Raw genomic sequence first — 60,948 nt, 5'->3', positions numbered from 1 at the left:
TAGGAGGGCTACCACTGAATCCCAAACACATCATGACTGAAGGATTTGGATGGCAGACACTTGAAATGTAATAGGCAGGTCAGAGACTTACTGGCAAACAAGTACAAACTTCACATATTTCACATCAGCCCACATCAAGCCTGTCAAGCCAAATGATAGCAATACTGGAGGATGTCAGATATTGCAGAGAAATTCTTCATAACAATGCTGCAGGAAAGTTAACATATTTCTCTGTAGAAAATTTGCATTACCTGCAAGAAGAAAGGCCTGCCCATTCTCCCCTGTGAATGAGAGTTGTGTTGGAAATGGAGCAATTAGAGCACTGTGAGGATGGAGCAACATTAGGGGGAAAGGCTGGGACAGCTGCTCTATCCCAGTGCTAGGAATCAGCAAATACCAGAAGTGGTAAAACCCCCTTTTCCAAATATACTTCATGAAGGACTGGCTAGTGGAAGCAGAGTCTTTGGCTGTGAAAGGCAGTATCTGGTACCACAAGACACTTCCACCCATGTTGACACCATCTCACTGTTGAATCATAGACTCAGTTCTATCATTTCACTGCTGTCCTTTCCCCAGACTGTTCAATATTTGCCCAGAAAATAGAGCTACAAAGTGGAATTTCTTCTTTCCTCTACCACTGCCCAGTACAACATAACATTTCTGAGTCTGTCCCAGTGACACTGGGAAAGTGCCATTAAATCCCAAAGTGATCCTAGCCCTGCTGTTGGGTTTTTGCTACATGAACCCACTGAGTTCCACAGTGCTCACAGACAGCTCCCTGCTGAGCAGGGAGTGCCAAACTTAGCACTGTCCTGCAATGATGTTTGCTAGTCTTGGAACTCTCACATTCATTGCAGAGACCACAAGGAATAGGGGTTTAAACCAGCAAGAACAGAAGAGATTAACTGAATTAGGGTGCTAGAGTTCAATCTGAGAGAGTCGGGTATTTTTGAGCCCTTGGCTTTTGCTCCTTATATCATACAAATAAAGTGGCTAAATCTCTTCTTTCTCTCCCTTTTTTGCCCCAAACTGGGAGCTAAGGAGGAGTTTGTCCTTGTTGAAGATGTGCACAAATACTGTTACAGTAAGAATCAGATGGGCAACAACAAACAAGATTCCTCTGTGGAAACTTCAGATGGTGTGGAGTAAATGAGGCATAGTGTTATACTGAAGAGTAAGAAATGGAAAAGAATCTCAATCTCACTCATGGAATACCATCCTGTATTAATGTATCTTGTGCTCTGCTGGATGCAGCTGAACTGCAGGAAAGAGGGGCTCACACACTAAAACACGATTGCAATACAATTGTGCAAGGGGGCGTGTAATGATCTGACTCTGAGTCCTGTTGACATGTCAAGGAGGACTTGGGATGGACTGTGTTATTTCATATTTTTATTCTCTCTGGCCATGCCTACAACCCAGAGCAGTATAGTACTTAGGTTGGTTTATTATTTTTGCTCTCAGCCCATGACAGGGTTTTGCAATATTATCCATTTGTCTTGCAAATAATGTCCATTTCCAAGTAATTATGAGTAGTTCTTTGAATGCAGTATACACATCCAGATGGAGATGTTTTCTTATAGTGATTATTTCATACAACTTATACCCAAATTTTTTCTGTTTTACTCAATACAGAAATTAGGTAAAATACAGCATTCTTCTTACATTTGTGTCAATCGACATGAATAAGAGTTTTCTACACACAGGTAGATCATGAGTCAGACCTTGCAAAAATAATAATATGAGTAAAAACCCCACAGGAATTTGCAGTGCTGTTGAGGTGTTTGCTTTCTGATTCACTGGCAATGTGGAAAACACAACCAGCTAGGCACTGGTTAAGGATTGCAGGTCCTATTACGGGCCCTATTTCTAAACTAGTGGAGTAATCCGTGAATTTAAAATACTGCAAAGAACACATTTGCTTCTTTTCTTTGCCAGCTGCAAGTTTCCAAATGCTCAGTCTGCCAGTCAATAATTTATTTTCTTTTGAATTGTATGACTTCATTAAAATGCTTATAATATTTTTGGCTGGTTATATTTATTTTAATAATTTAACTATTATCCTTGATCCAGCATGACCTTTGAGTCTAATCAAGCTTCTGTTGGTTTGTTTTTCAAAGGCAGTTAACCAAGGGCAGACCTCTTAAAAAAAAGTAATATTGAATTTATGCTGGGGTTTTTTTTTCAATTTTATCATAAATATAAGAAAAGTAAATTATTACCTTCTTATTCTGTACTTTCCTAAGTCAAAGCTGGAAAATTTGAGAAGAAAAAGGGTGTAAAACTTAAAAAAAAAAAAAAACAGTTGCAGCAAGCAATGCAGATACATGCTTCAAAATTCTCAGTGAATCCAACACATTTTTGAATTAGCTCTGCTTTTCCTGTAATGCAGGAAAAAAGTCTTAGTGCCAGGTTATACTTGTATCTTAATTCAACTCAGGATATTACCCAGAAATCCAAACCAAGTGTGATTATTGATAGTCCCAGCATGTGTAGTGGAAGACAGCTGAGTGATAATGGATTTGTGTATATTTTGCGATCTCATCAAGTAGTATGGTACCTCATCAAGTATTGGATGTGTTTGTGTCTCGTGCTACTTATCTCTGGCATGTCAAAAAACCATCTTGAGTACTTTAAGATGTGAAGCATGATGTGTGTATTTCCTCTCCAAGGAGCATGCTTTCCTCATTAGCATGAGGAGCACTTGCACATGCATGGGAAGGGATTCTGGGGATCTAGGTCAGGTGGAGCTACACAGTTTTACAAATTAACACTTACTGTACTATACCATTCACATTACTCACAGCAAAATCATCACACTTCTCAGAGAGATGAGGAGAAAGCACCACAATCCTTTGTGTGTGAAGCATTCTTTTTTCTTTTGTAAATTAACAGATTAATTGACCTATGGAGGTAACTGCAGCAAGAGATATGAGTAAGGATGACTTCAAACAGCTCCTTACCCATGTACACTGAAACGCTTTAGACAACACAGGATGTGCACTCTTGTCAAAGGGAGATTTCTCCAAATGCCTAAATGGTTCAATCGGTGCAATGGGGATACTCATACATTTGACAAAATTCAGATCTGCCTTTTAGATCAGATCTCAGATTTTCAAGATCTGCCATCACAGTGGATACTGTGTACCCGAGCTGCAAGAACATCACTAGACACTTAGGGCCTTCATGAAGGAAGACAACACTGCAAAGGGCTTATCATCCTCAGTCAGATCAATATAAATACCCTGAAAACTCCCATGATAATGTCATGGCAGATGTGTTGTTTTGGAGATGAACGTGTGGCTTCTGGAAGCTTGAAGAAACAGACAGCTGTTATCAATATGAATCCTATCTCTCTTGGACTATTACAGGGTAATGAAGAATGTGTTGGAAATGGATGTATCTGAGGGATGAAAAGTTTTAGGGAAAGGATCCCAGGTTTAATTTGCTGTGCTAGGACTGTCCACAAGACCCTTTCAGAAAAGCCCAGAGTACTGGCCCTGTGACAGGCCAAAGCAGCACGTGTATGACCCTGGTTTTCCATTCCCACACCATCACCTCTTTCCCAAGAACAACAACTGTCCACAACATACCCTCCTCCCACCTTTCACTAGGATACTCTGGGGTGAAAATGAGACTCCAATATTTACACCCCTGTCTGTAAATGTCTGTGGTTGGTACTGTGAACAGAGTAATAACAAAATGCTGCTTCCAGCAGATCAGTGATGGGACAGGCACACTGGGGGCAGCACGGGTTAAACCACAGTGTGGGTATGTATTGAAGTGAGGGAGACAACCATCCGATTGATGAGCATCGAACTCCAATTTATTGATCAATCAGCCACTTTATATAATAGTGTTAATTAACTTCATGCATATTGCAAAATCCAAGCTCACGATAGGTAAACAGAGAAAACTCTAACCACTCCTTTTGTTTTACAATACCTATGATTGTTTATTAAAAACAGGATCAGCGTTCCCACTGTGATATGAAAGGTTCCCAAAATTTCCATATCTGTTCCCAGGGAGCTATCTTTTCCCAGAGAGCCCAAGGACAGAGTGTTTTGCCTGTTATGGGAAGACTGTCTGAGAATCTTATTGTTTATAAAGTGGTGCTTGAGAGAGCCTAATTGTTTATAGAATCAAGCCTGGGAACTGCTTTACAACTACCTTTTACTTTTCCCTCAATTGTATGCCTTCATGGCCTTTTTCTTTAAGCCATGCTTGAACCAAACTCTCCACAGGTATGGAGCATGGAGCTGGCACCTGGGACTTGGAAATGTTTAGTTTAAAAGATAATTGATGGTGTATAGAGGCTACATTCTCGTGCTCAGCAGTGAACCAGCATCATGAAAGTGATGGGGTGCTGCAGAGGAAGGACAAAACCTCTGCTGGAGTCCAGAGGCCACAAAGATGATTTGTGGAATACCTCTCCTATGAGGAAATATTACTGAGGGGATTGTTCACTCTGGGGAAAAGAAGGCTTCAAAGTGGTCTTACAGTGGCCTTCCAGGGCATCAAGGGGGTCTACCAGAAAGCTGGAGAGGGACTTTTTCCAAGGATGTAGAGATAGGACAAGAGGAGGGATGGCTTTAAACTGAAAGAGGGTAGATTTAGATAGAATATAAGGAAGGCAGTATTTTCTGCAAGTGTGGTTTGGCACTGGCACAGGTTGCCCAGAGAAGCTGAGGATGCCCCATCCCTGAAGTGTTCAAGGCTAGGCTAGATGGGGTTTTGAGAAACCTGATTCAGTGGGAAGTGTCCTTGTGTGGTAGGAGCATTGAAACTAGGTGATCTGAAATGTCTCTTTCAGCCCCAACCATTCAACAATTCTGTGATTTTAAAGTGTACCTACTCTGAAAATAGTCACCAGTTTCCTCTCTATTCCTTGTTCACTAGAATAAAGCATAGAACATCTTTGTACATATTCACTTATCTTAGGGGGGGTCAAAAGTGCAGATATAAAATCTACACAGCTTTCTTGGCCTCAGTTTGAGAAGCATTAGTACAGAGAGCAAAGGAAATGACTCCTAGTTGAGAAGTGGGAACAAATTCCTATGTTCCTCTTCTGCTATCATACATAGGAAAAAGTACATTTTGGTTTCTGGACCAGTGACTTCCCAGGAGCTTATACTGATTAAAAACAATCGCTTACAGCAAAAAGAAATCCAAAAGCCTATAAATATTTATGTCAGAGTCAAAGCCACAGAAAGATGAGTATGAAACAAGTAAGTAAAAAGGAAAAAAAGGGCTAGTACAATGGCTGGCACGTGAGGCAGGCTAAATTCCATACTGCACTCAACCCCACTATGAGGATTCTGCAATAGGAAAAGGTGATGCAACAGAAGATTTTTGGAGAGATACCCAAACCTTCTTGCTTTCTGTGTGCATAAAAATTCTAGGTTGTGCTTTTTCCACCTCCCCTGGATGGGAGAGGAGCCTCCCTGCGCCAAAGGTTCAAACAATACTGATGCAGGAGTGAGTGTTGTTCCCTGGATGTTTCTCTGTTTTGCAGGACTGTAACACTCTGTGTTTTATTGAATACCAACAAATCTCTTTTAAAGGTACTTAAGTCACAGGAATGGAGGCAACAGTCACTATTGACTTTCTGCAGATCTTCCCCATTCATGTTCTTCTAATCAAGACAACATTCACCTTTCTTTTCTCTGCCACTGAAAGAAGAGATGAAGCTTGCTCAAGTGGCTGCAAATTTCACTGATTTATAGTCTTTTACAACCGCACTTTGTATAAACCTTAAAAGGACTCCAGCTCACTTTCAATGCTCAGGGACAGAAGAGGGACACAGCAACATAGCCCTGAGGTAGGTACTTCCAATGCATATTTTAAGTTTACTAATGACATATGCTGCTCAGAAAAAGGAACAGAATTCCATAGTTTTGAATAAATGGTGGGGGGTTTCCTTCCTGAAGACACAGAAGAATTTTCCTAATTACACCACATTAGCTACATCTGGACAAAACTTGTCTTAAGATGTGTATTCAAAATTGATTTATGTGACATGATGTATGCATGTCAGGAGATTTCTGCAAATTTAATTTTTAAAAGAATAAATATATCTAATACTCATTAGATATAATATTTATTCTTTTAAGGCTCTGTAAAGGTATTGTGAGAAATGATACTCACTTCCAAAAATTTAAGAAAGTTGATTAAAACCTTATCAAAAATACAACAGAAGACTGAACAGAGAAAATATTATGGCCCCGGCGCTGAAGATCTTTCCCACCACGTGCTCATCCACACAATGGATGTTCCACCTTATAACCCTTTAGCCCCTCCCAAAGTTCTGTCCATCGACTCCTTCTTCGCTGTCCAGTGGTGGAGTTTACTTCCTTAAATCTTGATTGGAGGTCAGTTGTTTGTTGTCATAGCAACAAGCCAACCCTCCAGAACCCAGCCCCCCCTCTGACAACAAGGCAAACTGGGTAACACATAAGTCTATAAAACTTCTCTTAACATATATATTTGCCTTTTAATTGTGAGTCAACCATCGCATTACTCATCCATCACAGTATGCAAAATAAAATCTTCTTCAGCAGAAAAGAAACATTAAGAAAATTAATGTCCTATGTGACCAACCCAGTGTGGAGATACCCAAATGATGCATCTCATATTTGGTGTTATTTGTAATTACACATATATGAAACACATTTTGGATACTCCCCACAGTTTGAAAGAGTAACACATTTTAAAATAATCTAGATACAGTCTGCTTCTCAGACATTTCTGAACAACCAAGCAGTACTAATCAGCCTAGCTCTAAGAATGCTTTTTTAAAAGCTGCTGTGGATTTCACATCGTGATTAGAAAGGAATTCCCATTCCCTGCATCTTCATTAGTCACGGAGTTTTGAGACTCTCACACTGTGTGCCACACTGTGCTGCAGAGAGATTTCTTTCAATCTAAACAGATCACTCAGAAAGAGGAAGAGGTTCTATGTATCCAGGTTAAGAAATGTACAACATACAGGAAAACTCTCAGGCACTGGTCTTGTATTCTTTAGGCCTTATTCCCAATCCTCTCACTTGTCTGTATTTTCAGAGAAGTACTGTGCTAGACTAAATTTTTGCAAGAAGATGAAAACTCACTTAGAGCAACTCTAAAACCAAACCCATTTCCTGGAACGCACTGAAAGTCAAGGACCCAATGGGATATGTGTTCAGGAAGACTGGTGAGCTGAGGAAAGCTGGACTGGATGCAGAGCTATAAAAACCACAGGAGAGGAAGAGGAAACTGAACAGCTATGAGGGCAGTCACAGACCTGCCACACTTGCCAGGACAGGCTGCAAATGTGTGTCCTCTCCTCCTTCTAAATACAGGCTGAAAGATATCTGAGAAACCCTATGTATGCCTAAAGGAACAAAGCATCTTTCATTTTGAGCTAAATGATACAGAAAGAGGTCCCAGAATAATGGTGGTTGAAGACAGAGAAGCATTTGAACATGTATAATTCAAAGTCATATGAATGCTTGTTACATCATGTCCTGAAATCATATGATATTTTGTTGTCCAATTACTCCTTTCTTACCTGAAGGCTCCTTGAGTTTGCTGTAGTCATTCAGCAAATCTCTGCTTTTGTGCTTCTTTTACAGTTCATTTCTTGCCCCTCATTGCTTCATTTCAGAAGTGAGGAAGGAGAAGGGAGAGGGGAAATAAAAGCAAAAGAGCATATCTGGAAAATGCATTCAGTGATCAATCAAATCTGAGCAGGAAGGCTTCAGGAAGAGGGGCAGACTGGAAAGTGAGGATCACCTCTTATGAATCACAGGTCAAATCTCATAAAGGCTGCATCTGCTCCATTGTGTTTCATGGGTGCAAATGCAGAGAAAAATGTTCAGGCTGGCTGAGTCACACTCCCCTGCAGGAAGAATCACTGAGGAAGGGCCATTGTGACAATGTGGATACCCATCCTTCATAACTGTGAGTGTCATAAGGGCAAGATAGCCATGTTGAAGATCTCAACTCAACAATCAGAGGCCTTCAGATACTATTATGCCACACTTTTGCAAGGGATAGGAAACATGACAGCAACTCCCTGTTACATCTGTCATTTCCTGGCCTCCCTCATGTTCATTGTTGTGCATCTTATCCAAGTAAGGAGGAAGGAATAAGTCAAGACAAAATGGTTGATTTGGCTGCTTCTGCACACACAAATATTTGTTCAGAAAGATCTGAGCATAAAGAATACAGCAAATAATTTTTCCCTACTATACTTCAGTCTTGTTTCATTCCCGTCTCCATTATGGCCTAGAAGTTCCCTAGATCTCCTTTCAGAGGAAAACTTTTCCTCATAAGAGCGGGCTGTTCAGCAATAGCAGAGCAAAAGCCCACCATATTCAGGTTTAGTAGACGCTCTTTTAGATCCTTTCTAAAGGAGCATGTTTCTATCTCAAAAGCTGAAAATATGTGAGCACAGCAACAAGGTGGCTCTTCTCAGACTAAGAAGAAGGAAACATGCTGGCATTAGCTCAAAACAATGTCTCAGACTTGAAGTTCTTTAAGCCTTAACCGTGCAATTTTTTCATCGGTAAGTTTAACCTTTTCTTATCACTTTACCCTTCCTGGCAACTGTTTACATGCAGCACACATCATCACTGATAAAAGAATGGAACAGTTCCTGGAACAAAAATTTTCGGTGCATTCTCTCCTGAAAACCATGAAGTATTTATTGCCCTTACATTCAGCAGGGAGGAATCAAGCTGCAAGAGAATGAACTCTTCATGTAATGCTTCTCCTTAATGTTTTATTGGCTAGAATGGAATTCCTCATTTTTCCTTGTCCCTTCCTCATCACTCAACACAGCTTCCTAGGAGCCAAATCACTTAATCCAGCAAACTCATACCATTCCTAACACCTCCTCCTTTCTCTTCACACATTTAAACCTTCACCTTCATACTACCTCATGAGAACAATTTTTAAAATTTTATTGTAGGTTTTGAGAGTGATGAAATAAAGTTGCCATCAGGTTTTGTTCCTATGGACTCTTAAATCTTTCAGGTCTTTCCTTTTCATATGCTGATTTTATATTGTGGGTTTACAAGCATTTTATTTTAGCTCTTCCATTACCATCGTCTATTAAAATGCACAGACTCAAGGAGAACTTCACTGTCTTCATTGCAGCTCTGTAGCTGTTTGTGTTTACCCTTAATGAAGTCAGATTTCAGCATCAGAAACTTCAAAACCTCTTGGTCAGGAAGCTGCATAGTGGTTTCCATGGAAGATCTTTTTACCATCATCTTGCTTCTCTAGAAGCAAAAGATGTATGTACAACTAAAATAGAAATTCACTAGTGCAATTTTTGCTTTCCTGATTAATTAGGAGATAAGACAGTCTTGTAATATCTGCTGAAAAACTGATGGCTATCAGAATTGTTAAGACAATTTTTATCTTTGTTTCCAGGACTACTGAACTAAGTAAACTGTTTCAGTTGTGCTGAGTAAGAGAGAATGGGAGAAAATAGAGAAGAGTGAGTAACATTTTTCGCTGACAATTTGTTTTCTGCTTATAACTTACAAGACATAAATAAAGATGAAAGGTGTTGTCATTAAGAATTAGAATGAGTGGGTTTCTTGGCAGAACCAAAGAAAAAAAAATTAATATGCTGACCTATGAAACCTATAGTTAATACCAATTCAAATAAATCAATACCAACTCAAATCAAATATCAAGTCAAACCACAATAAAATTTATTTGCTAAAATAGTAATAGATGAGAATAGTAAAAACAGTCCATGCTTTTTTTATTCTTGACATCGCTCTCTTCAGCCAAGACCATGCTGTTCTTCATCTTTTCAATGGTTAAGGAAACTAATTTGAGAGTAACAATGGTTACAAAGTAACTGCAAATTCATGAGAAACATAAATAGAAAACAATGATTTACATTTTCCTAGAAGGGAAAATTCACAATGAATATGACAAAAGAAAGCAAGTAAGGAGCTGGTTTTAAATTGTGTGTGTGTGTGTGTGTGTGTGTGTGTGTGAATGAAAATCCTCCTTAACTGGGCTGTTATCTGTGCCTTCAACACAGTGGTGCCTATTATCATTCTTATAAAGTCGTGTCTGGAAGCCTTTCCTTTACAAACCTGTTTTTCAGGTATATTGAACTCTGCTCTTAAACAGAATGAGAACCCACAATAGATTTAATTCATTTTCATTTGGCAAAAATACATTTCCTGATTTTTTTTTTCATTTTATCTCAAGGACTGTGACTCTGGCCTCAGAGATCTCTGGGCTAGAAGATGTAGCAAACTCATCTGTCTTGCCTCAGCATGCCATGTTCATGTCAGAGAATGTATTGTTGTCAGAACCCTTTCTGAGATGCAGTTAGTTGAAAATTGCAGGTGCAGGTGCTTGCAACTACTCCAACTATTTGTGCATCTTTCTGAAGGAAGCAAAGTCTGAAACACAGGAGTGGCAGTATTTTGAAGGCAAGTTCAATATAATGAGGGTAATTTGTTTGGAAAGGTAGGGATAGCACTACCTATAATTTCACAAAGCATACTTTGAGAAAGGAAAAGCTGTATGCCTTAAGGTGCTAAATATGATCAGCATGTTCCATTCTCAACACCTGGACATGCTTGCAAAATGCAGGGCATGTCTCCATCCAGGCTGGAAAGAAGGAGCCCAGTGCTGCAGGGTGGAGGGGTTCCTTTGTGAAAGTCAGCACAAGTCCCAAACCCCTGAGGTGATTTTGAAGGTACACAGCTTCTAGACACAAGCTATTGCCAAAGTGTTTGTTAGCGTTGCCTGTTCCTCAGAGTGTGGACTAATCTCCACCCTTCATTCCCCATGTTTGCTTTCTTTCGTAAGACTCATGCCTTTCTGATTGCAAGCAATGGGCTTATGCGGCTGCAAGTAGCTGGGAGGTTGCTGAGCTGAGCTGAGCTGAGCTGAGCTGGTAGGCTAAGCAGAGCAGTAGAAGTGATTCACAGTCAGTGAGTTGACCTCAGGTCCTTCAAATAATGCAGTCCAAGAGGATTTTGCCAGTATTTCCACTGGAAGCTTACCATGGGTATCTTGCTTTTTTCTGTGTTTGATTGGCTGGTGCATTGGGAGGGACGAGACTGAGAAATGGTTGAGCAAGACATGAATGAAATTACTTTTTTCTTTAGTTAGTCCTAAGCATCTCAACCTGAAGTTCTAGGGAGAGGAGGAGTAGTAGAGTTCATTTAAAGCTGCCTTTTTCCCAGGGCCAGCAAATTCATAGGCTCTTTATCACTCTGGGTCTAATAATGTGGGCTTTCAGAACAGCTTTAGCTATAGGTGAGTCTAAACCATCTCCTTCAGAGTAGGGCAAAGGTTTTCTCTTGTCTACTTGATGCTCAAGTAACTGGAGGTCAGAAGAAATTATCCCCCATATTCTTCATCTTAGTTACTCCCGTGCCTCGAGTGAGAACTGTGATGAGACTGAAAGCTTGTCATCAGAAGAGAGTTAAAAGGAGCAGGGTGATATGGATTGCTGAAACACAGTAGCCTGTGAAATTCATGGCTCTCTCCTGTTTCCTCCTGTCAATGCCTGTGAATGACTGATCAGTCGCTGCTCTTATCCTGTCTTCCTCTTCTTCCCTCCCTGCTAAGTAACACTTGGGACTAGAAACTGTTCAATAGTGATCTCATTTTGATGGCAGAATTTAGAAGGCATTGTTTGTTATTATATAGGATGGTTCAGAAAACTGTGTTTTCTGAGTGCAGCCAACTCTTGTGTCATGGGTGGAGAAAAGAAAGGCAATTATTCAGACATTCTGTGCTCTGTGGACCCTCAGCTGATAAAGAGATCATCCAAAAAGACTTTGAGAAGCCCAAGGGAGCAAAAACCTCCTGCTGTGCTGTGATCAGCATCAGAGAAACTCTTCCCAAGAAACAGCTCCATCATAGGCAGTAGCAAGGATCTCCAAGCAGAAAAATAGCAAGGAAAGAGGTTTGTATCCAGGATGGCATCCAAATGCAGACATGTCTACGTACCATACAAAAAAGATTTTCCCTCAGAATGGCTGTCATGCTAGGGTAGCCATTTGCAGCAAGTGTCAGGATGAGCACATCTTTGTGTGCTCTTGTGGGAGGGTACATTAGAGTGGAATGAGCTAAGCTTCAAAAGTTCTGTATTTCAAGAACTTTTCTTTTTCCATTTTAAAAGTTGTATTTCATGATTACAGTGGCTTGCCCAATCTTCAGCCAGACTATTGATCAGCCATCTCTGGTGTAAGAAGTAGTTTGTAGGGGCCTGTGGATTTTTACACTGCTGTGCAAACCATAAGTTGGTTGTGTGTGATCTTTTGTCAGTCAATAAACAGATCTGTGGAAGCGTTCCTAATTCAGTAGGGAAACCCTGACACATCTTTGTTTTCACAAAAGGTCTGTGACACAGGACAGGGCTGGTGTAAAGTAAGTGTAGGCCTTAACACAGGATGGCATTACAACTTCCTCTACATCATTCAAGCAGTGTGGATTTCTTTATTTCTCACTAAATTAGTAAATAATATCAACTGATATGACATGTTGCCCCCAAAGTAATTGTCACAAATGGGTGCGCTTGAGATCACACAAAAAAAATAGGATCTAATCCCAGGTGGTGTGTCAAGGCAAAGGCCTAACAAGTATTTCGCAGACCACACTGCAGCCTGGAAAGGAGCAAGAGAGGGGAGATGCACCACCAGAGTAATAAATATGAATATTAATAGCAAAAAAGTTCCATATTGAATAATAAAAAAAAACTTATACCTGTAGACTGAAAACATCCTTGGGTCATGTCACCCAAATTTATATTTGAAAAGAGTTGCGTGGCAGGGCCCTTGTGCCTGCTCTGTCAAGGGAAGCTCTGGGGTTGCCAGGTTCCCGAGTGATGGGTCTGCACTTGGTGTCTGTTGGGGCTTTGGGTGCCCAGGGCCATGATGAGTTCCCTGAGCGGGCTGGGGAGGGCGGGCGGGGCTGGCCTGTGATGCGCTCTGGGTTCTGTGACAGCACAGGGGCCGTGTCACAATGGGGGCAGGTATAAAAGGCCTCAGCGGGTGCCGTTGCCCCAGTAGAGCCTGGGCAAGCGGTGAGCGCACAGCAGTGAGGAGAGAGGGCTGAGTGAGGCCAGGGGCTGCAGGAGGGCTGGGGCAGGAGCTCCGGTACCGGGCCGTGCGTTCTGCCCCTGCACCCAGGGCCCACCCCGGCGTCAGCGCCTCGCTGAGGGCGCGGTGCTTGCTGGGGCAGCGGCGCAGGCCTGGCCGCCCGCCAGCTGCCGGGGGCCCTATCCTTCCTTCTACCACATCCCTGCGGCTCCTGCGCCCTAGTCTGTCTCCATTCCGGCCCCACTGAACCCCTTCTGTGTGTCCTCCTGCAGACCATGGCTTTTCTACCAATGATCTTCGTGCTGGTGCAAACCCTGATCCAGTACCCCCAGCCAGCTGGGGATGGGCTGGATGAGGCCATGCACCGGCGAATGAAGGAGCGTCAGGAGATGCTGGACCACGAGATGGCTCGGCTGCTGCAGGAGCTGGAGGAGCAGGACGAGGGCTGGGGAGCTGTGCTCTCTGGTGCCCTGCAGCAGTGGCCATTTTGGGTCCTTGCTGGAGTCCTGCTCCTCTTGGCCCTGTGGTTTACCTGCAGGAGAAGGAGCGGTGAGGCCAGCAACAATGATGTACGTGAAGGTGAAGACAGCGTAGATGGACAGGAAGGATGTATGGAGGTGAAGGTGCAGGAAAGCAGCGATGCCAGTGAACAGAGAAGCAGAGAAAAAGAAGACCATGATGGTGGCAAGGGAGAAAGTGGCAGTGATGGAATAGAAGACAGAGAAAAGACCCGATATGCGGGGAATGAACAAGGCATCCTTTTGGTGGACCGCATCAAGTGGCCTGTGGAGGACCTGGAGAGAGGCTGCTCAGTAATAGCTGAGCTGATGGAGAGCTTGACGCGTGTCTTTGTGGACACCGTGAGCAATAGCTTCTACCCAGTGCCTCAAGAAGCCATCGGATTGGGCAGTGCCTTTGAGGGTTGGAGTCCCCGTGACTGGGATGGGGTGTACCGTGTGCTGGTCCCACTGAATCCCCCACCAGGGCACGCCTTCCACCTGAAGCCGAACAGTGCAGGGCAGGTGGCAGACAGGACCTTCAACGTCTGTGTGGAGCTGGTGTGCACGTGCGAGAAGGAGCAGGTGGAAGAGAAGCCATTGTGCTTCTTGCACCACTCGCGGAAGGAGCTGCGGCGGAAGCACAAGCGCAGCCTCCTAGACACGCTCTGCACCGGCTCCTACCTGGACGTGGAAAAAACCTCCCGCTGGTTCTGCCACTTGGTGAGAAGCTCGTGGCTGCAAGTGCCTCAGTGGCACTCGTGGCACTTGGTGTTTCAGCCCTGCAGCCGGTCCTGCCGATTGGAGCTAAGCAAAGACAGGGAGAGCCTGACGGTGGAGATGCTCTTTGGGGTGCGCCGAGGGGATTCTGACATCTTTGTGAGCAGCCAGCCCACCAAGGCCACCATCACTGCAAGCACAGCATGGGCAGAGATGTACGCTGTGGCAGAGGCGAAATTCTTCCGGCACATCGCCAGGCAGCTGCCGTGTGAGAGCTTGCACCTGAAATGCCTGCAGCTCTTCACCTGCATCCTGAGGGGCACAGGTTTTTCCAGCTCTACCTGGAAGACTGTGGTCATGCACGTGCTGACCACAGTACCTCTGTCCCGGTGGCACAGGAGAGCATTTGCACGGCGGCTCTGGGATATCATGGCGTACCTGGACCGCTGCCTGCAGCTGACACACCTGAGGCACTTTGTGCTGGGCAATGAGAGGATTCCTGCCGAGATCAGCTTGCCACCAGCAATGCGAGGGGTTGTGCCACCCAACCTCTTTGAGCACCTGGCCCGAGATCCGGCCGCCCACAGAGAGGCAAGGCAAGCTTATGGTCGGCTGCGATTTCGCCTCGGGGTGCTGCTCTCCAGCCACTGAGAGGAGTTCCCTGCACAGAGCTGTGATGGGGTGTCACACCCGATGGCAGCCACCTGAGCTCTGCATAGCTGGTCCATTTGTCACTGGCATCCTGAAGCTGCTTTCCTGCTCCTGCGGATGGAAGATGCTGCAGATGGATTCGCTGTGCAGACGCATCGCTGGATGGCCTTGCCCTTCACCTTCCAGTTCCCACAGTGCTGCTGACCAAGTGTGTGAGGCAGAACCTGGCTCCACCTGCACATCTTGACGGAAGACAGTGAAGTGGAGAGAGGTTGCTTGGAACACCTTGAAGAGAGCAACCTAGACTGTTGAGGATTAATGTAGTTGTTTAGTTGTAGTTGTAGTTGTAGTTGTAGCTGTATTTTTAGCTGTAGCTTTAGTTGTAGTTGTAGCGGTACGTGTAACTGTAGGCGTAGCTTTAGTTGTAGTTGTAATTGTAGATTTAATTAGACTTGTTTATTAGTATTCCTTCTAGAGACCCTTTGGTTTAGACTGTTTTGCAAATTTACCCAGTTACTCTGAGTTTAGAGAATTTAGATATGCTACTGTATTTGCCTGTGTGGTTTTAAATAATGTTTGTGTATCGACGTTTATAAAATTAATAAAAGGAGATAAGTTTCTCAAATTGCCTGGAATGTCACTCTTCATATATAAACGTCTGTATCTTAGAGGACGTCCTTCCTATATCCCTATCTGAAATAAAGACTTTTTGCAAACAGAGATGTTAGATATATTAAGTGTGCTGCCTCTCAAGCATTCCCATAAATATCCTTGAATCTTGAAGTGAAAATGCCATGAAATGGCTGAAATTTAATATGGTGTTGAACTATAGTGTTTGAGAGCTAAGAGGCTAGTGAAGGCACCAGAATTTTTTAATTAAGTTATTTGGCGTTTTAGGATGGTATTAAATCTTCCTGTGCATCATCCAGGCAACCTATATTTCTTTCAGGAAAATTTTTCACTAAATCTGGAACACAGCATTAGCCTACATGACATCCTGCCCCAAAACTAATATCCTGCCCCATAACTATAAATACGAATAATAAAAAATGTCCCCCACTGGTATTAACTAAAAGGGTACACTTGTATACTGAAATCATCCGTGGGTCATGTCACCCAAATTTATATTTGAAAAGAGTTGCGTGGCAGGGCCCTTGTGCCTGCTCTGTCAAGGGAAGCTCTGGGGTTGCCAGGTTCCCGAGTGATGGGTCTGCACTTGGTGTCTGTTGGGGCTTTGGGGGCCCAGGGCCATGATGAGTTCCCTGAGCGGGCTGGGGAGGGCGGGCGGGGCTGGCCTGTGATGCGCTCTGGGTTCTGTGACAGCACAGGGGCCGTGTCACAATGGGGGCAGCTCTAAAAGGCCTCAGCGGGTTCTGCTGCCCCCGTAGAGCCTGGGCAAGTGGTGAGTGCAGCGCACAGAGGGTCAGGGCTGGGGCAGAAGCTCCGGTACCGGGCCGTGCGTTCTGCCCCTGCACCCAGGGCCCGGCCCCGGTGGCAGCGCCTCGCTGAGGGCGCGGTGCTTGCTCGGGCAGTGGTGCAGGCCTGGCCGCCCGCCTGCTGCCGGGGGCCCTGTCCTTCCTGCTGCCACATCCCTGCGGCTCCTGCGCCCCATGTCTGTCTCCATTCCAGCCCCACTGAACCCCTTCTGTGTGTCCTCCTGCAGACCATGGCTGTACTGCCATTGCTCCTCATGGTCGTGCAAAGCCTGATCCAGTACCCCCAGCCAGCTGGGGATGGGCTGGATGAGGCCACGCACCGGTGAATGAAGGAGCGTCAGGAGCTGCTGGACCACGAGATGGCTCAGCTGCTGCAGGAGCTGGAGGAGCAGGACGAAGGCTGGGGAGCCGTGCTCCTTGGTGCCCTGCAGCAGTGGCCATTTTGGGTCCTTGCCGGAGTCCTGCTCTTCTTGGGCCTATGGTTTACCTGCAGGAGAAGGAGCTGAGGCCAGCAACAATGGCAAGGACCAGAACTCCTGCAAGGCCTTGGGAGGAGAGAGAGGAAAAGAACAGGAAGACAGCACTGATTCAGAGGAAGGTGGAAAAACCACTGATGTGACTCTGGAGGCCGACAGCAGCGGAAGTGGAAAGTACAGAGAAAACAGTGATGTGGTCACAGATGAAGAAGAAGATGATGATGTCATTGAAGGGAATGATGACATGAAGGTGAAGGAAGACAGCAATATTTACAGTGGCAAAGGCCGTGACTTAAAGATGAAGGATTCCATGATGGGAATGTGCCAGGAGATAATAGTGCTGAAGGAACTGCAGAAGAACCTGGCAATGTTACTGGAAATGCAGAAGAACATCATGAAGGAAATGAAGGCCAAAACAAGGATTTGCAGGTGGAGCAAGATGAGGACGCCGGAAAGGAAGAAGAAGAAGATGGAAATGAAGAAAAAACTAATGGTCGGAATATGAAGACGGGCAACAACGATGGTGTAAATGAAGGTGAAGACAGCATAGATGGACAGGAAGAATACCGATGGCAGCCACCTGAACTCTGCATAACTGATACATTTGTCAGTGGCAATCCTCTAGCTGCTTTCCTGCTCCAGTGGAAGGAAGATGCTGCAGCACATGGATTCCTAATGCAGACACATCTCTGGGTGGCCTTGCCCTTCACCTTCCAGTTAGAAAAGTGCTGCTGACCAAGTGTGTGAGGAATTAACTGGCTCCACCTGCACATCCTCACAGAAAACAGTGAAGTTGACAGGGCACCTTGGAACACCTCAAAAACAGCAACCTAGCCTGTTGGGCGTAACGTAGTTGTTCAGTTTTTGTTGTAATTGTAGTTGTACTTGTAGCTGCAGGTGTAGCTTTAGTTGTAGCGGTAGATGTAGATTTACTTAGACTTGTTCATTAGCATTCCTTCTAGAGGCCTTTTAGTGATGAGTTTTGCAAATTTACCCTTAGTATAAGAGAATTTAACTACCCTAAAGTAGAGCCTTGTCTGCTTTTAAGTATTATTTGAATATCTATGTTTGAAAGGTTAATAAAAGTACATAAGTTTCTCAAAATGCCTGAAAAGACATTCTTTGTATTTAACCCTCTGTATCTTAGAGGATGTCCTCCCTCTACCCCTATCTGAAATATAGACATATTGCAAAGGGAGATGTTGGATATATTAAGTGTGCTGTCTCTTGAGCATTCCCATAGAAATGCTTGAAGCTTGAAGTGAAAATGCCTTAAGTGGCTGAAATTTTGAATGGTGTTGAACTATAGAGTTTGAGAGCTAAGAGGCTATTGAAGGCAGTAGAATTTTTTAATTAAGTTATTTGGCCTTTTTAGGATGGTATTAAGTCTTTCTGTGCATCATCCAAGCAACCTGGATTTATTTCAGGAAGATTTCTCACTAAATCTGGAACACAGCACTCGCGTACATGACATCCTGCCCCAAAACTAATAAGTATAAATACGAATAATAAAAAATGTCCCCCACCGGTATTAACTAAAAGTGTACACTTGTCTACTGAAAACATCCGTGGGTCATGTCACCCAAATTTATATTTGAAAAGAGTTGCGTGGCAGGGCCCTTGTGCCTGCTTTGTCAAGGGAAGCTCTGGGGTTGCCAGGTTCCGGAGTGATGGGTCTGCACTTGGTGTCTGTTGGGGCTTTGGGTGCCCAGGGCCATGATGAGTTCCCTGAGCGGGCTGGGGAGGGCGGGCGGGGCTGGCCTGTGATGCGCTCTGGGTTCTGTGACAGCACAGGGGCCGTGTCACAATGGGGGCAGCTCTAAAATGCCCCAGCGGGTGCCGCTGCCCCAGTAGAGCCTGGGCAAGGGGTGAGCGCACAGCAGTGAGGAGACAGGGCTGGGTGAGGCCAGGGGTTGCAGGAGGGCTGGGGCAGGAGCTCCGGTACCGGGCCGTGCTTTTTGCCCCTGCACCCAGGGCCCGGCCCCGGCGGCAGCGCCTCGCTGAGGGCGCGGTGCTTGCTGGGGCAGCGGTGCAGGCCTGGCCGCCCGCCAGCTGCCGGGGGCCCTGTACTTCTTGCTGCCACATCCCTGCGGATCATGTGCCCCACTGTCTGTCTCCATTCCAGCGCCACTGAACCCCTTCTGTGTGTCCCCCTGCAGACCATGGCTGTACTGCCATTACTCCTTGTGCTTGTGCAAACCCTGATCCAGTACCCCCAGCCAGCTGGGGATGGGCTGGATGAGGCCACGCACCGGCGAATGAAGGAGCGTCAGGAGCTGCTGGACCACGAGATGGCTCGGCTGCTGCAGGAGCTGGAGGAGCAGGACGAGGGATGGGGGGCTGTGCTCTCTGGTGCCCTGCAGCAGTGGCCATTTTGGGTCCTTGCTAGAGTAGTGCTCCTCTTGGCCCTGTGGTTTACCTGCAGGAGAAGGAGCGGTGAGGCCAGCAACAATGATGTAAATGAAGGTGAAGAAAGAGTACATAGACAGAAAGCATACACGGATGTCAATGTTGAAGAACAGGGTGACATGAATGTGGCGGCAAACACAAAGGAGGATAGAAAAGAAGGCAAACAAGGTAACATGGCTGCCTGTGAAAAAGAAGACCGTGATGGTGGCAAGGGAGAAAGCGGCAATATGTAAGACAGACAAAAGACCAGAGACATTGAGTATGAGCAAGGCATCCTTTTAATGCACCACCGAGAGTGGCCTGTGGAGGCCCTGGAGAGAGGCTGCTCAGTGACAGCTGAACTGATGGAGAGCTTGACGAGTGCCTTTGTGGACAGCGTGAGCAATAGCTTCTGCCCAGTGCCTCAAGAAGCCATCGGGGTGGGCAGTGCCTTTGAGGGTGGGAGTCCCCGTGACTGGGATGGGGTGTACCATGTGCTGGTCCCACTGAATCCCCCACTAGGGCACGCCTTCAACCTGGAGCCGAACAGTGCAGGGCAGGTGGCAGCAAGGACCTTCAGTGTCTGTGTGGAGCTGGTGTGCACGTGCGAGAAGGAGCAGGTGGAAGAGAAGCTGTTGTGCTTCCTGCACCACTCGCGGAAGGAGCTGCGGCGGAAGCAGAAGCGCAGCCTCCTAGAGACACTCTGCACCGGCTTCTACCTGGACGAGGAAAAAACCTCCCACTAGTTCTGCCACTTGGTGAGAAGCTTGTGGCTGCAAGTGCCTCAGTGGCATTCATGGTACATGGTGTTTCAGCCCTGCCGCCGGTCCTGCCGATTACAGCTGAGCAAAGGCAGGGAGAGCCTGACGGTGGAGATGCTCTTTGGGGTGTGCTGAGGGGACTCTGACATCTTTGTGGTCAGCCAGACCATCAATGCCAACATGATTGCAAACACGGCGTGGGCAGAGACATACGCTGTGGCAGAGGTGCAATTCTTCCGGCACATCGCCAGGCAGCTGCCGTGTGAGAGCTTGCACCTGAAATGCCTGCAGCTCTTCACCTGCAGCCTGAGGGGCACAGGTTTTTCCAGCTCTACCTGGAAGACTGTGGTCATGCACGTGCTGACCACAGTACCGCTGTCCCGGTGGCACAGGAGAGCATTTGCACGGCAGCTGTGGGACATCATGGCGTACCTGGACCGCTGCCTGCAGCTGACACACCTGAGGCACTTTGTGCTGGGCAATGAGAGGATTCCTGCCGAGATCAGCTTGCCGCCAGCAATGCGAGGGGTTGTGCCACCCAACCTCTTTGAGCACCTGGCCCGAGATCCGGCCGCCCACAGAGAGGCAAGGCAAGCTTATGGTCGGCTGCGATTTCGCCTCGGGGTGCTGCTCTCCAGCCACTGAGAGGAGTTCCCTGCACAGAGCTGTGCGGGAGTGTCACACCCGATGGCAGCCACCTGAACTCTGCATAGCTGATACATTTGTCAATGTATCAGCATGCAATGTATCAGCAGGCAATCCTCTAGCTGCTTTCCTGCTCCTGTGGAAGGAAGATGCTACAGCACATGGATTCGCTGTGCAGGCACATCTCTGAGTGGCCTTGCCTTTCACCTTCCAGTTCCAACAGTGCTGCTGACCTAGTCTGTGAGGCAGGAACTGGCTCCACCTGCACATCTTCAAAGATGACAGCGAAGTTCAGAGAGGTTGCTTGGAGCACCTTGAAGAGACCAACCTAGTCGTTTGGGGCTTAATGTTGTTGTTTAGTTGTAATTATAGCTGTAATTGTTAATGTAGTTGTACTTGTAAATGTAGCTGTAGCTTTAGTTGTAGCTGTAATTGTACTTGTAGCTGTAGCTTTAGTTGTAGTTGTAGTTGCAGCTGCAGCTGTAGGTATAGCTTTAGTTGAAGTTGTAATTGTAGCTTTAATTACACTTGTTTATTAACATTCCATGTCGTGGCCCTTTCTTGTGGACAGTTTTGCAAATTTACCCGGAGTACCTTAAGTTTAGAGAATTTAACTTCCCTGCTCTAGTTGCTTGTCTTCTTTCAAATAATGTTTGAATATTGTTTATAAAATTAATAAAAGAAGATAAATTTCTCAAATTGCCTGAAATGTGCCATTATTTGTATTTAACCCTCTGTATCTTAGAAGATGTCCTCCTTCTACCCCTATCTGAAATAAAGACATTTTGCAAACAGAGATGTTGGATATATTAAGTATTCTGTTTCTCTAGCATTCCCATAGAAATGCTTGAAGCGTCAATTGAAGATGCCCTGAAGGGCCTGAAATTTAATATGGTGTTGAACTATAGAGTTTGAGAGCTAAGAGGATATTGAAGGCACCAAAATTTTGTAATTAAGTTATTTGCCCTTTTTATCCTGGTATTAAATCTTCCTATGCACCATCCAAGCAACCTGGATTTCTTTCAGAAAAATTTCTCACTGAATTGGAAACAGAGCATTAGCCTACATGACTTCCTGCCACAAAAGTAATAAGTGTAAATACTGTTTTGGTTTGACAAGGAAGTGAGTTTTTTGTATTGTTTTGGTTAAATTAATAAGTGTTTAGATTTGAATATTGGCACTTCTTGGGGCTATTGAGGACATGGATATGTCCTCAATAGGAGATGAAAAGCAGAGAACTTTTAGGGAGAAGTTTTTTGGGTTTAGTTTGTGAAAGAGTGTTGTGGTGTGCTGTAATGTCCCATTTTGGCCTTCCAGGTCACTTTCCCAGGTGTGCCAATACCTCTCTCCCTTCCCCCTTGCCCCCATGCTGAGTGAGTCCTGTCACTCAGACTTAACATTCCAGCAAGGCATCGTGTGGTTGGTCAAGTTCAAAGGATGCCCCTATGCCCAGGGGTCATTGACCTGTCTGGGTGTCATCTTCCCCTGAGACCCTGCCCCTCTCACCTGGTTGGTGGCTCACCTGTACCTCCCCTCCCCCTGTCCCTGAGCTTAAAAGGTGATCAGACCATGCGGTCTGTGTTCTGTTGGAGCAGTTGCTCACGTTCAGACCTCTGTAACCATGGAATAAACCTCTGGACATTAAACCCTCCAGCAGAATCCTCTCCTTCTTCTCTTCACCATTGCCTGAAGCCATTCCTCCTGAGGTAACGAGGTCCCTTACAAGCCTGGACTTGTTCAGTGCCAGGCTGCAATCTCCAGCAAGCCAAGGTATCTCTGGGGTGACACACCGCAGTTGCTGCCTTTGGCCCAGCAGCGAGGGTCAGACTGGCCCAGGCACAATCTAACTGGTAATAAAAGAGGTCAGACTTTTTTTGTTTATCTGCAAGCTGGGTGAGGGAAGGGAAGAAATGCAGCTGGGTGAGGTAGGTTGGGGCTTTGGACAGAGAAGGGAGGTGAAGGCTTTTGCAGGATAGAAGGGTTGAGGAGTACTGAGAGGTATTAGGCAGTTACATGTTACAGGGCTTGCAAGGGTTGCAGGGGGAAGAGAGAGGCGAGAATCTTGACCTCATGTTCAGAAGACTTGATTTATTATTTTATGATATATATTACATTATTACTATGCTAATAGGAATAGAGAGAAAAAGTCTCAGAAGCTTGCTATGCTAAGAATAAAAAAGGAATGAATCATAAAGAAGCTCTCTGTGATTCTGTCCCAGAGAGAGCTCGGTCTCTGATTGGCCCTTAATTGTACACATGCAACATGGGCCAATCACAGGTGCACCTGTTGCATTTCGCAGCAGCAGATAACCGCTGTTTACATTCCTTTTCTGGGGCCTCAGCTTCCCAGAAGAGGGAAAAAATCCTAAAGAAAGGATTTTCATGAAAAGATGTCGGCGACAGTTACATTCTTCTTTTTTTAGGAGAGAGAGAAAGCTGCTGTTTGTGTTTGTGCTACTTTGAAATTTGATAGTACGGTTGGTTGAGGAGGAGAAGTGGGGGGTGTGGTGAGAAGGTGATTGGCAGGGCAGCTGTGGGAGTTTTGGACAGGTAGAGCTTGAGATTTTAACTTCTTTTTTAGATGATGGAAACTTTACAAATGTTGATTATTTTTTTAGAGATGAAATAAGAGGAAATGGGCAGGTGTGATGTAAGTTTGTGCAAGTGAAAGATGTCTGGGTGAAGTTGATAAGAATCCTAGGTGGGAGGAGATGATGGAGTGGCCTTTGGCTGGACTTTTCTTGTATAGCCATGGACAGAACCATTTTCCTGTGACACAAAGACTGCATTTAGGGGGAGGCAGTAGCTTAGAGCCAAGAGAGTACAGTGATATGAGGGAGTGTGTGAATAGAGATGACAAGTGAGGAAAGTAGAAGTGCCCGCCGTCTTCAGGGAAGAAGAAGAACTCTGTTCTCAAGACCCCTCAGCCCAAGGGGGTGAATTTAGGGGGACATGTGTCCCAAAAGTGAGAGACTGGTTTTTATAGAACTGAGCAAAGCATCCTTAAAAAGAGAACCCTAGAAGTAGCTCTGGTCCATGTGCAGTGGTGAGAGCACTGGGCATGGAAGGAAGAGGTCACGATGGCAAATGTTCTCTGGGTGATGCTACATGTGAAAGGAAACACAAGAAGTATCAACTGTGTTTCCAGGGGGAGCCTATGGTACAAGAACGACTACTCTCTTCTTAATGAATTGAGAACTGATTATCTGAAAGGTGGTAATAGACTGAGGGTTGGTAACTGAATTGAGAATCCAAGGTTTTGTACTACTGTAATGTATTAGAAATTTAGTAGGGGGAGGAGGAATGTTTTTAGAAGGCTTTCATTCTGAGTTCTGTGTGAGTTGCTTTTAAAATATAGTTGTAAGTTAATAAAGTTTTCCTTCTTTATTCCTAAATAAGAGCCTGCTTTGATCTATTCCTACTCACATCTCACAGCAGACACCAGATAGAATTTATTTGCATGGAGGCACTGGCATTCCACCAGCATCAAACCAAGACAATTTTAATAATAAAAAAATGTCCCCCAGTAGTAATAAATCAAAGACTACACTTAGTATACTGAAAATATCCATGGGACATGTCACCCAAATTTATATTTGACAAGAGTTGCGTGGCAGGGCCCTTGTGCCTGCTTTGTCAAGGGAAGCTCTGGGGTTGCCAGGTTCCCGAGTGATGGGGCTGCACTTGGTGTCTGTTGGGGCTTTGGGGGCCCAGGGCCATGATGAGTTCCCGGAGTGGGCAGGGGAGGGCGGGCGGGGCTGGCCTGTGATGCGCTCTGGGTTCGGTGACAGCACTGAACCCCTTCTGTGTGTCCTCCTGCAGACCATGGCTGTACTGCCATTGCTCCTCGTGCTGGTGCAAACCCTGATCCAGTACCCCCAGCCAGCTGGGGATGGGCTGGATGAGGCCACGCACCGGCGAGTGAAGGAGCGTCAGGAGCTGCTGGACCACGAGATGGCTCGGCTGCGACAGGAGCTGGAGGAGCAGGACAAGGGCTGGGGAGCCGTGCTCTCTGGTGGCCTGCAGCAGTGGCCATTTTGGGTCCTTGCTGGAGTCCTGCTCCTTTTGGGCCTGTGGTTTAGCCGCAGGAAAAGGAGCGGTGAGGCCAGCAACAATGATGTACGTGAAGGTGAAGAAAGAGTACATAGACAGAAAGAATACACGGATGTCAATGTTGAAGAACAGGGTGATATGAATGTGGCGGCAAACACAAAGGAGGATAGAAAAGAAGCCAAACAAGGTAACGTGGCTGCCATTGAAAAAGAAGACCGTGATGGTGGCAAGGGAGAAAGCGGCAGTGTGGAACACAGAGAAAAGACCGAAGATGCAGGGAATGAGCAAGGCATCCATTTAATGGACCACAGAGAGTGGCCTGTGGAGGCCCTGGTGAGAGCTTGCTCAGCAATACCTGAGATGATGGAGAGCTTGACGCATGTCTTTGTGGACAGCGTGAGCAATAGCTTCTACCCAGTGCCTCAAGAAGCCATCGGAGTGGGCAGTGCCTTTGAGGGTTGGAGTCCCCGTGACTGGGATGGGGTGTACCATGTGCTGGTCCCACTGAATCCCCCACCAGGGCACACCTTCCACCTGGAGCTGAACAGCACAGGGCAGGTGGCAGACAGGACCTTCAACGTCTGTGTGGAGCTGGTGTGCACGTGCGAGAAGGAGCAGGTGGAAGAGAAGCCATTGTGCTTCTTGCACCACTCGCGGAAGGAGCTGCGGCGGAAGCAGAAGTGCAGCCTCCTAGAGACACTCTGCACTGGCTTCTACCTGGACGTTGAAAAAACCTCCCACTGGTTCTGCCACTTGGTGAGAAGCTCATGGCTGCAAGTGCCACTTGGTGTTTCAGCCCTGCAGCCGGTCCTGCCGATTGGAGCTGAGCAAAGGCAGGGAGAGCCTGACGGTGGAGATGCTCTTTGGGGTGCGCCGAGGGGACTCTGACATCTTTGTGGTCACCAAGGCCACCATTACTGCAAGCACAGCGTGGGCAGAGACATACGCTGTGGCAGAGGCGAAATTCTTCCGGCACATCGCCAGGCAGCTGCCGTGTGAGAGCTTGCACCTGAAATGCCTGCAGCTCTTCACCTGCATCCTGAGGGGCACAGGTTTTTCCAGCTCTACCTGGAAGACTGTGGTCATGCACGTGCTGACCACAGTACCACTGTCCCGGTGGCACAGGAGAGCATTTGCACGGTGCCTGTGGGATATCATGGCGTACCTGGACCGCTGCCTGCAGCTGACACACCTGAGGCACTTTGTGCTGGGCAATGAGAGGATTCCTGCAGAGATCAGCTTGCCGCCAGCAATGCGAGAGGTTGTGCCACCCAACCTCTTTGAGCACCTGGCCCGAGATCCGGCCGCCCACAGAGAGGCAAGGCAAGCTTATGGTCGGCTGCGATTTCGCCTCGGGGTGCTGCTCTCCAGCCACTGAGAGGAGTTCCCTGCACAGAGCTGTGATGGAGTGTTACACCCGATGGCAGCCACCTGAACTCCTGAGGAAGGAAGATGCAGCACATGGATTCGCTGTGCAGACACATCTCTGGATGGCCTTGTCCTTCACCTTCCAGTTCCAACAGTGCTGCTGACCTCGCCTGTGAGGCAGAAACCTGCTCCACCTGCACATCCTCAAAGAAGACATTGAAGCTGATAGAGGTTGCTTGGAACACCTTGAAGACAGCAACCTAGCCTGTTATGGTCTTAATGTACATAATTTGTTTTAGCTGTAGCATTAGTTGTAGTTGTAGTTGTACTTGTAACTGTACATGTAGCTTTAGTTTTAGTTCTAACTATAGCTGTAGCATTAGTTGTGCATGTAACTGTAGCTGTAGCTTTCATTGTATTTGTATCTGTAGCTTTAATTAGACTTGTTTATTAGCATTTCTTCTAAGGGACCTTTAGTGTTGTTAGTTTTGCCGCGTTACCCTTAGTTTAGAGAACTGAACTGCAGTTCTATAGTGCCATGTCTTCTTTTCAATAATATTTGGATATCTATGTTTGAAAAATTAATAAAAAGTGGTAAATTTCGCAAATTGCCTGAAGTGCATCATTCTTTGTATTTAACTCTGGGTATCTTAGAGAATGTCCTTCCTAAATCCATATATGAAATAAAGACTTTTTGCAAACAGGGATGTTGGATATATGAAGTATGCGGTCTCTACATGACATCCTGACCCAAAAGGACTAATTATAAATACAACTAACAAAAAATGACCCCCACCAATATTAACTGAAAGCCTACACTTGTATACTGAGAACATCCGTGGGTCCTGTCAGCCAAATTTATATTTCACAAGAGTTGCATGGCAGAGCCCTTGTGGCTGCTCTGTCAAGGAAAGCTCTGGGGTTGCCAGGTTCCCGAGTGATGGGTCTGCACTTGGTGTCTGTTGGGGCTTTGGGGGCCCAGGGCCATGATGAGTTCCCTGAGCGGGCTGGGGAGGGCGGGCGGGGCTGGCCTGTGATGCGCTCTGGGTTCTGTGACAGCACAGGGGCCGTGTCACAATGGGGGCAGGTATAAAAGGCCTCAGCGGGTGCCGCTGCCCCAGTAGAGCCTGGGCAAGCGGTGAGTGCACAGCAGTGAGGAGAGAGGGCTGAGTGAGGCCAGGGGCTGCAGGAGGGCTGGAGCAGAAGCTCCGGTACCGGGCCGTGCGTTCTGCCCCTGCACCCAGGGCCCGGCCCCGGCGGCAGCGCCTCGCTGAGGGCGCGGTGCTTGCTGGGGCAGCGGTGCAGGCCTGGCCGCCCGCCAGCTGCCAGGGGCCCTGTCCTTCCTGCTGCCACATCCCTGCGGCTCCTGTGCCCCATATCTGTCTCCATTCCGGCCCCACTGAACCCCTTCTGTGTGTCCTCCTGCAGACCATGGCTTTACTAGCAATGATCTTTGTGCTGGTGCAAAGCCTAATCCAGTACCCTCAGCCAGCTGGGGATGGGCTGGATAAGGCCATGCACCGGCGAATGAAGGAGCGTCAGGAGCTGCTGGACCACGAGATGACTCGGCTGCTACAGGAGCTGGAGGAGCAGGACAAGGGCTGGGGAGCCGTGCTCTCTGGTGCCCTGCAGCAGTGGCCATTTTGGGTCGGTGCTGGAGTCCTGCTCCTCTTGGCTCTGTGGTTTACCTGCAGGAGGAGGAGTGGTGAGGCCAGCAACAATGATGTCAGTGAAGGTGAAGACAGCGTAGATGGACGGGAAGAAAGTATGGAGGTGAAGGTGCAGGAAAGCAGCGATGCCAGTGAACAGAGAAGCAGAGAAAAAGAAGACCATGATGGTGGCAAGGGAGAAAGTGGCAGTGATGGAATGGAAGACAGAGAAAAGACACGATATGTGGGGAATGAACAAGGAATCCCTTTGGTGGACCGCATAGAGTGGCCTGTGGAGGACCTGGAGAGAGGCTGCTCAGTAATAGCTGAGCTGATGGAGAGCTTGACGCGTGTCTTTGTGGACAGCGTGAGCAATAGCTTCTATCCAGTGCCTCAAGAAGCCATCGGATTGGGCAGTGCCTTTGAGGGTTGGAGTCCCCGTGACTGGGATGGGGTGTACCGTGTGCTGGTCCCACTGAATCCCCCACCAGGGCACGCCTTCCACCTGAAGCCAAACAGTGCAGGGCAGGTGGCAGACAGGACCTTCAACGTCTGTGTGGAGCTGGTGTGCACGTGCGAGAAGGAGCAGGTGGAAGAGAAGCCGTTGTGCTTCTTGCACCACTCGCGGAAGGAGCTGCGGCGGAAGCAGAAGCGCAGCCTCCTAGAGACGCTCTGCACCAGCTCCTACCTGGACGTGGAAAAAACCTCCCACTGGTTCTGCCACTTGGTGAGAAGCTCGTGGCTGCAAGTGCCTCAGTGGCACTCATGGTACGTGGTGTTTCAGCCCTGCAGCCGGTCCTGCCGATTGGAGCTGAGCAAAGGCAGGGAGAGCCTGACGGTGGAGATGCTCTTTGGGGTGCGCCGAGGGGACTCTGACATCTTTGTGAGCAGCCAGACCACCAAGGCCGCCATCACTGCAAGCACAGCGTGGGCAGAGACGTACGCTGTGGCAGAGGCGAAATTCTTCCGGCACATCGCCAGGCAGCTGCCGTGTGAGAGCTTGCACCTGAAATGCCTGCAGCTCTTCACCTGCATCCTGAGGGGCACAGGTTTTTCCAGCTCTACCTGGAAGACTGTGGTCATGCACGTGCTGACCACAGTACCGCTGTCCCGGTGGCACAGGAGAGCATTTGCACGGCGGCTCTGGGATATCATGGCGTACCTGGACCGCTGCCTGCAGCTGACACACCTGAGGCACTTTGTGCTGGGCAATGAGAGGCTTCCTGCCGAGATCAGCTTGCCACCAGCAATGCGAGGGGTTGTGCCACCCAACCTCTTTGAGCACCTGGCCCGAGATCCGGCCGCCCACAGAGAGGCAAGGCAAGCTTATGGTCGGCTGCGATTTCGCCTCGGGGTGCTGCTCTCCAGCCACTGAGAGGAGTTCCCTGCACAGAGCTGTGCAGGAGTGTCACACCCGATGGCAGCCACCTGAGCTCTGCATAGCTGGTCCATTTGTCACTGGCATCCTGAAGCTGCTTTCCTGCTCCTGAGGAAGGAAGACGCTGCAGATGGATTCGCTGTGCAGACGCATCGCTGGATGGCCTTGCCCTTCACCTTCCAGTTCCAACAGTCCTGCTGACCAAGTGTGCGAGGCAGAACCTGGCTCCACCTGCACATCCTGACGGAAGACAGTGAAGTGGAGAGAGGTTGCTTGGAACACCTTGAAGACAGCAACCTAGCCTGTTGGGGATTAATGTAGTTTTTTAGTTGTAGTTATAGCTGTATTTGTAGCTGTAGCTTTAGTTGTAGTTGTAGCGGTATGTGTAACTGTAGGCATAGCTTTAGTTGTAGTTTTAATTGTAGATTTAATTAGACTTGTTTATTAGCATTCCTTCTAGAGACCCTTTGGTTTAGACTGTTTTACAAATTTACCCAGGTACTCTGAGTTTAGAGAATTTAGATATGCTACTGTATTTGCCTGTGTGCTTTTAAATATTGTTTGTGTATCGACGTTTATAAATTTAATAAAAGGAGATAAGTTTCTCAAATTGCCTGGAATGTCACTCTTCATAGCTAAACATCTATATCTTAGAGGACTGTTGTGGTGTGCTGTAATGTCCCATTTTAGACTTCCAGGTCACTTCCCCAGGTGTGCCTGTACCTCTCTCCCTTCCCCGTTGCCCCCATGCTGAGTGAGTCCTGTCAATCAGGCTTAACATTCCAGCAAGGCGTCGTGTGGTTGGTCAAGTTCAAAGGATGCCCCTATGCCCAGAGGTCATTTGCCTGACTGGGTGTCATCTTCCCCTGAGACCCTGCCCCTCCCACCTGGTTGGTGGCTCACCTGTACCTCCCCTCCCCCTGTCCCTGAGCTTAAAAGGTGATTCAGAGCATGCGGCCGGGATTCTGTTGGAGCAGTTGCTCACGTTCAGACCTCTGTAACCATGGAATAAACCTCTGGACATTAAACCCTCCAGCAGAATCCATCCTTTTCCTCTTCAGCATCGCCTGAAGCCATTCCTCCTGACGTAAACGGGGTTCCTAACAAGCCTGGACTTGTTCAGTGCCAGGCTGCAATCTCCAGCAAGCCAAGGTATCTCTGGGGTGACACACCGCAGTTGCTGCCTTTGGCCCAGCAGCGAGGGTCAGACTGGCCCAGGCACAATCTAACTGGTAATAAATGAGGTCAGACTTTTTTTGTTTATCTGCAAGCTGGGTGAGGGAAGGGAAGAAATGCAGCTGGGTGAGGTAGGTTGGGGCTTTGGACAGAGAAGGGAGGTGAAGGCTTTTGCAGGATAGAAGGGTTGAGGAGTACTGAGAGGTATTAGGCAGTTACATGTTACAGGGCTTGCAAGGGTTGCAGGGGGAAGAGAGAGGCGAGAATCTTGACCTCATGTTCAGAAGACTTGATTTATTATTTTATGATATATATTACATTATTACTATGCTAATAGGAATAGAGAGAAAAAGTCTCAGAAGCTTGCTATGCTAAGAATAAAAAAGGAATGAATCATAAAGAAGCTCTCTGTGATTCTGTCCCAGAGAGAGCTCGGTCTCTGATTGGCCCTTAATTGTACACATGCAACATGGGCCAATCACAGGTGCACCTGTTGCATTTCACAGTAGCAGATAACCGCTGTTTACATTCCTTTTCTGGGGCCTCAGCTTCCCAGAAGAGGGAAAAAATCCTAAAGAAAGGATTTTCATGAAAAGATGTCGGCGACAGTTACATTCTTCTTTTTTTAGGAGAGAGAGAAAGCTGCTGTTTGTGTTTGTGCTACTTTGAAATTTGATAGTACGGTTGGTTGAGGAGGAGAAGTGGGGGGTGTGGTGAGAAGGTGATTGGCAGGGCAGCTGTGGGAGTTTTGGACAGGTAGAGCTTGAGATTTTAACTTCTTTTTTAGATGATGGAAACTTTACAAATGTTGATTATTTTTTTAGAGATGAAATAAGAGGAAATGGGCAGGTGTGATGTAAGTTTGTGCAAGTGAAAGATGTCTGGGTGAAGTTGATAAGAATCCTAGGTGGGAGGAGATGATGGAGTGGCCTTTGGCTGGACTTTTCTTGTATAGCCATGGACAGAACCATTTTCCTGTGACACAAAGACTGCATTTAGGGGGAGGCAGTAGCTTAGAGCCAAGAGAGTACAGTGATATGAGGGAGTGTGTGAATAGAGATGACGAGTGAGGAAAGTAGAAGTGCCCGCCGTCTTCAGGGAAGAAGAAGAACTCTGTTCTCAAGACCCCTCAGCCCAAGGGGGTGAATTTAGGGGGACATGTGTCCCAAAAGTGAGAGACTGGTTTTTATAGAACTGAGCAAAGCATCCTTAAAAAGAGAACCCTAGAAGTAGCTCTGGTCCATGTGCAGTGGTGAGAGCACTGGGCATGGAAGGAAGAGGTCACGATGGCAAATGTTCTCTGGGTGGTGCTACATGTGAAAGGAAACACAAGAAGTATCAACTGTGTTTCCAGGGGGAGCCTATGGTACAAGAACGACTACTCTCTTCTTAATGAATTGAGAACTGATTATCTGAAAGGTGGTAATAGACTGAGGGTTGGTAACTGAATTGAGAATCCAAGGTTTTGTACTACTGTAATGTATTAGAAATTTAGTAGGGGGAGGAGGAATGTTTTTAGAAGGTTTTCATTCTGAGTTCTGTGTGAGTTGCTTTTAAAATATAGTTGTAAGTTAATAGTTTTCCTTCTTTATTCCTAAATAAGAGCCTGCTTTGATCTATTCCTACTCACATCTCACAGCAGACACCAGATAGAATTTATTTGCATGGAGGCACTGGCATTCCACCAGCATCAAACCAAGACAATTTTAATAATAAAAAAATGTCCCCCAGTAGTAATAAATCAAAGACTACACTTAGTATACTGAAAATATCCATGGGACATGTCACCCAAATTTATATTTGACAAGAGTTGCGTGGCAGGGCCCTTGTGCCTGCTTTGTCAAGGGAAGCTCTGGGGTTGCCAGGTTCCCGAGTGATGGGGCTGCACTTGGTGTCTGTTGGGGCTTTGGGGGCCCAGGGCCATGATGAGTTCCCGGAGTGGGCAGGGGAGGGCGGGCGGGGCTGGCCTGTGATGCGCTCTGGGTTCGGTGACAGCACTGAACCCCTTCTGTGTGTCCTCCTGCAGACCATGGCTGTACTGCCATTGCTCCTCGTGCTGGTGCAAACCCTGATCCAGTACCCCCAGCCAGCTGGGGATGGGCTGGATGAGGCCACGCACCGGCGAGTGAAGGAGCGTCAGGAGCTGCTGGACCACGAGATGGCTCGGCTGCGACAGGAGCTGGAGGAGCAGGACAAGGGCTGGGGAGCCGTGCTCTCTGGTGGCCTGCAGCAGTGGCCATTTTGGGTCCTTGCTGGAGTCCTGCTCCTTTTGGGCCTGTGGTTTAGCCGCAGGAAAAGGAGCGGTGAGGCCAGCAACAATGATGTACGTGAAGGTGAAGAAAGAGTACATAGACAGAAAGAATACACGGATGTCAATGTTGAAGAACAGGGTGATATGAATGTGGCGGCAAACACAAAGGAGGATAGAAAAGAAGCCAAACAAGGTAACGTGGCTGCCATTGAAAAAGAAGACCGTGATGGTGGCAAGGGAGAAAGCGGCAGTGTGGAACACAGAGAAAAGACCGAAGATGCAGGGAATGAGCAAGGCATCCATTTAATGGACCACAGAGAGTGGCCTGTGGAGGCCCTGGTGAGAGCTTGCTCAGCAATACCTGAGATGATGGAGAGCTTGACGCATGTCTTTGTGGACAGCGTGAGCAATAGCTTCTACCCAGTGCCTCAAGAAGCCATCGGAGTGGGCAGTGCCTTTGAGGGTTGGAGTCCCCATGACTGGGATGGGGTGTACCATGTGCTGGTCCCACTGAATCCCCCACCAGGGCACACCTTCCACCTGGAGCTGAACAGCACAGGGCAGGTGGCAGACAGGACCTTCAACGTCTGTGTGGAGCTGGTGTGCACGTGCGAGAAGGAGCAGGTGGAAGAGAAGCCATTGTGCTTCTTGCACCACTCGCGGAAGGAGCTGCGGCGGAAGCAGAAGTGCAGCCTCCTAGAGACACTCTGCACTGGCTTCTACCTGGACGTTGAAAAAACCTCCCACTGGTTCTGCCACTTGGTGAGAAGCTCGTGGCTGCAAGTGCCTCAGTGGCACTCGTGGCACTTGGTGTTTCAGCACTGCAGCCGGTCCTGCCGATTGGAGCTGAGCAAAGGCAGGGAGAGCCTGACGGTGGAGATGCTCTTTGGGGTGCGCCGAGGGGACTCTGACATCTTTGTGAGCAGCCAGACCACCAAGGCCGCCATCACTGCAAGCACAGCGTGGGCAGAGACGTACGCTGTGGCAGAGGCGAAATTCTTCCGGCACATCGCCAGGCAGCTGCCGTGTGAGAGCTTGCACCTGAAATGCCTGCAGCTCTTCACCTGCATCCTGAGGGGCACAGGTTTTTCCAGCTCTACCTGGAAGACTGTGGTCATGCACGTGCTGACCACAGTACCACTGTCCCGGTGGCACAGGAGAGCATTTGCACGGTGCCTGTGGGACATCATGGCGTACCTGGACCGCTGCCTGCAGCTGACACACCTGAGGCACTTTGTGCTGGGCAATGAGAGGATTCCTGCAGAGATCAGCTTGCCGCCAGCAATGCGAGAGGTTGTGCCACCCAACCTCTTTGAGCACCTGGCCCGAGATCCGGCCGCCCACAGAGAGGCAAGGCAAGCTTATGGTCGGCTGCGATTTCGCCTCGGGGTGCTGCTCTCCAGCCACTGAGAGGAGTTCCCTGCACAGAGCTGTGATGGAGTGTTACACCCGATGGCAGCCACCTGAACTCCTGAGGAAGGAAGATGCAGCACATGGATTCGCTGTGCAGACACATCTCTGGATGGCCTTGTCCTTCACCTTCCAGTTCCAACAGTGCTGCTGACCTCGCCTGTGAGGCAGAAACCTGCTCCACCTGCACATCCTCAAAGAAGACATTGAAGCTGATAGAGGTTGCTTGGAACACCTTGAAGACAGCAACCTAGCCTGTTATGGTCTTAATGTACATAATTTGTTTTAGCTGTAGCATTAGTTGTAGTTGTAGTTGTACTTGTAACTGTACATGTAGCTTTAGTTTTAGTTCTAACTATAGCTGTAGCATTAGTTGTGCATGTAACTGTAGCTGTAGCTTTCATTGTATTTGTATCTGTAGCTTTAATTAGACTTGTTTATTAGCATTTCTTCTAAGGGACCTTTAGTGTTGTTAGTTTTGCCGCGTTACCCTTAGTTTAGAGAATTGAACTGCAGTTCTATAGTGCCATGTCTTCTTTTCAATAATATTTGGATATCTATGTTTGAAAAATTAATAAAAAGTGGTAAATTTCGCAAATTGCCTGAAGTGCATCATTCTTTGTATTTAACTCTGGGTATCTTAGAGAATGTCCTTCCTAAATCCATATATGAAATAAAGACTTTTTGCAAACAGGGATGTTGGATATATGAAGTATGCGGTCTCTACATGACATCCTGACCCAAAAGGAATAATTATAAATACAACTAACAAAAAATGACCCCCACCAATATTAACTGAAAGCCTACACTTGTATACTGAGAACATCCGTGGGTCCTGTCAGCCAAATTTATATTTCACAAGAGTTGCATGGCAGAGCCCTTGTGGCTGCTCTGTCAAGGAAAGCTCTGGGGTTGCCAGGTTCCCGAGTGATGGGTCTGCACTTGGTGTCTGTTGGGGCTTTGGGGGCCCAGGGCCATGATGAGTTCCCTGAGCGGGCTGGGGAGGGCGGGCGGGGCTGGCCTGTGATGCGCTCTGGGTTCTGTGACAGCACAGGGGCCGTGTCACAATGGGGGCAGGTATAAAAGGCCTCAGCGGGTGCCGCTGCCCCAGTAGAGCCTGGGCAAGCGGTGAGTGCCCAGCAGTGAGGAGAGAGGGCTGAGTGAGGCCAGGGGCTGCAGGAGGGCTGGAGCAGAAGCTCCGGTACCGGGCCGTGCGTTCTGCCCCTGCACCCAGGGCCCGGCCCCGGCGGCAGCGCCTCGCTGAGGGCGCGGTGCTTGCTGGGGCAGCGGTGCAGGCCTGGCCGCCCGCCAGCTGCCAGGGGCCCTGTCCTTCCTGCTGCCACATCCCTGCGGCTCCTGTGCCCCATATCTGTCTCCATTCCGGCCCCACTGAACCCCTTCTGTGTGTCCTCCTGCAGACCATGGCTTTACTAGCAATGATCTTTGTGCTGGTGCAAAGCCTAATCCAGTACCCTCAGCCAGCTGGGGATGGGCTGGATAAGGCCATGCACCGGCGAATGAAGGAGCGTCAGGAGCTGCTGGACCACGAGATGACTCGGCTGCTACAGGAGCTGGAGGAGCAGGACAAGGGCTGGGGAGCCGTGCTCTCTGGTGCCCTGCAGCAGTGGCCATTTTGGGTCGGTGCTGGAGTCCTGCTCCTCTTGGCTCTGTGGTTTACCTGCAGGAGGAGGAGTGGTGAGGCCAGCAACAATGATGTCAGTGAAGGTGAAGACAGCGTAGATGGACGGGAAGAAAGTATGGAGGTGAAGGTGCAGGAAAGCAGCGATGCCAGTGAACAGAGAAGCAGAGAAAAAGAAGACCATGATGGTGGCAAGGGAGAAAGTGGCAGTGATGGAATGGAAGACAGAGAAAAGACACGATATGTGGGGAATGAACAAGGAATCCCTTTGGTGGACCGCATAGAGTGGCCTGTGGAGGACCTGGAGAGAGGCTGCTCAGTAATAGCTGAGCTGATGGAGAGCTTGACGCGTGTCTTTGTGGACAGCGTGAGCAATAGCTTCTATCCAGTGCCTCAAGAAGCCATCGGATTGGGCAGTGCCTTTGAGGGTTGGAGTCCCCGTGACTGGGATGGGGTGTACCGTGTGCTGGTCCCACTGAATCCCCCACCAGGGCACGCCTTCCACCTGAAGCCGAACAGTGCAGGGCAGGTGGCAGACAGGACCTTCAACGTCTGTGTGGAGCTGGTGTGCACGTGCGAGAAGGAGCAGGTGGAAGAGAAGCCGTTGTGCTTCTTGCACCACTCGCGGAAGGAGCTGCGGCGGAAGCAGAAGCGCAGCCTCCTAGAGACGCTCTGCACCAGCTCCTACCTGGACGTGGAAAAAACCTCCCACTGGTTCTGCCACTTGGTGAGAAGCTCGTGGCTGCAAGTGCCTCAGTGGCACTCATGGTACGTGGTGTTTCAGCCCTGCAGCCGGTCCTGCCGATTGGAGCTGAGCAAAGGCAGGGAGAGCCTGACGGTGGAGATGCTCTTTGGGGTGCGCCGAGGGGACTCTGACATCTTTGTGAGCAGCCAGACCACCAAGGCCGCCATCACTGCAAGCACAGCGTGGGCAGAGACGTACGCTGTGGCAGAGGCGAAATTCTTCCGGCACATCGCCAGGCAGCTGCCGTGTGAGAGCTTGCACCTGAAATGCCTGCAGCTCTTCACCTGCATCCTGAGGGGCACAGGTTTTTCCAGCTCTACCTGGAAGACTGTGGTCATGCACGTGCTGACCACAGTACCGCTGTCCCGGTGGCACAGGAGAGCATTTGCACGGCGGCTCTGGGATATCATGGCGTACCTGGACCGCTGCCTGCAGCTGACACACCTGAGGCACTTTGTGCTGGGCAATGAGAGGCTTCCTGCCGAGATCAGCTTGCCACCAGCAATGCGAGGGGTTGTGCCACCCAACCTCTTTGAGCACCTGGCCCGAGATCCGGCCGCCCACAGAGAGGCAAGGCAAGCTTATGGTCGGCTGCGATTTCGCCTCGGGGTGCTGCTCTCCAGCCACTGAGAGGAGTTCCCTGCACAGAGCTGTGCAGGAGTGTCACACCCGATGGCAGCCACCTGAGCTCTGCATAGCTGGTCCATTTGTCACTGGCATCCTGAAGCTGCTTTCCTGCTCCTGAGGAAGGAAGACGCTGCAGATGGATTCGCTGTGCAGACGCATCGCTGGATGGCCTTGCCCTTCACCTTCCAGTTCCAACAGTCCTGCTGACCAAGTGTGCGAGGCAGAACCTGGCTCCACCTGCACATCCTGACGGAAGACAGTGAAGTGGAGAGAGGTTGCTTGGAACACCTTGAAGACAGCAACCTAGCCTGTTGGGGATTAATGTAGTTTTTTAGTTGTAGTTATAGCTGTATTTGTAGCTGTAGCTTTAGTTGTAGTTGTAGCGGTATGTGTAACTGTAGGCATAGCTTTAGTTGTAGTTTTAATTGTAGATTTAATTAGACTTGTTTATTAGCATTCCTTCTAGAGACCCTTTGGTTTAGACTGTTTTACAAATTTACCCAGGTACTCTGAGTTTAGAGAATTTAGATATGCTACTGTATTTGCCTGTGTGCTTTTAAATATTGTTTGTGTATCGACGTTTATAAATTTAATAAAAGGAGATAAGTTTCTCAAATTGCCTGGAATGTCACTCTTCATAGCTAAACGTCTATATCTTAGAGGACTGTTGTGGTGTGCTGTAATGTCCCATTTTAGACTTCCAGGTCACTTCCCCAGGTGTGCCTGTACCTCTCTCCCTTCCCCGTTGCCCCCATGCTGAGTGAGTCCTGTCAATCAGGCTTAACATTCCAGCAAGGCGTCGTGTGGTTGGTCAAGTTCAAAGGATGCCCCTATGCCCAGAGGTCATTTGCCTGACTGGGTGTCATCTTCCCCTGAGACCCTGCCCCTCCCACCTGGTTGGTGGCTCACCTGTACCTCCCCTCCCCCTGTCCCTGAGCTTAAAAGGTGATTCAGAGCATGCGGCCGGGATTCTGTTGGAGCAGTTGCTCACGTTCAGACCTCTGTAACCATGGAATAAACCTCTGGACATTAAACCCTCCAGCAGAATCCATCCTTTTCCTCTTCAGCATCGCCTGAAGCCATTCCTCCTGACGTAAACGGGGTTCCTAACAAGCCTGGACTTGTTCAGTGCCAGGCTGCAATCTCCAGCAAGCCAAGGTATCTCTGGGGTGACACACCGCAGTTGCTGCCTTTGGCCCAGCAGCGAGGGTCAGACTGGCCCAGGCACAATCTAACTGGTAATAAAAGAGGTCAGACTTTTTTTGTTTATCTGCAAGCTGGGTGAGGGAAGGGAAGAAATGCAGCTGGGTGAGGTAGGTTGGGGCTTTGGACAGAGAAGGGAGGTGAAGGCTTTTGCAGGATAGAAGGGTTGAGGAGTACTGAGAGGTATTAGGCAGTTACATGTTACAGGGCTTGCAAGGGTTGCAGGGGGAAGAGAGAGGCGAGAATCTTGACCTCATGTTCAGAAGACTTGATTTATTATTTTATGATATATATTACATTATTACTATGCTAATAGGAATAGAGAGAAAAAGTCTCAGAAGCTTGCTATGCTAAGAATAAAAAAGGAATGAATCATAAAGAAGCTCTCTGTGATTCTGTCCCAGAGAGAGCTCGGTCTCTGATTGGCCCTTAATTGTACACATGCAACATGGGCCAATCACAGGTGCACCTGTTGCATTTCGCAGCAGCAGATAACCGCTGTTTACATTCCTTTTCTGGGGCCTCAGCTTCCCAGAAGAGGGAAAAAATCCTAAAGAAAGGATTTTCATGAAAAGATGTCGGCGACAGTTACATTCTTCTTTTTTTAGGAGAGAGAGAAAGCTGCTGTTTGTGTTTGTGCTACTTTGAAATTTGATAGTACGGTTGGTTGAGGAGGAGAAGTGGGGGGTGTGGTGAGAAGGTGATTGGCAGGGCAGCTGTGGGAGTTTTGGACAGGTAGAGCTTGAGATTTTAACTTCTTTTTTAGATGATGGAAACTTTACAAATGTTGATTATTTTTTTAGAGATGAAATAAGAGGAAATGGGCAGGTGTGATGTAAGTTTGTGCAAGTGAAAGATGTCTGGGTGAAGTTGATAAGAATCCTAGGTGGGAGGAGATGATGGAGTGGCCTTTGGCTGGACTTTTCTTGTATAGCCATGGACAGAACCATTTTCCTGTGACACAAAGACTGCATTTAGGGGGAGGCAGTAGCTTAGAGCCAAGAGAGTACAGTGATATGAGGGAGTGTGTGAATAGAGATGACGAGTGAGGAAAGTAGAAGTGCCCGCCGTCTTCAGGGAAGAAGAAGAACTCTGTTCTCAAGACCCCTCAGCCCAAGGGGGTGAATTTAGGGGGACATGTGTCCCAAAAGTGAGAGACTGGTTTTTATAGAACTGAGCAAAGCATCCTTAAAAAGAGAACCCTAGAAGTAGCTCTGGTCCATGTGCAGTGGTGAGAGCACTGGGCATGGAAGGAAGAGGTCACGATGGCAAATGTTCTCTGGGTGGTGCTACATGTGAAAGGAAACACAAGAAGTATCAACTGTGTTTCCAGGGGGAGCCTATGGTACAAGAACGACTACTCTCTTCTTAATGAATTGAGAACTGATTATCTGAAAGGTGGTAATAGACTGAGGGTTGGTAACTGAATTGAGAATCCAAGGTTTTGTACTACTGTAATGTATTAGAAATTTAGTAGGGGGAGGAGGAATGTTTTTAGAAGGTTTTCATTCTGAGTTCTGTGTGAGTTGCTTTTAAAATATAGTTGTAAGTTAATAGTTTTCCTTCTTTATTCCTAAATAAGAGCCTGCTTTGATCTATTCCTACTCACATCTCACAGCAGACACCAGATAGAATTTATTTGCATGGAGGCACTGGCATTCCACCAGCATCAAACCAAGACAATTTTAATAATAAAAAAATGTCCCCCAGTAGTAATAAATCAAAGACTACACTTAGTATACTGAAAATATCCATGGGACATGTCACCCAAATTTATATTTGACAAGAGTTGCGTGGCAGGGCCCTTGTGCCTGCTTTGTCAAGGGAAGCTCTGGGGTTGCCAGGTTCCCGAGTGATGGGGCTGCACTTGGTGTCTGTTGGGGCTTTGGGGGCCCAGGGCCATGATGAGTTCCCGGAGTGGGCAGGGGAGGGCGGGCGGGGCTGGCCTGTGATGCGCTCTGGGTTCGGTGACAGCACTGAACCCCTTCTGTGTGTCCTCCTGCAGACCATGGCTGTACTGCCATTGCTCCTCGTGCTGGTGCAAACCCTGATCCAGTACCCCCAGCCAGCTGGGGATGGGCTGGATGAGGCCACGCACCGGCGAGTGAAGGAGCGTCAGGAGCTGCTGGACCACGAGATGGCTCGGCTGCGACAGGAGCTGGAGGAGCAGGACAAGGGCTGGGGAGCCGTGCTCTCTGGTGGCCTGCAGCAGTGGCCATTTTGGGTCCTTGCTGGAGTCCTGCTCCTTTTGGGCCTGTGGTTTAGCCGCAGGAAAAGGAGCGGTGAGGCCAGCAACAATGATGTACGTGAAGGTGAAGAAAGAGTACATAGACAGAAAGAATACACGGATGTCAATGTTGAAGAACAGGGTGATATGAATGTGGCGGCAAACACAAAGGAGGATAGAAAAGAAGCCAAACAAGGTAACGTGGCTGCCATTGAAAAAGAAGACCGTGATGGTGGCAAGGGAGAAAGCGGCAGTGTGGAACACAGAGAAAAGACCGAAGATGCAGGGAATGAGCAAGGCATCCATTTAATGGACCACAGAGAGTGGCCTGTGGAGGCCCTGGTGAGAGCTTGCTCAGCAATACCTGAGATGATGGAGAGCTTGACGCATGTCTTTGTGGACAGCGTGAGCAATAGCTTCTACCCAGTGCCTCAAGAAGCCATCGGAGTGGGCAGTGCCTTTGAGGGTTGGAGTCCCCATGACTGGGATGGGGTGTACCATGTGCTGGTCCCACTGAATCCCCCACCAGGGCACACCTTCCACCTGGAGCTGAACAGCACAGGGCAGGTGGCAGACAGGACCTTCAACGTCTGTGTGGAGCTGGTGTGCACGTGCGAGAAGGAGCAGGTGGAAGAGAAGCCATTGTGCTTCTTGCACCACTCGCGGAAGGAGCTGCGGCGGAAGCAGAAGTGCAGCCTCCTAGAGACACTCTGCACCGGCTTCTACCTGGACGTGGAAAAAACCTCCCACTGGTTCTGCCACTTGGTGAGAAGCTCGTGGCTGCAAGTGCCTCAGTGGCACTCGTGGCACTTGGTGTTTCAGCCCTGCAGCCGGTCCTGCCGATTGGAGCTGAGCAAAGGCAGGGAGAGCCTGACGGTGGAGATGCTCTTTGGGGTGCGCCGAGGGGACTCTGACATCTTTGTGGTCACCAAGGCCACCATTACTGCAAGCACAGCGTGGGCAGAGACGTACGCTGTGGCAGAGGTGCAATTCTTCCGGCACATCGCCAGGCAGCTGCCGTGTGAGAGCTTGCACCTGAAATGCCTGCAGCTCTTCACCTGCATCCTGAGGGGCACAGGTTTTTCCAGCTCTACCTGGAAGACTGTGGTCATGCACGTGCTGACCACAGTATCACTGTCCCGGTGGCACAGGAGAGCATTTGCACGGTGCCTGTGGGACATCATGGCGTACCTGGACCGCTGCCTGCAGCTGACACACCTGAGGCACTTTGTGCTGGGCAATGAGAGGATTCCTGCAGAGATCAGCTTGCCGCCAGCAATGCGAGAGGTTGTGCCACCCAACCTCTTTGAGCACCTGGCCCGAGATCCGGCCGCCCACAGAGAGGCAAGGCAAGCTTATGGTCGGCTGCGATTTCGCCTCGGGGTGCTGCTCTCCAGCCACTGAGAGGAGTTCCCTGCACAGAGCTGTGATGGAGTGTTACACCCGATGGCAGCCACCTGAACTCCTGAGGAAGGAAGATGCAGCACATGGATTCGCTGTGCAGACACATCTCTGGATGGCCTTGTCCTTCACCTTCCAGTTCCAACAGTGCTGCTGACCTCGCCTGTGAGGCAGAAACCTGCTCCACCTGCACATCCTCAAAGAAGACATTGAAGCTGATAGAGGTTGCTTGGAACACCTTGAAGACAGCAACCTAGCCTGTTATGGTCTTAATGTACATAATTTGTTTTAGCTGTAGCATTAGTTGTAGTTGTAGTTGTGCATGTAACTGTAGCTGTAGCTTTAGTTTTAGTTCTAACTATAGCTGTAGCATTAGTTGTGCATGTAACTGTAGCTGTAGCTTTCATTGTATTTGTATCTGTAGCTTTAATTAGACTTGTTTATTAGCATTTCTTCTAAGGGACCTTTAGTGTTGTTAGTTTTGCCACGTTACCCTTAGTTTAGAGAATTGAACTGCAGTTCTATAGTGCCATGTCTTCTTTTCAATAATATTTGGATATCTATGTTTGAAAAATTAATAAAAAGTGATAAATTTCGCAAATTGCCTGAAGTGCATCATTCTTTGTATTTAACTCTGGGTATCTTAGAGAATGTCCTTCCTAAATCCATATATGAAATAAAGACTTTTTGCAAACAGGGATGTTGGATATATGAAGTATGCGGTCTCTACATGACATCCTGACCCAAAAGGAATAATTATAAATACAACTAACAAAAAATGACCCCCACCAATATTAACTGAAAGCCTACACTTGTATACTGAGAACATCCGTGGGTCATGTCACCCAAATTTATATTTCACAAGAGTTGCATGGCAGAGCCCTTGTGGCTGCTCTGTCAAGGGAAGCTCTGGGGTTGCCAGGTTCCCGAGTGATGGGTCTGCACTTGGTGTCTGTTGGGGCTTTGGGGGCCCAGGGCCATGATGAGTTCCCTGAGCGGGCTGGGGAGGGCGGGCGGGGTTGGCCTGTGATGCGCTCTGGGTTCTGTGACAGCACAGGGGCCGTGTCACAATGGGGGCAGGTCTAAAAGGCCACAGCGGGTGCCGCTGCCCCAGTAGAGCCTGGGCAAGCGGTGAGCGCACATCAGTGAGGAGACAGGGCTGGGGGAGGGCAGGGGCTGCAGGAGGGCTGGGGCAGGAGCTCCGGTACCAGGCCGTGCGTTCTGCCCCCGCACCCAGGGCCCGGCCCCGGCGGCAGCGCCTCGCTGAGGGCGCGGTGCTTGCTGGGGCAGCGGTGCAGGCCTGGCCAGCCGCCAGCTGCCGGGGGCCCTGTCCTTCCTGCTGCCACATCCCTGCGGCTGCTGTGCCCCATGTCTGTCTCCATTCCGGCCCCACTGAACCCCTTCTGTGTGTCCTCCTGCAGACCATGGCTTTACTACCAATGATCTTCGTGCTGGTGCAAAGCCTGATCCAGTACCCCCAGCCGGCTGGGGATGGGCTGGATGAGGCCACACACCGGCGAATGAAGGAGCGTCAGGAGATGCTGGACCACGAGATGGCTCGGCTGCTGCAGGAGCTGGAGGAGCAGGACAAGGGCTGGGGAGCTGTGCTCTCTGGTGCCCTGCAGCAGTGGCCATTTTGGGTCCTTGCTGGAGTCCTGCTCCTCTTGGCCCTGTGGTTTACCTGCAGGAGAAGGAGCAGTGAGGCCAGCAACAATGATGTCCGTGAAGGTGAAGACAGCGTAGATGGACGGGAAGAATGTATGGAGGCGAAGGTGCAGGAAAGCAGCGATGCCAGTGAACAGAGAAGCAGAGAAAAAGAAGACCATGATGGTGGCAAGGGAGAAAGTGGCAGTGATGGAATGGAAGACAGAGAAAAGACACGATATGCGGGGAATGAACAAGGAATCCTTTTAGTGGACCGCATAGAGTGGCCTGTGGAGGACCTGGAGAGAGGCTGCTCAGTAATAGCTGAGCTGATGGAGAGCTTGACGCGTGTCTTTGTGGACAGCGTGAGCAATAGCTTCTACCCAGTGCCTCAAGAAGCCATCGGAGTGGGCAGTGCCTTTGAGGGTTGGAGTCCCCGTGACTGGGATGGGGTGTACCGTGTGCTGGTCCCACTGAATCCCCCACCAGGGCACGCCTTCCACCTGGAGCCGAACAGTGCAGGGCAGGTGGCAGACAGGACCTTCAACGTCTGTGTGGAGCTGGTGTGCACGTGCGAGAAGGAGCAGGTGGAAGAGAAGCCATTGTGCTTCTTGCACCACTCGCGGAAGGAGCTGCGGCGGGAGCAGAAGCGCAGCCTCCTAGAGACGCTCTGCACTGGCTCCTACCTTGATGTGGAAAAAACCTCCCGCTGGTTCTGCCACTTGGTGAGAAGCTTGTGGCTGCAAGTGCCTCAGTGGCACTCATGGTACGTGGTGTTTCAGCCCTGCAGCCGGTCCTGCCGATTGGAGCTAAGCAAAGGCAGCGAGAGCCTGACAGTGGAGATGCTCTTTGGGGTGCGCCGAGGGGACTCTGACATCTTTGTGAGCAGCCAGACCACCAAGGCCACCATCACTGCAAGCACAGCGTGAGCAGAGACGTACGCTGTGGCAGAGGCGAAATTCTTCCGGCACATCGCCAGGCAGCTGCCGTGTGAGAGCTTGCACCTGAAATGCCTGCAGCTCTTCACCTGCATCCTAAGGGGCACAGGTTTTTCCAGCTCTACCTGGAAGACTGTGGTCATGCACGTGCTGACCACAGTACCTCTGTCCCGGTGGCACAGGAGAGCATTTGCACGGCGGCTGTGGGACATCATGGCGTACCTGGACCGCTGCCTGCAGCTGACACACCTGAGGCACTTTGTGCTGGGCAATGAGAGGATTCCTGCAGAGATCAGCTTGCCACCAGCAATGCGAGGGGTTGTGCCACCCAACCTCTTTGAGCACCTGGCCCGAGATCCGGCCGCCCACAGAGAGGCAAGGCAAGCTTATGGTCGGCTGCGATTTCGCCTCGGGGTGCTGCTCTCCAGCCACTGAGAGGAGTTCCCTGCACAGAGCTGTGATGGGGTGTCACAGCCGATGGCAGCCACCCGAACTCTGCATAGCTGGTACATTTGTCACTGGCAGTCCTGAAGCTGCTTTCCTGTTCCTGCGGAAGGAAGATGCAGCACATGGATTCGCTGTGCAGACACATCTCTGGATGGCCTTGCCCTTCACCTTCCAGTTCCAACAGTGCTGCTGACCAAGTCTTTGAGGCAGAAACCTGCTCCACCTGTACATCCCCAAACATGACAGTGACGCTGATAGAGGTTGCTTGGAGCACCTTGAAGACAGCAACTTAGGCTTTTGGGGCTTTATGTAGTTGTTTAGTTGTAGTTGTAGCTGCAGTTGTAGTTGTAAGTTGTACTTGTAACCATAGCTATATCTTTAGTTGTACTTGTAGTTATATTGTAGCTTTAGTTCTGTTGTAGGTATAGGTTTACTTGTAGTTGCAATTGTAGCTTTAAATAGACTTGTTTATAAGCATTCCTTTTAGAAGCCCTTAACTGTTGACCGCTTTGCAAAGTTGCCCTTAGTTTAGTCCCTACTCCACTGTACTGATTTGTGTGCTTTTAAATAATGTTTGAATATCAACGTTTGTAAAATTAATAAAAGGAGATGAGTTTCTCAAATTGCCTGAAATGTGTCTTTTTTTGTATTTAACCCTCTGTATCTTAGAGGATGTCTTTCCTCTACCCCTATCTGAAATAAAGATGTTTTGCAAACAGAGATGTTGGACATACTAAGTATTCCATCTCTCGAGCATTCCCACAGAAGTGCATTGAAGAGATTGTAAGTGCTCTGAAGTGCCTCAACTTGTACAGCATCGTACTCCTGAAAGTTTTAGGAATCTTTGGAAAAGTTTTCTTTACACAGTCACTTTTATACGCTCCTGGGGAACAATTCAGTCCAAATAAATTGAGCTACCCTGGTAGAGCTGCCCTTCAGTAATAGCTACATATATATGTGAAAAGAAGTAATAAAAGGAGAGAAGTTTCTCAAATTGCCAAGAATTGTGTCCTCCTTTTTATTTAACCCACCATTTCTTAAAGAATGTCCCTCCAGTGCTGCTGCCTGAGAAAAATGACAATGTCTTAAATGGTGTTCATGTTCAGCAGTCACTTCTTGGTATTCAACTTCTGTAGCACTTCAACGCAGGGCTATTAATTTTGCCTCTTGAATTCAGCCAGAAGTCATGATGGTCAACACTGCTAAAATACTAATTAATCAATCCTCCCTCTCTCCTTATAAAAGTTCCCTCTCCTTCAAGGCATGGAAAAGAAAGATTCTGTGGCCCATATCAGAGAGGGAAGCCTGCTGTGGGGACAGGAACAAGCAGCTCCCTGTAGGGAGAGCAAGCAGGAACCTGCTGAAGGTGGATCGCTGCCAACAGCAGAATTTGCTGCTCCACTGATAGAGAGAGAACTGTGCTTGCAGAGGTCCCTGCCTTTTGTCTCCTTTGCTAGGCAAGAACTGCCCCCACCACAGCCCCTTTCGTCCTGCTTGTGGAAGGAGGAGAAAACTCTCCCCACTCTGATCCTCCAAACACACACACCCACTTTGTTCCCCTCTGCTCTGCCCCCAGGTGCAGAGACCTCCCCTCTCCCTTGCCCCAGCTCCTGTGCTCATCAGTCGCTTCCACAGGGACACGTGCTCTCAGTGGAAAGGCCTCGATCCCTGTGTGTCATTGAGCCTGACCACACAGCTTGTGTGGGCTCTGGAACACTGCTTGGAGTCAGGGAGAAGCACAGCCCCCATGGCTTCCTGCTGCACAGTCCACCCAGGGCCAGGATTATTGCAGGTGGTTAATCTGCTGGTCTGGCTGTGAGTTTTGTTGCTGTCTGTGTGAGGGACATGCTGAGAGAGGGGAAGGCTGGAACATACAGCTGTTCACTGTTGCTACTGAAACACTGTTGTGTAACTGAGGTGCTGATTTTTAGTGGTGGGTAGTATGCAGTAACACTAGGATGGAAATTGAAAGCAATGTTCAGTAATAGCAAGCATAGGCAAATGATTTGGATGTTTTTTCTGTCGCAGAGCTGCTCTTTCAGGCCTTGAAAACAGGAGGCAGCACTGATGAGGTAACTGAGCAAGTCTAGTTGGTATTAACTGCATCCGATCAGCTCTCTGTTCATATGGCCCTCTCATCTCCCCAACCAATCACTGCCTTGCTTCCAACCGGTGCTAAACTGACATCAACTGCATCCAATCAGCTCTGTGTTCATATGGCACTCATATCTCCCTGGCCAATCACTGCTTCTCTGCCAACCGGCGCTAAACTGACATTCAACTGCATCCAATCAGCTCTCTGTTCATATGGCACTCACATCTCTCTGGCCAATCACTGCCTTGCTTCCAACCGGCGCTCAACTGCCATTCAACTGCATCCCATCCCTCACATCTCCCTGGCCAATCACTGCCTTGCTTCCAACCGGCACTCAACTGCCATTCAATTGCATCCAATCAGCTCTCTGTTCATATGGCCCTCATATCTCCCCAGCCAATCGCTGCCTGGCTTCCCACCGGCACTAAACCGATATTCAACTGACTCTCAACGGTCTCTCACCTGCCCTGCAGCTGAGCCCTTCCCAGAGTGCCTCTCGGTGAGCAGAATTTAACAATTTTAATTAAAATAAGGATTTTAATTAATCCTTGTTAAATAAGGATTTAGCAAAGGCTGAATGGAACAAGGCCTGGTGTCAGATGCATGTTCAGAGAAAGCAGCTTTGAGTAAAATGAATCCCAGCCAGAGAACTGTCAGTGCGTGCCTGTGGTGTCAGAAGAGCTCTTGAGTCAGATCAGGGTTTCTGTAGGCAACTGTCCCTTGGATTTACTGAAGAAAATCCCTTACAGGTTGAACACTGAAATCCAGAAGAAAATGCACATTTGCTCCAAGTGTGAAGCCAAGTCCTTTCTCTTTCTTCCTGCTTCCTTCATCAGCAAAGCACAAACTGAGTTAGAATTTAAAATTGTGTTGTGTTCTGTACAGCTGCTGCCAGAGAGGATGAGCAGAATCAGCAGGAAAACTTGCTGCTGTCTTCAGGTTTATTATGGAAATATGAAATGTCATGGAATCTTACTGGTAATAAAAGATTTTTCAGGTCCACAATTACCACTCCCTAATTTGAAATAAAACTAAATATGGTCTGACTCCTAAGAATTTTACTGCACCTGCAAACCCGTTGACTTGATGAGAGGGTGGAAGGACACAGCCTTGGAGGGAAAAGAGGTTATGAAACTGAATCCTATTAAAATTATTCTTCGTTATAAGGTCACACCCAGCCCTTTGTGAATCTGAGCTGAAGTGGTTTTGATGCACCAAATGTCAGGTTTACTTGCTTACAAAAATCTGAATCAGAACTATAATCTGTATCATCTAAAGCATAATTTCCAACAACCAGTGTGACAAAGCACTAAGTTCACATAAAAGCAGAGAAATTTTATTTTTTTATCCATTACTTTTTTCATCCATCACTGGGATCTCTATTAAAGAGTGATGTTAATAAGTGCTTCCTAAGGGATCAGTAAAAATATGCAATGAACTTTGCTAATAGCCTAGTACAACAAATATTCTGTATTTTAACCTTACAGGGAAGCGCCATGAAAGGTTAATTCTTTCTTATTTATTCCCACCCTGTCACTCCACCCTTCCTGACCCAACCCCAAAAATATCTTGCACTCATCTTACATAATGCCATCAAAAAATTTCCATGTGTTATTCCTGACTGATAATTCTTCTTAAGCAATTCTGGAGTGATCAGATTCAGGCAGCTTTTGGAAGCAGTTTTCACCTAAATGAATTTTAACAAGCCTATAAGCAGAATGATACAAACAGGGTAATAGTGGGACAAATAGAGACATTTGAACAACTAGGAGGTTTGATTTGTATTCTTAACTATTTTCCAGACAATTTTAAACTGCTGAAGGACACACTTCATTACTTGTATCTCTCTTAAAAACAGTGAACCTCTGAACACAGAATTTTTCATCTTTGAGCTTACATGACCAAGATCTAATTACATTCTTGTGGACTGCACCAAGAATCTGGGGGAGGAAACTCATTTCATGCCTCATGACATTGTGTCAGTGAAGAAAAAGGCATTTTTAACTCGGGCATAACAAAGACAAAGAGCCAGCTGGTGACATATTTTCCATTGGTTTGAGTGGAATGTCACATGGTCTGAAATTCTGAAGACCTAATAAAAAATAAAATAAATTATTTTTAAAAAGTAATTCAGTAATAGAATTCCTAATGCCAAAAGTCACAGTGAGACCACAGTATATTTAGGTTTTCTTTTTTACATGTATTTTCAGGCTAAACTTCAGGAGGGTGTTAATTTCTCAGTAATGAAATCACCCAGCATAGCCAAGAATGACAGATCTGTTACCATCTCTACCAAAGCTTTTCCTCTGCTCTTCTAACTTTGGCTCCTTATCCTGTATGTATTACCTTTTCTTCATATTCTAATAATTTTAATTTCTTCATATTCTCATAAATATTTCTTCATATTTTAATAATTTGACAAAGTCTAAAGTGACCTGAAAAATATTTTTGCTTGTACAGGGGTTTTCAGGAAAAAAAGTTTCTCCAGGAGAAGAATCCAGATTGGATCAGAAAGAGCCAAAAGTTAATTCAGTTTCCTAATCCACAAACAATATAGATAAGGCATTCAGTCAGTTGCAGTGATAATTGTACTCTTTGATACTTACTCGTCCCTGATGAAATAAAACCTCAGGAATTAAATGTACATTAATATAAAATTATATTTTCAATAAATTGAAAAAAAAACCTTATGGCACCACTTATTCACATGATGGAGGGGTGAACTTCATCAGATGTAGAGATCTCCAGCTCATTACTGCAAATAGCCAGAAAAACATTTCTCATCCTTTACACAAACACATTGTAAAAATCAGCATGAAAAGCACTGCCACATTCTAATTCTCAAGCCCTACCAAATAGCACCTGTGGAAGTAAGAAGCCTTTGAATTGTTTTTGTCCTGTCTGCTTTTGTATACTTTCCATATGATACTAAAGTCAGCAAAATATATTTATTTTTCATCAGCAGAGAGAAAAATTAAAAATTCATAACTTCAGTTCTAAAGGTTTGTTCTCAGCTAGGAGGAGTCAAGGAAACAAAAGGAGAGAAAAGGTCTGAAAAAGAAGAACTTGCAGTAAAACTTTTCAATTTGGATTCCTGCAGAGACTTTTTCTTTTCAGGAGATCATATAGATTTCTATGAGTTGTTGTTTATGAATTATGAATCTATGTATCTATCTCTGTATAGTTTTTTCTTTGGTCAATGGGGGACTTGGATTAGAAGGACAGATGACCTAAAACCTGATCACAAGTGTATCGCACTTGCTTGATAATTTACCAGCAGAGTATTTTTGTGGTCCTAAGACTACTCACTCAGACATTTCTGGGGTTCACAAGACCTTATATTCTGCACCTATCCTTCTGTGCAGATAGATGGAAAACTTTCCAGGTCTGTCACAGATGTGTGATTGTGGGGGAGCCCTCTGGCTGTCCTAAGTCTTCTGAGCTTCTTATCCAGGTGCAAGGAAATCTTCCCCATGCTACCAATGCTTAGTCCTTCAGCAATATCAGGGGCTTCCTGAGTCAGGAGAGCAGCTTAACCTCTGATACCAGAATCTTTGGTAAAATTTTAGGAATTTTGTTTTCCAGGAGAAAATTCAGACTTTCTGGGTTTTGTTCAGATTTGGGATAAGATTTCTCCTGAAGCACTGGATTTTCCCACAGAACAGACTTTTTGATTTTGAGCCTTTTAAAGTATATTAATACATCTCTATTAGGATTCTGATCACCTAATATCTAGTAAAATCTTCTTTTAAGGTTATAAAAATCAAATAATCAGTTTTCTGCTGTACTGCAAACATAGTTTTATTTCTACCTATTAGGAAAACTGATGTCTGTTCTTACCATAACAAAAGGTTGCATAACATAAAACTTTGAGATTATGGCTTCAACTTCCTTTAAAATGGTTTATGTGTTTTATCCTCTAAAGCAAGATATTTATTACTCTTTCAGAAGTGGGAGATTAGGTCACCAGTAGAGGAGTAATCATGGTGTTTGCTGTGTTATTAAAGTGTAGATCAGTAATGACATTATCTCCTCAGTGGTGTGACATACCATCAGTTATTCTGTCATCGTGGATTTGCAACTGCGTCACCAGGAGTAGGCTGAACCTAACTTATAACTCAACAGCAACTTCCAAGCATTTAAACTCAATTTTCATGGCTATTCAAGGTAAGAACACGGTCTTGTGTTATGTGCCAATTGAAAAGTACTCCATGATTTGAACTACTTTTTTGAGCCAGGGATGATTTTGTAATGGACAAGCACAGACCAGTGTATCAGAATTGGTTCCATCTGTCAGCTGAGTTATGATTCTATTACTCTATATATTAGTCCTGTCAGCATTTCTGGAATTTCTTGCCAAAATTAGCCTGGCTTTGGATTCAGCAGTTATTCAAACTGATGTAAAGGCAAATTCATGAGAAAAAAATAGCAAGTCAGGCTAAGATCAGGGAATTTATTTGGCAGCCTTGTTGAATCCCTCTAAGGCATTTGTTTGCAAGGAGCATACTCAATCTTTTATGGTACTCTTTATCTACAGCCTAAAGGAATATTTAGCTTTATCTCTTGATGTGCCTTCTTTAGGCAATAAATACACTGTGGGTGATGTTTTAAGTTAACATTTATCTCATGATATTTATTGCTACCCACACTTATCTACTCATTTTCAGCAAAGTTCCCTCTCCAGATAAGGTACCTTTTAAAAGAAAGTATTTACTATTTGTACTATTTTCTCCAATCATTCAATTCAAATTAAAAGTTATAGAAATTATATCTGAGCTGAATCATTTCACATGCTTACAAAGGAAAATGAAAGAAAAGTAAGAATAGAAATATACTTTATATCATCCTGTCTGTGTTTAACGAATTAATTTGTTTAATTCTTATCCTTGAATTTGCAACTAACCTGAATCTCCAAGAGAAACCAAATAAATCTTTATTGCCCATTTCAATGTTGAGTCTAATCATTTTTTAGTTAAAACTAGAATAACTGCAGTTTCTAATAAACAAAGGCACAATCTATCCTCATAACCATCTTCTAAAATTTTCATTCCATTAAATTCTGTAAGATTTTTCTTTCAGAAAGGTTCTGTGAACTAAATTTCCACACAGCTGAGTGAGCAGGACATTTGGAAGTCCATTCCTCCCTCATGGTACAGCTGCTGCACAATGTCAGTCAGAGCTTATGACTTCACAATCGTTGCATGCAACCCCATCACAGAGCCTCAGTTGTGAGGTGGAATGATGCCATAAACATGACACATGGCTCCAGTACTGACTGGTTCTGGAAATGAATTGTGGACTCATACTCAGCACATCTTTCTAAATTTGCTTAAAAACATTGCATATGACTCAGTCTTCCATTTGAATATTAATCCAAATTTTCAACAATTTCATCTCCTGAACATGGCAATAAATGTAAATTACCAAATGCAACCTTGAATATTTGCAGTACAGTCTGTATAAAATGAAACAGCTGGTTTAACTTTAAAGATAAGCCAGTTATCTGTTGCCTCCAAAATAACAACAGTCTCCCAATGGTGTTTGGCACATCTGATAAAGAAAAGAGTCAAGCAGTAGGTCCAGGAGCTGGAATGTGTAAGCAATCTTCATCCCATCTGTGGATGCATGCCATGGATGGGTTGGCCAAAGTTACAGATGTGATTGACTTGCTACCTAAATTGCTCTCCTTCAGAAGCTGATGATTATGGGATGTAGAGCTGCATGTTGAGAAAGTCCAGATTGGCTAATGGCAATTTCCTGCTGTGCCTTTGACACAGCTTGACTCTAAATCAACAAAAGGTTCCTTCTCTATAGCAAATGTCTACATTTTCATTTGACAATGCTAATTGAATACTTCCTCCTCAAAATCTGAACACTGACATAGAAGATGTAATTGTGTGTTGACTTCCAATAGTGAAGAGTTAATGAGCATGCAACAGTTCAGGGCAGAATCAAGTTTCATGTGCACAAAAGCCAAAACAACCTTTTTCAACATCCTATTCATTTAACATTAATTTCAGAAAATAATGAGAGGCCACGCTATAGACCAAGGTGTTATTGTCTTTCAGGTCAGGTTTGTTTGCTGAGAAAGGAAGGTTTAATTTGACCTGATCAGCTAAAACAGTGTCAGCTGTGTTTATTACTAAATGATGCAAGCATCTAGACAATGAACTCATAGATACTCTGACTAGACTGTTTCCACAATACTGGTAGGAAAAGATCACAGAATTTAAAGAGAAGGAAAAAAAAAATCAAGCCAGGAAGGTATCTGGTGTTAGAAAACACAAATAACATATTTCTTCTGTGGGCAAATTAGTTCAGTGATTAAACTACATTGCCATTTGTGTATTCCTTGTGTTCAATTATATACTAAACCTGCTACACCCTTCAAAAGCCACAGCCTTCCCTGGATAGGGAATTCTCTTTGTGCCAAACCATGTGGTGGTTTTATACTGCAAACAAATGAGAACTGGTGAGATCAGCAGCTCATTTTTGGTTATGATCTAAGACAGTATGAATGGTGTTCCCCAGAGATGCATCCCCAGAGATGATGTTCCTTTACATTGCACTGTGTATTATTTTAACAAGTAGCTGTGACTACAGTCAGTGGAAAAGAAATACTCATCAAGCTAGAAGGTAGAATTGAAAGGATAACCCTTTCCTTCTACTCACAACAATTCGTATTTCAAATAAGAGTTTGAGTACAGCAGAACTCTCTCCTTAAGGCAATTAAAGTTCTCATCTATTGGCCAAGTTCCAATGAGGATACATTTTTGTAAATCCTTCTTGTTAATTAAAGGGTTTCATTGTTTTTGTCATGCTGGAAACAGAATTTATATTCATAATATCTTTGTGTTCATAATCTACAAATATGGGGTTTTGTTTTCCTTTATTTGTCCCCCGCCCCTTTCCCTCTTATTACAGTTAAATAATGTTACTTAAGTAGGGAAGTAAACCAAACCAAACATACAAATCTCTGCTAGATATCCAACAGCAGGATAAAAATGGCAATAATGCCATTCAATATTCTTCCTCTGGTTCTTTTAGATTCACATAAATCAAGGTATGTTGCTACAAAAAAAGTGCCACTAAAGGCACATTGTATCTCAGTCTTAATAGAAAGAATTAGCTGTGTGAGTTTCAAAAATCAATCACTATATACAGTGTGTTCTGGTCACTTCAAAAATATGGCCAAATTTCGAAAAAAAAAAAAAAAAAAGTTGTTTCAATCATAATCGTTTTGTGTTAATTAATTTTGACATCCCTAGAGCAGGTGGCTCCCTATAATTCAATGGTCAGGGTAATCTGAAATACCTTGAGAAAATTCTCTATGTCATACTGAGGAGTACTGAACTAAGGAAAAGAAACTCTGTAATCTAATAGTTTGGATTTCCAGATCCTAATTTCTTTCCATTTGAGCACTGCAGTATTTTGAAGAGCAGACCAGGTTTCAGAGGAAATATCAACATTAAGGAATCATAGACTGAAGAGTTTATGGAAGAAAATTCTCAGACTGGAGCTGGTGGTAAAAAATAATACTCTAAATCTGTTGCTCTGTTTCAGGGATTTAATATTTGACTCAGGATGTTTCAAGTCCCACATAACACTGGCTTATACATCAAAGAACACGTTGTAACATCACCTCTCCTCAGTGTGGAATCAGCCTTTTTCATATCATTTTAATTCCCAGAGGGAAAAACATGGGGGTAAGAAAAGCTTTAAAAAATTACTACCAGGCCATTCTTTAAACCTTTTGTTTCATACACTGGAATTAAAAAATAAATTGGACAAGAACATGACAGTGACTGACACACTAATAGTTAAAAAATTGTTTGATCCCCAGGAGGCATTGTGAGCAAGGTATGGACAAACACAGTATCTACACCTTCATAAAAACCTGAAAAGCTAAAGCCTACCTTAACTGAAGCAAGAAATATCACAAGTGTGTGACTGATTAACAGCAGAACAACAACAGTTTGAAGAGAGAGAAGTTCGACAATATTGGACAAGGAGATGATAAAAATTGCTGGAAGACTGAAAGCATGGGAGACAAGGAGAAGACAAACTCAAACTACTTCAAGAATGTGAACATGGAGAGGGGAAGCTTCCAACAGCTGTGGAGAAAAGCAAGCAGAAGAGATACCAGGAGGAATTAGTACTTCTATCCTTAGACATATTGAAGTTCAAATTGGCATTAGAACTTCAAAAAGGGGATATTACACAAATAACTCCACACTGACTATCTCATCCGGAATTGCTGAGGTAAAAGAGTATGATTGATCCACTTTAAGGGAATCATTCACATCCTGAGGTCATTTTAAAGAGAGAGGTATGCAAAGCAAGACAAAAAGGAATGGACTATATAAGATTTTGAGGCAGTGGAAGGAGAAGGCAAAACTGGGTCAATAATGTTAAGATTAGACAGAAGGAAAAATACAGGTCAAAATAGGGAAGAAGAAGGCTGATGTGAGGCTGTGTCAGAGACTCCAGTAAGGCAAGGAATAGTTTATTTATAAAGCATGAAAAATAATATGCAGAGTAGTGCTTAGGAAGTTTAGGCACAGCAAGGAGAATGAAATCTATCCAGGAATAAATCAGTCAGCTGAAAGAGAAAAAATGTGATTGCTTAGGTCCAATTCACAAAGTTTTGGATCTGGGTGAATAAATGTCCTTTCAGGCTTAGCTTGCTGGGTGATATAAAAAAAAAGCTTTTGGAGATATAACTACAACAGCAGGAATATTTTGCTGAAAGACATGAATGCAAAGGTAACACATTCAATATGGTTATTAAATGCAAAGCCAAAAGAATAAGGAAAGGACCAGACTCAAGCTCTCTTTCAGTGTTGAAAATGTAAATCTCATTAGGTCATTATAGTCCATGTCTGGTCCTTGATATCCCAAGCTAGAAAATAGTGCTACCTCTTAATTACTCCTATGCACAGGGAGATTTTTCTTTAATTCATGCTCACAGGGGCTAAGTCAACAAAAATGCTCCTGTGCTGTTCCCCACTACTGCCTTTGTCAGGCAATTACTGTGAAAGGGGTAATATAATAGAAAGGACAAAACAACTACTGTGTCTCTGGCTCGATCTGTAACTGCAGCTCCTTTGGCTGTCTAAAACATTTCCTAGGCACCCATGCTGAGAGTCAGCCTTGGCTGTGCTGACAACTCTGGACATTTTCAATGCAATGCAACAGTAGGAATCTTTCAAAGCCACAACCAGGACTTCTTTATTTAGTTTTGTTTATTCCTGCTACCATGTTTTGGATTAGTTTGGATGTCAGAGTGATTTCATGCACTAAATCTGCAATATATTGAACAGTGAAGTGAGGTAACAGCTGGGTTGTATGGTTAACCAAAAATGTAAACCCATTACATTTCTGTTGATGTTAATGTTTTTGGACAGCAAGCTTCCCTTTGAAGAATGGGAAAATTCATGAAACCTGCTTATTTCTTTCCTAATCACTGTCCCCTGTCCCCTCTCCCTTCCACTCCTCCCCTCTCTCTCCATCCACTTCCTTTAAAAAAGGTTCCAAAAAGCTCTCGTCCATGCCAAAGCCCTGAGGAACGTCATTTCAACCAGAATTTAAGCCTATACATCAATTCCTACTCTAACACTAGCTCCTTACCAAGTAAATCATTGAACTTCAATTCCAATATGAAATTCCACGTGAATTCTAAAGTAAACTCTCATTTTAGGGTTTTATATAGTAATATTTGACAGTGTTTTTCTCATTCACTTAGTAGCAAGTGATCTAAGATACCTAAGACTTGAAACTTTGGGCCAATTTCCATTCAGAAAATATTCAACACTCACTTGAGCCCTTTCAATAGGTGAGACTTGTTTTCAAAGTCCTTCTGAAATAGAAGCTTCCCAGAAAATACCCCTGGCCTCAGTGTGTAAGAGGAGCTATGTAATTATTACCAGCCGACTGACAGGGATCGTTCCATTGCTTCCTTTGAACTCCCCTCTGCCAACAAACTACTTGAAAACTACAGCAAACCCTTAGCAAGCTGTAAGTTTGCTGTGGCAGTTGCCTGAGTCTGTTGAAGGTCTCTAAACCCCTTAAAAAGCCGAATGTTGCTGCCTTGATGTGGAGAACTAAGAGGATGAGAGGCACAATCAAGGAGGCAAGAAGCAGGGTATGTTCGTGAAAAAACACTGTTTCTCAGGGAGCTGGGAGGGTCACAACTGTAGTCACTGGGGTTCAGGGAGAGACTGTTTTAATAAAACCATTCACAGAATCATTTGGGTTGGAAGGGATCCACAGACCATGTCGTTCTGACCCCTCTGTCACAGGCTGAACACCTTCCACTAGACCAGGGTGCTCAAAGCCCCATCCAGCCTGGCTTTGAGCACTTCCAGGGATGAGGCAGTCACTTTGAGCAACTGTGCCAATGTCTTAACACCCTTACAGTGATGAATTTCTGCATTATATATATCTAAACCTACCCTCTTTCAATTTAAAGTCATTACCCCTTTTCCTATCACCACATGCCCTTGTAAAAAGTCTTTCTCCAGCTCTCTTGTAGCCCCTGCAAAATGCCCTAAGCTCTTTCCCTTCTCCAGGTTGAACAACCCCAGCTCTCAGCCTGCCTTCCCAGGAGAGGTGCTCCAGCCCCCAGAGCATCCTCGTGGCCTCCTTTGGATTCACTCCAGCAGTTCCATCTTGTATTTGGGGCCCGAGGGCTGGACACAGTGTTCCAGGTGAGATCTCACAAGAGCAGAGTAGAGGGGGAGAGCAACATGGTTTGGTGCAGCCCAGGATATGGCTGGCTGATGATAATCACTAATCACAGCCCTCGAACTCTTATCTTCCCCCGGGGAGCAACAAGCAGCTTTGGTTTCCCAAGTCGGGCAGAGAGGTCATGGCCTTCCTGGTGCTCCCAGCGCCTCCTTCTGCCCTGCCCAGCTGTCGGCTGCTGCCCTGCTGGACACAGCACATCTGTCCTTGGTGTGACAGCACCACCACACTGCAAACCAGGCTTCTAAGTGCTCAGGCAGTGCCATAAACAAAACAGATTTTGCGGAGCTTATTCATATATTCCACCATCCCCCAAGTTTCCTGCGTATTTATTAATGTTTTAAACCCAAACATCCAAGGAGTCCTTTGCAGTCCTTTGTCATACACTGCAGTGTCAGGAATCCTGCTCAGCTTCAGCCAGCAGATGCTCATTGCGACAGAGCAGGGACACTGCTGTTTGTTTTTAAATATTAGAGGAGACACTTTGACTATCATCTCACCAGATAAACATTTGGCCTTGTTTTGTACTGAAAGAAGAGTTTCCTTGATGCAACAGCAGATTATGTCGCTGTGCTCAAAGGCCCGGGAGGTGATAATGATTTAAAGTATCTGCCATAAACAATCACTTAGCCACAGCCAGGGGCAAGGGAGAAGAAAACATCAACGAAGTGAGAAGTGTCAGATTCCATCCTGGCAGGGGGTGGGAAAGAGATAACGTCCTCTAGGCCACAGTGTCTGCCCACAAACACCCCCTTTGAATTAGTCAAGTAAGCACAGAGTTGTGATGTCCACCTTTGGCATGGCTTCAATAAATCAGATCTACAGAAAGATGTTTGACAGGCTTTTAAAGTCGATGGGGAGTGTTATGCTGAGGGAGAAGCTGTTTTTCTCAAACTGCAAGATTTAGACTCCTGAAAAAAGATAAGCAAACAAATCAAGGAGCCCCTTTCACAGATGAGGATGAAAAGAGCAAATCTCAAACTTTTAATACCAGTAAACAAATGCAAATTGTGAAAGTGGAAACGTTCTGAAAATATCAGAAATGTGTAATGTGATTACAAAGCTAATTTTTCACCATCTGTTTTACTAGCTGAAATTGTAGTCCAGAAGTTATTTATTCTAAGACCTTTTTTTTTCAAGTTACAGAATGTTTAAAAAAATTTCTGAGAGACATTTTCTGGAGTACACAATCATGAAAAAACCCCAAACCAACAAACATTTTCTTTTTGTGGGTTCTGCATCTATAAGAAAAGGCCAAAATGGTCCATTAAAAGTCTTTGACCAGATTCACTGCCCCTCTGTGCAGAAAGCTGCTGCCACAGTGATGTCCTGGCTCTGGCTGACTCCTCCAGTCCAGTGCAGGTAGGTGGCACAAGGATATTATGGATAAGGCCAGGTAGGCACACGCAATCACGTAGCAGCTAATTCCATTTGGATGCCAGCAGCAGGAGCAGAGCTAACAGCCGAATTCCTGGAATTAAGTTAGCCAGTCACACTTTTAGGAACAAGCTTAAATTAGTGAACAGCACAGTGAGTGAACCCAAAACACAGACTATATCAGTGCTTTACTTCATATGATTGCAGAATTTTTGATCATGTATTAAAGTGTTATAAATAGATTTATTACCTCATGAAGTCACAGCCCTGGTCCTTTGAACCAAACAGCTTTTGCTGCCCCAGGTGGAGAAAGAAGAGAGTAAAATATGTTAATTATGACAACTGATTGTAGCTGTTTCAGTTATTTACAAGGGGGCTAATTGAGTTTGATGGGAAATATTCTGTAGAAACTGAATTTACTTTGTCAAGCAGATGAATGAGAATCAACAGATTTAACCGAGTTTTGATGTTCGCCTCTGAAGGCAGGAAAATGAACACTCTCAAGTAAATTAATAGCTGGGATGTTTCTGTATATATAATTGCTTTAATTATCAATCCAGAAGACTAGCATAAAAACAAGATGAAATAATCTCTTTCTGCAGGGATTCCTTTACATACAGGCTTCCCCACGATTCATTGCTGCTTATTCAATAATTGCATAGCTGTAAATTTTCTATCTGTCTCCTGCACAGAATAATATGGCTGCAGGTCTACAGGAGGAAACCCAAAACTGCACCACACCTGCCCGGATTTACCCATAAGTAGCTGTAGATGGCTTAGATACTGACAAGTGAGTTCCTCTCCTTCACTGACAAGATTTATATGGAAAGAGGTAGGCCCTGTGAAAGGTTTCATTGTCTGCAAGTTAAATGCCAGAGTGGTTCCCTGTTCCCTGAAGTGGAAATCAGAAATGTCTTAGTACAGCAGAAAGCAGTTTTCCAATAGAAAATCTGGGGAGAAAGAAGTACATTTAAAGCCATTGTGTGGCAGGTGGGTCATTTACAACTACCTGATAGAAACAGGAGCATAGGGTTGTGTGCAGAGAAGTCTGATCCTTGACTGAGGGCTGCAAGCAGTCACCCTCTGCTTCTAGCTGGTCCAAAACTCTGGACCTTCTCCTGTGAACAAGGGTCTGCCATGCCAGCTCAGGAAACAGCGTGGCTGCAATTTTGCCTATCCAGCAAACCAGTTAGCTTTGAACGTGAAAGTGAAAGACACATTTGAAAAAGCTGATGGAAAGGGAATAATTCTGAGGACAAAAGTCCTAAATGTTCCACAACCCTAATATGTGCCAAGCTGAAGGGTGTCAATAATGATTTAATGAGAAGTAAAATGAAGAACAGTACCTGGTCCACTTGCTCCTGTATTTTTATGCTATCTAGTAGTACTGTCATTACCAGGAGCCCTGTGGCTGGTAAGGATGTGCCAACACATCCTGGATACCTCATGTGAATGGCTCAGGACACAGAGGTTCTCTGTTAAAGTAAGCCAACAGGAGGTGGTCCTGTTATCAGGGCTAACACAGCTGTCCTGGGTGATGGAATGAGGTTTGCTTGTGTGATTTAAATCCTTTTTGAGAAATAAGCCTTTCAGCTGTCTTGCACAGTTGCAAAGTGTTCTGTATAGGGAAAAAGCACTGAGGTGTGAAGTTTGCGTGGTTTGGGGTATGAATGGCCTACATATGAGAATCCTTAGACTCCATGAACAAGAAATGGGTTTTTAGGTAGTTCAAGGTGCCTGTGTCATTCTTCAGCATCCAGCTCTGGAATGCCCAGCACAGGAACAACATTGACATGTTGGAGCAAACCCAGAGGGATACACCAAGATGAGTAGAGAGATGGATCACGTCTCCTATAAGGAAAACTTAAAACAATTGGGATTGTTCAGCCTGGTAAAGAGGTGACCTAACTGCAGCCTTCCAGTACCT

General features: G+C 46.4%; 5 protein-coding genes and 3 pseudogenes across 5 annotated transcripts; all 8 read left to right on the top strand.

The window, feature by feature from the left end:
• Positions 1–12,859: 12,859 nt before the first annotated feature.
• On the top strand, positions 12,860–14,941 carry LOC134417913 (inositol 1,4,5-trisphosphate receptor-interacting protein-like 1). The gene is made up of 3 exons (XM_063155782.1): positions 12,860–13,006; positions 13,346–13,506; positions 13,612–14,941. The coding sequence occupies exons 1-3, from the start codon at positions 12,860–12,862 to the stop codon at positions 14,939–14,941; spliced, it is 1,638 nt and encodes a 545-aa protein (XP_063011852.1).
• Positions 14,942–19,015: 4,074 nt separating this feature from the next.
• On the top strand, positions 19,016–20,654 carry LOC134417912 (inositol 1,4,5-trisphosphate receptor-interacting protein-like 1; annotated as a pseudogene).
• A 3,665-nt stretch (positions 20,655–24,319) lies between these two features.
• On the top strand, positions 24,320–26,078 carry LOC134417911 (inositol 1,4,5-trisphosphate receptor-interacting protein-like 1; annotated as a pseudogene).
• Positions 26,079–27,499: 1,421 nt separating this feature from the next.
• Positions 27,500–29,092, top strand: LOC134417910 (inositol 1,4,5-trisphosphate receptor-interacting protein-like 1). Its single transcript, XM_063155781.1, has one exon. The coding sequence runs from the start codon at positions 27,500–27,502 to the stop codon at positions 29,090–29,092; it is 1,593 nt and encodes a 530-aa protein (XP_063011851.1).
• Positions 29,093–32,147: 3,055 nt separating this feature from the next.
• LOC134417909 (inositol 1,4,5-trisphosphate receptor-interacting protein-like 1) lies at positions 32,148–33,932 on the top strand. The gene has a single exon (XM_063155780.1). It carries the CDS (start codon positions 32,148–32,150, stop codon positions 33,930–33,932), a length of 1,785 nt encoding a protein of 594 aa, XP_063011850.1.
• A 1,421-nt stretch (positions 33,933–35,353) lies between these two features.
• On the top strand, positions 35,354–36,946 carry LOC134417908 (inositol 1,4,5-trisphosphate receptor-interacting protein-like 1). The gene has a single exon (XM_063155778.1). The coding sequence runs from the start codon at positions 35,354–35,356 to the stop codon at positions 36,944–36,946; it is 1,593 nt and encodes a 530-aa protein (XP_063011848.1).
• Positions 36,947–40,001: 3,055 nt separating this feature from the next.
• LOC134417907 (inositol 1,4,5-trisphosphate receptor-interacting protein-like 1) lies at positions 40,002–41,777 on the top strand. The gene has a single exon (XM_063155777.1). The coding sequence runs from the start codon at positions 40,002–40,004 to the stop codon at positions 41,775–41,777; it is 1,776 nt and encodes a 591-aa protein (XP_063011847.1).
• Positions 41,778–43,198: 1,421 nt separating this feature from the next.
• Positions 43,199–44,791, top strand: LOC134417906 (inositol 1,4,5-trisphosphate receptor-interacting protein-like 1; annotated as a pseudogene).
• Positions 44,792–60,948: the final 16,157 nt, after the last annotated feature.

Source organism: Melospiza melodia, chromosome 4, assembly GCF_035770615.1.
Source record: "Melospiza melodia melodia isolate bMelMel2 chromosome 4, bMelMel2.pri, whole genome shotgun sequence".
Taxonomy (NCBI): domain Eukaryota; kingdom Metazoa; phylum Chordata; class Aves; order Passeriformes; family Passerellidae; genus Melospiza; species Melospiza melodia.
This window is presented reverse-complemented; position numbering and strand designations above follow the sequence as displayed.

Bases quoted from the DNA above. Each gene is read 5' to 3' on its own strand.
- LOC134417913 (XM_063155782.1), top strand. From the start codon at position 12,860: ATGGGTCTGCACTTGGTGTCTGTTGGGGCTTTGGGTGCCCAGGGCCAT. The intron at 13,007-13,345 runs GTATAAAAGGCC...GTCCTCCTGCAG, and splicing joins CCGTGTCACAATGGGGGCAG to ACCATGGCTTTTCTACCAAT. The intron at 13,507-13,611 runs GCAGGACGAGGG...GTTTACCTGCAG, and splicing joins CTGCTGCAGGAGCTGGAGGA to GAGAAGGAGCGGTGAGGCCA.
- LOC134417910 (XM_063155781.1), top strand. From the start codon at position 27,500: ATGGCTTTACTAGCAATGATCTTTGTGCTGGTGCAAAGCCTAATCCAG.
- LOC134417909 (XM_063155780.1), top strand. From the start codon at position 32,148: ATGGGGCTGCACTTGGTGTCTGTTGGGGCTTTGGGGGCCCAGGGCCAT.
- LOC134417908 (XM_063155778.1), top strand. From the start codon at position 35,354: ATGGCTTTACTAGCAATGATCTTTGTGCTGGTGCAAAGCCTAATCCAG.
- LOC134417907 (XM_063155777.1), top strand. From the start codon at position 40,002: ATGGGGCTGCACTTGGTGTCTGTTGGGGCTTTGGGGGCCCAGGGCCAT.